A 72089-nucleotide genomic window follows, 5' to 3' on the forward strand; every position below is an offset into this window, starting at 1 on the left:
CCAGATAAGAAGAAATTGTTCTTGCAAAGGATGACGTGAAGGTGGCCGACAGTTCTTTGGCATAACGAGCTTGAAATTTCCGCAACAAAATAATACATTATCATGTCCAAAGCACTTCAACCTAATTGCATGGGCGGAGTAACACATGCAAGAAGGTTTGTTCATCTGAAACCTGCAGAGCAGCTTGTTATGCCTTTCATGAGAAATCGCCACGTAGAACAATCGTTTCAAAAAACGAATAAAGAAGCGGTGACAAGGTGCGGTTTGACCTTCAATAATGCCGATCATGTACAACAACAAACTAAAAATATGTCACATTTGTTCATATGAAAAACTCTAAAAAGTGCTATGCTACTGCTTGCAGTGTCATGAAGCAGCTTGCTCTGAGCACAGTGTCACCCTGGTGACTTGATTCAAATGTGGAAGAAATGTTCAGTACATTAGCCCATTGATGTCTTCATGATCTCTGGCTGATTTTTAAACTTAAATAAATCAGCACAACATGGTAGATTTAGCTACTGTAGTTTTATCATTTTGTACGTATTGTGATATCAGAAAAAATTGAGAATTTTATGGATGCCAGACTTGTATAGTTGTTCACTCACATGATTCACAGTCTCTTCCAGTATAACGGTCCTGACAAGCACATTTGTAGTTGACGATACAGTTCTTGAACCCGGTACAAATTCCATTATTTTGACAAGGATTATGTGTACACTCTTGTTCCACGCCTGCAATAAGAGCGATTTATATAAATTTGTAATTTTAAAAGGTTGATTTATTTGCTTGTTACAAAAACTGATTAAAACTTAAAACTGTATTGAAACAACTTGTGATTTTTCAATTTTAAAAATATTTGTTTTGTGTTTGAGTTTTACTACTAAACCCGTTTTATAACATGCAGTACAACGTTTGTGACTGTAGATTATGGTGGTGGAATTAGTGCGATTATGTCTAAGTTGGTGTAATTGCATCAACATTACTAGTACGTAACTTTAAAAAGCTGGTTTAGCTGTAATGATGACGAAAAATCACGTTTTAGTTAGTACAACGTTTCTTTGTGTTTTATAAAAATGTTGGTGTAGGCTTGCTAAATAATTCTGAGTAGCCTAGTATTCGATGTCCATGTTTTTTTATTGATTGGTGACACAATGAGAAATTAAACATGTAACATATCAATGCATCCATGCTTCTGTTCTGCAAGATAAAAGTAAAATTGCAGCCTGTTTCTTCTGATGATCCCACTTACTGGAGATCATCAGAAGGTCATTGATTAAATGGAATCTAAATTTATTTAAATAGAATAAAACTGGAGTTAAGTAGATGAGAAGATAAGAAAGTTAATCATCGTCTCAACCTTCAGATATGTCATTATCACAAACAACATGAAAGGATTATTTAATGGTGTCTAATAGGGAGGGCCGTCGGAAACAGATCGCTTAGCAACTCGAGTTTCTTAGGAGGTTTGTCGAGTAAATGGCGAAATCGAAAACCATTTTTTAATTGAACGCCAGGAAGACAGTGCACAACACGGACCTAATCGGTAAATCACCCCATTCCAGGGATATTGCCAGGGTTGCCATACCGTCCTTATTTCTAATATTTGTCCGTATTTTGAAGAACTCTATCTTAAAAAATATTACTGTCCTTATTGCTAGGAAATGTCCTTCTTTTTGATTTGAGTCCTTATTTTGTCTTATTTTCAACAATTAGTGAATAAACTTAGTGGAATTACGGCCAAATCCCTACTACAGTAAAAGTAAACCTAGACCTGAGTTGTCTTGAGATGCACAAAGTATTTTTTTACGAACAATGAGTTGCTGGAACACATTGTTTCTGGCAAACAATATGGCATGTGATATGTAATGGCTCGTATAAATGCTGAGATTTGTACAAAAACGTTTGTTTTATTTTGTATGAAAATTTAATTTTTCTATTGTCCTTATTTTGAGGTCCATGTCGATGGCAACCCTGGATATTGTAGTGGCGTATATTCAGTGTGTGCGCCGCACACCCATCAAACATGGTTGATTCATCAATCATCATACAGTTAAACATGCAAGTAGGCTACTTGGTAGCCTATATAAAAAAGGTAGAGGCATGGTATGCAAGTAAGTAAGCTACTTGGTAGCCTATATAAAAGGTGAAGGCATGATATGCAAGTAAGTAGGCTTCTTGGTAGCCTATATACAGTTGGTCACAGCGGTAAACCATAATCTCTTCGTGGGAAAATTGTAACGTAAGATTCCCAAATCCGTTCGTCTGCATGCAATGACCCAAAAATAAACACACTTTCGAAACGTCTATTCAAACAGTGTATTCCAGTAAAATTAGCCCGAGGCTATCGAAAATAGGTGTAACGCCTACACCTCTAAAAAAACTGTCACTACAATACAGATTAATTGGATAAAAGACGGAACCTTTGTCCAGCTAGCAAGCACTAAGCCAACAGTTAAATGTGCGGCCAACTTTCAAACAATCATTTTACGAATGAATCAGAAAAGATATCAATATCTCAAATTCACGTAGAAAGTAACTGTGACGCAATAGTGAAATCAATTGTCACGCAATTCAAAACAGGTGTCCAAAGCTAGTGAACCAATGCATTCATGTTTAAACAGGCCCAAACAAGTCCTAACAAGTTTGACACAAGTCTATGAACGATGGTGCAATTTTGGCACATTTTCTAGCAACTTCCATGACGTAATATTCAGTAGACTTGAACGGTTTTATATGACGTTTGATTTGTACAGAGATTGGCCGTAACAACAGTAAAAGGTGAAGGCATGGTATGCAAGTAAGTAGGCTTGTTGGTAGCCTATATAAAATGTGAAGGCATGGTATGTAAGTAAGTAGGCCACTTGGTAGCCTATATAAATGGTAAGGGCATGATATGCAAGTAGGCTACTTAGTAGCCTATTTAAAAGGTGAAGGCATGGTATGTAAATAAGTAGGCCACTTGGTGGCCTATATAAATGGTGAAGGCAGGGTATGCAAGTTGCCTAAGTACTTGGTAGCGTATATAAAAGGTGATGACAGGGTAGCCTATGCAAGTAAGTAGGCTACTTGGTAGCCTATATAAAAGGTGAAGACATGATATGCAAGTAAGTAGGCTACCTTTTAGCCTATATAAAGGTGAAGGCACGGTATGAAAGTAAGTAGGCTACTTAGTAGCCTATAGGGCCTATAAAAAGTGAAGTCAGGGTATATGGACGACACAGGATCAAATAAGTATCAGTGCTCATAAAGTGAAGGCAGAACAGGTAGGGTGTTACCCTACTGACTGAAGCAAGTACCATAATGGGGTTCTGTTTCAGTGAAAGATATATTCATAATAGTGATGTGAAGGGATACTTAAAACACAATTTGCGATTTATTACAGGTATATATTCAGGACAGTAATTCGTAATAGTGCCAGTGGTAGCCTACCAGTCGTATTTTACGTTGATTGATTGAATGCAAATAATGACAACATACTAGTTGCTCAGGTGGAGTCAGCAGAAACTCACTGAGCCATCAATTCTACGCGATTTCAGCATCCAACAGCTCACAGAGCTTTTCGTCGAGACCGATGTTCCTACATCGATTGACAGTTTTCCATGCTGCACACAAGCAGTTGAGCGCGCAGTCAAACTCGCCACCGAAGTGAGCCATGATTAAATCATCGGCCATGATAGTAAACATGAACTTATTCTGACGCGAACTGCTGCTCGTTCACAGCGTCCACGTTTTGAGTCAAAGAAAGATTACGTTCTGTGACTGTTTTTGACTGTTTACGTCGTTTTGTGTATTTTTAATTGTTTAATTACTTATTTTTTGGAAAAACATTTTTTTATATTTTATTTGGGTGATGTTGATTTTTTTGTGCGGCGTCTTCCGCGGCCCGATCTAAAAAAGGTTTTCAGATTATTTGTTTGTGACCTAAGCCTCCTATCTGAGCCGAGTTGCTAAGTGATTTGACAAAAAAAGTGCATTGACGGCCCTCCCTAGTGTCTAATGGTCATTCAGTATTTTGGAATAAAAAAAATATTTTTGGGGATTAGTTAGTTTCATCAAATTTTACCAAAATTAAAATTTAAAATTTATCTGCACATACTTTGCAAATACTCCTTTGAATACTAACACATTACGAACTATAGACACATCAGAATTTACATGTTTTATTTAATAATTTTACCTGTGCAGTTTTTGCAATAACCCCATTGACCTGGGACATGTGCCTCATGATAAGAGCACCACGGTCTATTGGGACTATATTCAGTAGTGCACTGGTTGTGAGTTTCTTCACCGTAAGTGAATGGAAAGTGGCAAGGAGAGGAAGTAGTGCCTTCTCTTTCTCCACAATAGCAATCATCTGTGTAACCACCCAACATCGAAACAAGTTTTGCTTATTTTATTTAGATTAGGTTTTTAGTAAAGCTTATTCTAAAGTTGATAAAAAATAAGATTTAAAAAAAAAAGATTTATGTCTATACAGTATATTGTGAAATTTACAATAACTTTGTCGGACAAACACTTTTGCATGTTTGTCGTAGCCAAAACTGTTTGTGTTTGACAAAACATTTAAATGAAGTAGGCCTATATTAAGGCTACACATTAGACAAACTTTGCATGAGGTGGTTCAATGTTCTTTTAGAAGATGCGAATGACTGTGATAAAACACATAAACAATCATAACCACCACGACATCATAAATATAAGTTTTGACAAAATCGGAATGAATCCACATTGCGCTTCACTCTAAATAGCGGACAGAGTGATACTGTCTTGGCTTAGAAACATATGCTTTGTAATGCAATCTACAATTACGCAACTATGTCGAGTAGAGTAATAAGGTCAAAAATTGAAGTCACGGCGTAGCAGTTTGAGCAGCCAATCAGATACAGTAGTTTATGTTCAGCAAAATCAAGATTGTAAAGAAAATGAAATAGATACTGCTCTAATACAAGTGGAACAAGAAACTTTGACAACAGTCAGCTACGAACATACGAGTCTATGTCTACACATTGGAATTACATTTTACCATGAATGCAATTCAACAATGTATCAAAGAGCTTATTGAAACAAAATTGCAATACTTACCACTACTTTCACTGAATTCATGAAAACACACAAACAATACCAGCAGCATGAAAGACAGACAATTCGGCATTTTCTTACAGATATCTTTTTCAATAAGTTTCAATTGATCACAAGAGTTTAAAAAAACACAGAGGCACTGCAACTGCAATTGAAATTAATGAAAAAAATAATATTTGAATTCAGCCAGACAAGTGAGTTAGTAAAAATTTGAAATTAAGTGCTAGCCAAAGATGCAAATCTGAAAGTTTTTTTTTTTTTTTTTTTTTTTATCACGAGTTTTCGTGTCTGCACATCTATATTTCAATTTATTCACGTGAACTGGATTTGAATACAGGCACAAAGTTTTGCCTTCTTTTTTAAATGATCTAATGACAGTTTCAAGACTATCGCACAGCTATATCGTTTTTGATATTTGAAACTGCAGTAAAAAGATTTTTGGTGATTGCTTTTTAGGGGGGGGGGGGGGAGGGGGGGCGTCGGAAACAGATCGCATAGCAACTCGAGTTTCTTAGGAGGTTCGTCGAGTAAATGACGAAATCGAAAACCATTTTTTAGTTGAACGCAAGGAAGAAGGTGCACTGCACAACCAGGAGCGAGTTTAACTGATGGAGGCCTGGGGCACTCTTAGGTCGGGGAACCCGTAAAAAAATGTTTTTTGTGCCGAGGGCGCGTAAAACTTCACAAGGAAACTTGAAAGTCACCCACACCCTTGCAAATGCCTTTACGCCGAGCTCAGTTGCCACCTTGTGACCAAAAATTAACTTTGAAAAAAAAGGAGACATCTTGCAGAGATTTCAAAGGCTGAGAGAAAATAATTATAATAACACAAAATAACATATTTTCCCGTCGGAGTGCCCTTCAAAAAGGGGTCCGGGTAACTGCACCCTCTTCCCCCCATAAATCCGGACCTGTGCACAACACGGTCCAACTAATCAGTAAATCACCCCATTTCTGGGATATAACCCCCACCAGTGGTGACGTTCTCCGAAGTTACGCCCCAGTGAAAGAAGTTAGGAGTGATCAAGAAGATTCTGAAGGAATGGGCCATGGTTAAGATGAAGAATAAAATCTTCACAGCGAGAAAGACGGCCGAATGGAAAACTTCATTGAAGGCCAGTCTTTGCCTCCACACTCTTTTCGACGTCGTCGACGACAAATTGCTGCATTCACGCGAGGTTGATTTCGTTAAGGACCAATGCGGAACACGCATTGGTTTCATTGGATTGGGAGACGGTGAAATCTGAGAAGAAGAGGAACGAGCGGAAGGAGTAAGCTGCTTTCAAGAGAGTGAAGCGAGAAAACGAGCGGAAGAACGCGAAAATTGTACTCACAACTCGGATGACGACAATACAGAAGAAACTCCCAGAAGGCGTTTCTTTTCAGAGTGCTCGATCGGCAGAGAAGAATTCGAAGAAGAGCAAGAGCGATGTACTTTCGATCTGCATAAAGTTGCGGGTGAGGCGGAAAGGTATGGAATTCCGAGTCTGGCAGCAGCTGCCCTTGCAACCGCAACATTACTGTACACAAAAGATGATTTCAATCCGACGATGGTAGTCTTCAAAAAGAAGATTGTTCGTGCACGAAAATGGTTCCGTTTAGAGACGAGTCACTTCGCGTCCAGTTCGCAGTTCGCTCGGCACAATAGCTGAAGGCCTTTACTTTGACGACAGAAAGGATAAAACCCTTACATTGAATTGCATAACTGGCTATCGTCAAAAATCAATCGAAGCCCACTACGTGATGCTTAAATACCCATGATCTGAATATATCTACCACGTTTCCATTCAAGGGCGTTCAACTGGGAACAAGATTGCCAAAACGATGTTGGCTGCTCTTGAAGTCAAGGGAACTGACGTGAAAGGCATTCGGGTCGTTGGCTGCGACGGAATTGCTGTCAATACAGGTAAGCACACAGGGCCATTACTACCATTTAGAAACGTATCGGGAGTACGGTGCAATAATTGATTTGCCAGTTTCACCTCAACGAACCCCTGACGGGAAATTATCAGCACCGCAAACCTTCAAAGGATTTATCAGCTTTGTCGTCGCTAATGATATGTGCAAAATGGGAGAATTTGCAGTCGTCGAGTTCGAGAAGACAAAATCCAATCTGACGGAAGTCGATGAGGTGATGGAAATTAGCGGCGATCAAAAGTAGGCCTATCTGCTCGATATCGTGTTGGTCATCGAAGGAAGTCTGCCTCCATATAGCATTCGATTCCGTAATCTAGGAAAAAAAGGTCATGCACGATGGCTTAGCCTACTCTCGTTTCAAGGATATGCCGACTTTATATCTCGGAGCCAGAACCAACAGAGGCGCTGATAGAAATGACGACGTAGCCTACATCGTTAAAGTTTACGCTCCGATATGGTTTACTACCAAGCGAAACAAAAAGATTCACTTTGCTGCTCGGTCCTTCCTTAGGTTGGTTAAGCTGACTTGCTATCTGTCAGGCCAATCAAAAAAAGTCGTCGACAGTTGCCTACAAGCAAAGACCTTCGCTGCTCATCCGGAGAATGTAGCCTAGTGTTGGCCCTTCTGCATGACGAGGCTAAGCCAATACGTAAGCTCGCAATTCATTGGATCCAGAAAGCAAGGGACGAGCACAGTGGTAGGATACGTTGTTTCGAAATTCCTAAACTAAACTTTGGGTACACAGATTTGACAACAAACTTGTTGCTTCGGTGAAGCGAGCGGAAACTCACTGAGCCGCCAATCCTTCGCGATTTCAGCATCCAACAGCTCACAGAGCTTTTCGTCGAGACCGATGTTCCTATGTCGATTGACAGTTTTCCATGCTGCACACAAGCAGTTGAGCGCGCAATCAAACTCGTCACCGAAGTAAGCGATGAAGTCATCGGCCATGACAGCATCCTTGAGCTTATTCTGACGCGAACTGCTGCTCGCTCACAGCGTTCACGGTTTGAGTCAAAGAAAGATTACGTTCTGTGATTGTTTTTGACTGTTTTCGTCGTTTTGTGTATTTTCTATTTTTTTAATTTAACAATTTTTTTTTTAAGGAAAAAAGATTTTTATTTTATTTAGGTAATATTGACTTTTTTGTGCAGCGTTTTCCCGCGGCCCGATCTAAAAAAAAATTCAGATTATTCGTTTGTGACCTAAGCCTCCTATCTGAACCGAGTTGCTAAGTGATTTGACAAAAAAGGTGCATTGACGGCCTTCCCTATTGCTTATAATGTTAAATTGGCTAAGAAAAAGTCGATTACACTTACTAATCTACAATACACAGTTGAACTATTTTTTGTAGTATTTTTGATTTTGTTCTCATGATTGATTTAATATTTGGATTGGAATGCAATGCTGTTGTAGCAACAGGCGGAAGCGTGCCAAAATATCTCTCTGTTGCTATTGAGGAAGGATGAGCTTTTTAATTACTACTTCAACACATGCAACAAACGTTTTCCTTCCTTATATTTCTATGTATCTTATATCTTAACTTATGTCAACAAGAGGAAAGTTTCTAGAGTAAATCAGAAAACTAGTCCATACAATTATACATTTTATAGTAATTAAATATTTACTTTAAAGAGAAAACGTTTATTATGTAGCAGGGTTTATTTAGAAATCAAAATAACTTTTTAAACTATTTAAAAAAATTAGGTTAAACCAACATCTTCATAATTTTATGGTAGGAAACAAATAGGAAAAAAAACGAGACCCAAACTATTATGAAAACTTGTTATAGGCTATCTAAAGAAGTGACTAAAATCAGTTTGGTAGAAATTTACTAAAGCGATGGCTACTGTAATGCTGTCCTTTAATATCTTCCCATTCTCAGCTCCAAATTTTATCATCCGAATGACATTCAAAATGTTATTTGCTGAGATGTCTAGCAAAATACAGTACTAGATATTTTGAAACGTCTTTTAACATGACTTAAATTTTACTTTAAATTCTTTATATATAACACAACATTTATAAATATGAAATAGCTATTTTAACAAACCAGTTAAAACTTTACTCACTGATCAACAACGTATTTGCTTCCGAAACAAATGAGGCCAAAGTTGGTTAAATTAAATTATTTAAAATTGCAACTTTAAGATTAGTAGATTAGTGGGGAATCGTCGAACAAAATCATACCTTGCACTGTTTACTTCTGATAAATCACTTCCTGTAACTGATATTGAGTTGCACGACCATCTTTATGACTTAGGAGATCACAAATTTAAGTCACAACTTTTGGACTTTGGATTTTAACAATCGAATCGCTCCAAAGAAAATGCGATAATATCCAAACATTGTGACCGCCAACTAAATTTTAACTTATTCTACTTTGTAAAAATTTGTAATTTAGCTTGAAGCAGAATGAACGAAATAGTAGTAATGTTCAACTTAGTTGTTATCCATATAAATAAAAATTCGTTCTTGATTCTTCTGAGATAATACTTTGCATAATTTGTACTGAGACAAGGATTCTAAGGTAGCCTACACCCATGGCCACCTGGAGATGCGGCCTGATTTGTCACATTTTGCAGATTTTGGTTACAGCTACTGCTAGTGCTTGATTGGCATTTTTTGAGATGTTTTTACTTTTTGCGGTTTCCTAATGACATAAAACTATTTTGTTGCCTTGGGGAAGCAGTAGCAAATGAGAAAAAGTAAGTTGAAAAACGCAAAATCAGACAGTTATTGAAAATTAACAGTCTGACTAAAATCTTCGAAATCAAATTTTCTTTGTTTTTCAACATCTGAGGATGCTAAAACCTATTGTGTCATCTGAGGAAAAGAATAAAGAAAGCGTAAAAATATAATTTTTAGAAAATTTTATTTAAACGTTTGCCCAAAGTTAGAAAAACCTGGAAATTTCTGCAACATGTGACAAATCAGGCCGTATCTTTAGGTGGCCATGGTTCACCCAAGCAACTTCTGTGCCTAAAAAACGAAACTTCCCTATTTTTAAAAAAAAAGCCGAAGGACTGAAATCGCAAAATTTCAAAATTAATGTAGCTGCAGCTATGAACTCATTGCTGTTATAAAAGTTTTTTTTAGTTTTCTGTAAAAAAATTTTCAACTCTTGAACCAATTTGTTGCTTGGCTTGTAGCTTTCAAACTTTAACGTGGATTCACTTTTTCCAACTCACACTTTAGCAAACTTCAAAAGTTTTTTTGTACTTGCTTTACGAATAGCATCTGATCAGGCAGATTTGTTCAGACACTAGGATTTATGATTCAACCAACAAAACACATGAACAGAAACAGTTACAGCTTCCTCATCGGCATCTCAACGTACGTCATTTTTTGCTACTCGAGCAAAATTAACAAAGACATTTGATGAACTTTGGCTACCTTCCGCGTTTCATGTCACTTATAATAAGAACACAATCAAATTTACTTTGCATATTCAACATTGTGTCAATGTAAATTCACACAACATGATATGATAGATATGCTGTTGGATGTTCATAGAGACATTCTCATTAAACCCAGATCACATGCCGCCTTTTCCTTTGCTAACGTACCTTGCTGGCTAATATTGTTCGTATTTGGCTGATATTTCTGCTAACAAAGCTTAATATTCCACTATACAATTTTATTTATCATTGACCACAGGCAATGTGAATGTTTGAACAATATTCATATTTCGGATTTGTTTTTTAATTTGATATATTGTCAAAACAATTTATTTGCATAGAAACTCCTTACTGTCAAATATCACTTACATTGATATATGTTTGCTCAAATCAAATCATTGGGGACATTTAGCGGCCGAATAACACTGATCATCAGTGCCGAGAACAAGTGGTTTAGCCTTAGTCTACGCCCCTGCTGAATACTGTGCTGCTACTTGGTGCAGAAGCGCCTATACTGACCTTGTCGATGTGCCAATCAACAACTGCCTGCAAACTGTCACAGGTTGCCTCCGTCCAACACCAACTGACTGCTTGCCTGTCCTCGCAAACATTGAGCCAGCTGCACTACGGTGCCAACGTGCAGTTCTTTCCTTGAGCCGTAAAGCCCTAAACCCCGGCCACCTGCTACACGCAACCACGCTAAGATATCCACCAAAGCAGGGGTTAAAATCAAGAAAGACATTTGTACGCGCTGCACAAGACCTTCTGGCAGCCTCTGGTGGAAGCCTTAGCAAACAGTGGTGCCACGCGGCATGGTGTAAAGTAAACAATGGTCAAGCAGCACATCCCCACTTCGCCAAGTATTTAGATCCCCGCCCGAGAAACAGCTGGGCCATGGCCTTTCTAGACTTGCCTCATCAAGGCGTAACCGTTTGCTCACTGGTGTTGGACGCTATGGCGCAGACATGTTGCGCTGGGGCTTGGCAGAGAGTGCTGCTTGTGAGTGTGCTGACATGCAGACGGCAGCCCACATTATCAAGGATTGCCGGCTATTTAGACCACCTCATGGTGTGGAAGGCCTAGTTTCCATTGATGACGACACCAGGCAGTGGCTAACCAACGGATGCCCTGACATAATAATAGCGACAACACGAGAGAAGAAGAACACTGATCAATATTCTTTTTTTCATTTTTACTGCATGAGATGTCTTATCTGGAGCTTCACGTTTTTGAAATGTCAAAATTTCTTTGGCTTTATGTTTAATTGTTTGAAAGATTGATGAAATTCAACGTGTAAAGCAACAGTTTGTACAACTCTAGGTCAATATTTCAAATAATGATGTTTTACTTTTTTTTTCTTGTCTTTAATTGAACTGCAGTCCACAACTTCGTAAATTTTATATTGTATGTTAGGCTATTCGCTCTGAGGATGCGCATCGACATGGTGCGCGAAACGTCAGTGAAGCAACGAAACAACTTCTACGTTTCTGCTTTTAATTTTGCGTCGATCAGGTGAACGCATCAGATGAACTTCACAACTCCTGCTAGAAACAATAATATTGCAGAATAACACCCAAACTTTTCAGTATTCAAACAATTTCTCTAAGCATGCTGTAGTTTTTATGCAGTCAAAAATTTACATGTTTTGTTTCAAATAAATTTGCGTTTACAGCAATGATAAAACCTTGAGGTCAAAGCGATGGTGTCTCTGTCTGCAGTTATGAAATTATGAATAGTATTTTGCACATCAGACCATCATCTTTTTTGTTAGAAATCTTACATACTCTGTTTCAAGCATAAGGTGGGAAGGTAGGCTCACAGCCTTTGTTAGAACCAGGGCTTTGGAGCAGGAGCCGTGCATTTTCAACGGAGCTGAAGCTCTTCGCGAATTTCAAGTGGAGCTGGAGCCAGTTGTTTGAAAAAAGCCTTGGTTAGAACCAATGCATTCATTCTCTTAATGTTAAAGGGATACTAAAGGAAAAACCTGACTTGGCGACTTTCCATGTTCTTTGTGTTTAACATGCTACCATAAAACGATTTTCAATAAAATTTTGCCCCATTGCGGTCTGACCCCCATTGCTCGCGTGGTTTTGTCTGAGCTGTCAAAACGGGAATTTGCTTGAGCAGCGAAGCGTGCGACTGTACAGCCTACGTCATAAAAGCTGATCGAGCAATATTTTTTACTGCGGGCCATTTAACTGTATGTATTCTCTCATTAACCAGAGTATCTATGATTACAAGCGGTAGTTTTTATACTTGGAGAATTAAATAATGTTTTGTCTAGTTCAAATACTGCATTCAAAGAAATGGCATACACATGATTTTACACAATCAACCAACTCTACATAGGCTACTGTGTAAATTCACGCTCGTCTGATCACATAGGCTACATTTCTTGGACCAACAAAATGAGCGATTTTATGTAGATTTAACAGGACGGTGAATTGCTTTTCATAGTTTAGTGCATTTTTCACTCGGTGCAGACTTACATATTACTAAGGCCATTTTAATTTAACTTAAAAAAATTCTTTTTTACTTTATTTTTACTGAACGGAATTGATAACTTGGAAACAAATAAGGCGATAGCAAGTCAAGTCAATTTATTTTGTTTCAACAGCGCCATATATTAACAAACAAGCAGAGTTAATGTAATCATGCATGTCCAATTGTCCATCTAGCATGTCTTTCATCCGTGCTGTATCTATCTCACAGTATTACAAAGCTTGATGTTGCTCAACCATTGCCACACAGTGACAACATGAACACCTGTTGATATAAAATTGGTAATAATTAGGGTGATTACTTTTTTACTTGTCAAAAAAGGTCAAAAATTTATCAAAATTGTAGCGTTAGATCAAAAATTGTTCACAAAGTTAAAATTGTTTACAAACTGCATTGTTGTGGTGTCGTAGAGGTTGCACTGTCAGTGAATTTTTTTCATTTTACACCTTGTAGCCTACTTTGGCGCAGAGAGATGGTGTAACGGATAAGAATTGGACTCACCGAATTGTAGCAGACCCTCTACAATCTACATGTATGCGAAACTACCAGGAATAACCTATCAAGGCTTTGTTAGTCCGAGGATAAAGATTCAAAACCAACCAAACCTGGTTCGACTCCCAGCTTCAGCTGGTTGTGGAGAACATCGCTCACCTCTAGCTAGGGTGTAATAAATTGGGTGGGCATAATTGCTGCAGGAAAGGCGGCTGAGAGAAAGGAACTGGCCACCCTACTTTCTTAGTGCCAAAGGCTTAGTACAATGAGTACCTATCTGCTCATACCCAACACTTGAAGTTGAATCAAGTATGGGATTACATTTGCCTTTTTAGCTTACTTTATACTGGTGTAAATGGCCCATTGTCTACTTATTGTGAATCATAAGCCATTAGGTGAAATAATTATGTTAATAAGGTGTGGTGCTCAACATACCTCAAAATGTGTAAAATTTTTGATAGGTCGTTTTGCGGAAGCTGTGTTGTACAGCATTTTGTACAATGATGCGTAATTTAACTACTTGAGTTCTTCATACCTGAAAATTTGTCAAAACAAATTTTAATGTCAATAGTTTCAATTTTTAGGCCAAAAAATAATTGCCCTAGTAATAGTTCATTGCATAGGCTACCGGGACGGGGAAATTCAACTTTGCAATAAAACTAATGTTAGGCAAGGTAAACTTAAGAGCGTTAAGATTTCATTTTCTTATAATTTCAGTTGCATTTGTAAAGTTGTTTTCAACGTGTTGTAGGTTCAAGGCCTTACAAACCCATAGGGAAATACAATGCAAAGCTGAGCAGTGAGCACTTATCCCGCTACGGTCGGTGATTTAATTATTTTATGTTAAGTAAAGCTAAACAAATGCAGTATATGTTGTCAAATATCTAAATTTGCTTACCAATCAGTGTTCCCCACTCGATCCTCCTGCTGAGAAACGTCAGTCACATCAGCAAGGTAAAGCTGATTGATCTCTGCCTCTGTGTACTCAGGCTCAAAACGATAGGGTTCAGGTTATAGCATACTTTCTTCTTCATCATCACTTTCACTTCAACCACCGTACTATCTTCCTCTTCGTATTGGAAACCAAGAGGCAAAAATTCTCCAATACGACACAAAAAATTTATAGTAACCTAAAGCACCTAAAAATTGACAACTATATAAACCATGCATACAATAATGATGTTATAATTAAAGTAACTTGCGTTCTTCTGGTGACTAGGGGCTACCATACTAGGTTGCGTTCTTCTGGTGACTAGACTAGGGGCTACCATACTAGGTTGCGTTCTTCTGGTAACCTAGTAGCCTAGAAGAACGCAAGTTACTTTAATTATCAAATGCCTGGTGAACCATTTCACTCTGTTTTTAACGATGTTATAGGCCTAAAGTGAATTCAATTTTATTTTTTGCTGCTGGCGCAAACAAGTACAGAATGACAAAGTAAACATACGAGTTTGACACCAAGCAATTTAAGCAATTTTGTGAAGTTAATTTTTATCGCCAAAAAGTGCTTCAAACTGTGGTTTAGATTTTTGATTAAAAAATGTTTTTAATTCATCACGAAGATCAAAAACACGTTTCCAAACTTTGCCTCTGGACAACCATCTCACACTAGTGTGAAATAAATTTTTGAAGTCTGCTTCCTGAAAATGCAGACTACAAATTCTGTGGTGTGGTTTTGGTCCACTCCAATGACAAGTTGTGGTGTTGAAAAATTTATTCCATTTCCTTTTTTTGTGTAGGCTACTGTCTTTGGGAAACCCAAACATACTAACTTTATGCAATGCTGTCGTGTCACAGCCAAGCACAACACAAAAGTCAGGCATAGTATTTGCGATGATGCAATATTGTTTCTACAATAGTCAAACAATGATGCAATATTGATTTTATGGACATTTAATTTTTAGCAATGCTACTAGAATTATACTACCGTACCTCACCTTTCTCGTAACAATGCTACTATTACTCAACGAAATATCCTAGAAACTTAAAAAACGTGTAAAACTATCCTGCAAAACTCCTTTGAACGCAACACGTCCGAACTTTGCAACCCAGCGCGCGAAAAGACTTTTGATGTTGCTGGAGCTCTTGGCATTTATGACGTATACTCTAGCAGTGTTTCCACTTTTTGGTCATTTTGAAAAAAATAAAAAATAAATGAAACATTGGACTTTGGGCCTTGCCAGCGCCCTTGAAAACAAATTTTTTTCGGTAATTTTTTTAAAAATGTATTCTTGAGTGTTCAGTTTACGCATTTTAATGCTTAATTCCAGTTTGAAAATTTCATTGAATATGCCTTTAAGCACACAGCAGGAAAATCAAGAACGTACCGAAAAACGCAATTAACTCATCTTAGTTTCCTGAGTAAGACGTATTATGCAACAGTGTTGCCAGATTTTGTACATTTTGAACCATAGGCATACGAAGCCGAGCAACATTATCAAGTTTAACATATTAAAGATTATTTTATATTTACAAAAAACACAAAACTACGCAACAATTAAATATCGAACGTTTTCGACATCACACGATGTCCTTTTCAGGAATAACATATATACAATTTTTACTGCATCTGAATAAAATACAATGGTTATTATAACTATAAACAGGAAAAAACAAAAACTGCACAGCTGACTAGCTCAAACTCAACGATATAGGCTCTGCGAAAATCAAAGGTAACTGGATCAAAAGGTGTTGAACTATAAACTACGAGGAAGGCAAGCAAACTATGAACTACGAACGTTTTCGGCCAAACTCAAGTTAGCCTTTCTCAAGTAACGAAAATAAGTGATTTTATTTTCGTTAATTGAGAAGGGCTAACTTGAGTATGGCTGAAAACGTTCTTAGTTTATAGTTTTATGTTCACTCTAATTGTATGATGTTAAATGCCGTGTAGTTGCTTGGTTTTATCTGTCAATGGCTAAAGAAAGTTAACTCTTTACCAAAATTGTTTCATGAATATAGCCTATACGGGAAATATTATTTTATGACATCGTGTTTGCTCAATAAGATGATGATGCACACTGCTTTTCTGTGGTAAGGATTGCAAACAAGCTACCATAATGAGATAAATATTTGAGTAGGTTTTTCAAGTTCATTGGAAAGGAGTTGAAAGTTTCTACTAGCTTTATTAAAGTGAATGTGATTGTCAGTTGTCAATAAATCTGCATCACAAACCACAGGTTTCAGTCAATGTAGCGTTAGGAATTTCAACTTTTAATGTTAAAGCTAGTGCGTTAACCCTTTCAAGGTTGGGGGAGTGTCAATTCAACTTTTTTGTATCAACAGTTGTACCTCTAAAACCACGGAGGCTGCGACTACGAGATTTTTCCTAACTTTTATTCACCTCTATTGAGCTGAAATTTTGAGCAAATAAAGGTTATAAATTGAGGGATATAAGGCATTTCTCAGCACATCCTCTGAAATATTTCATATTCTATTGTTCAAAATGTTCCCACCAGCTGGATGAAAGTAATTAGGCTAATTTGGCCCATGTCTCGTTAATCCTAACTGTTTCACAACGTGAGGGAATTGGCTGTATATAAAATTATGTAAAAAAAATAATCACAACATTACAATGCATGTTCTTTATTACTCTACCAAAAAATAATGTGTAAACTCACGCTACAATTGCTTTAATCGCTAAGTCATAAGTCACGTCAACATTTCAACGAATATGAGCAGTTCTAAAATTCACATGGTTTTAATTTTCAGATAAGCTCAGCGTGAATAATTTTCCAAAGTGAAAGTTTTGAAACCGTGCTTTAAAAATAACAGAAATATCACTCCTACAACCATAAAAAGAATTTACAGCCTCCCCCCAAACTGAGCAAGACTCCAGGAGCCCAATCTTCTAAGGGATAAGCGAGATGATTATAAAATACAGTTTAGATCTAACTTGAAGCATATTCTGTACATCTGCATAGTTTGCTGTATAGCCAAGTGGTGAGAGCCTTGGTACAGCACTCGAAAGGGCGCTGGTTCGACAACGCTCAAGAACGCGCGGCTGTGTCTTTGGTAAGACAATAAAAGGTATGCCTGAAATTGGACATGAAGATTGTCTTTCTAGTCTTCGCTTCCACCACTTAGTTTAAATATTTCATCACTGACATGCTTAATCATGTCTAGGACAAAAAACATATCTTAAAGATCGGAATAAAATTTATGAAAGCGTACATTACAAAACTACACTTAAACTCAATAAAACTATTTGATCCAAACAAATTTGTTTAATATAAATTTAGTGAGTTATTTTTTATAAAGCTTTTTCAACAAAACAAAGCGCTTCTTACAGTTTAGTTCCTCGATGATCTAATTAAATGTGTACCACGAATATTTTTATTTGCGCAAGAATATAGACAATTTTATTTTAATGTCGTATGTGATTTGTTCAATATTTGTCGTGGTTTCCTGGTAATAAGAATAACAATAGACACATGAAATCAGTTGATGCAAATTTAACACCTGTCAGAAGATATTTCATTTTCTTGAAATCAGTAGAATAGTATTTTATATTGTGTCTTTATGATCAGATGAGAGAAGTTAACTATTAAGGCGAGTTTAAAAATAAAAAAGCCTAAATTAGAAGAAAACTTTTGTGACAAAAATCCCAAAATATGCAAATCAGTCAAAAATAATTTATCACGTATATGTTTCACAATTTTTGCCGCTGTAACCATTTGTGCAATCACATGTGTAGTCGTCGACACAATCTTTATCCGCTATACAGTTTCCTTCATTTTGGCATGGATTGGATGAACACGGTTGTGCAACACCTGGAATGTATATATGTTTATGAGCTTTTAAATCTAACTTTTAATAGTAATAAAAGGTTTCTGCAGACTCTTAACCCCAGTTCTGGCTTCTCGGTGTTATGGGAATTGCTAATCATAAATAATTGCAGGATCCATGTGAGAGGATTCAACCAAACGTATAATAATCAATAAAAATTCGACCAGGTTTGGTAACTACAAAAATTTATTGGTAGAGCTTTTGCCGCCGTAAAGGCGGCTTCATCAGTACTCTTATTCAAATAAAATCAATTTGAATAAGAGTACTGATAATTCTAGTAAGCAATTAATTTAAGTAAATAATTTTAGTAAGTAATTCAATTTCTATTTGAATAAGAGTACTGATGAAGCCGCCTTTACGGCGGCGAAAGCTCTACCAATAAATTGTTGTAGTTACCAAACCTGGTTGATTTTTTATTGACTAACTTTTAATGTTTGGTTTGTTGAAAATTTACTTTTCTGCAACAAAATAAACAACGCCCTCTCTTATAAAAAGCAATATGGTTGGAACGCATGGTAAATCTGATCCGAAAATAAAGAACTCAAAATGTAGACATTAAACTCATATTCACCAAACGTTTCGAAAACTATGTTGTCTTTGAGTTGAATTTATATCACTGATGATGAAAACAGTATAGTTTTCGAAAGGTTTGCTGAACATAACTTTAATAACAACATTTGTTTTTGTATTAAATTATCTCTTATACCTACTTTCAAAACTAAGAACATAAGCCTTGTGCTGTACACCATTTGCTAAAATAGTTTGTTTTAAATCTAAAAGGTAAAACAAAAGCATAAAAAAAAACAATCAGAAATCAAACAATGAGTAAAAATGGAAATATCTATATTTTTATGCGTAGCAGACTTGTGCAGTTGATCACTCACATGTTTCACAATCTCTCCCAGTATAGCGGTCCCGACAAGTGCACTTGTAGTTGACAATACAGTTTTTGAACCCAGTACAAATTCCATTGTTTTGACATGGATTGTATGAACATGCTTGTTCTACGCCTGAAATGAGAGCTATTAACACAAACATGGAAATAAAATAGCATAATTTACTTACAAGCGACTACAACAAATCATGTAAAACTTGCAGTGATCTATTTTGTGATTCTTTAAATTTTTTTCTTTTTGTTGTTGTACGGTCGATGAAGGTATTTACTCTGCATATTGAATTAAACACATAATGCTAATCCTATCATTAAAATGCAGCAGGCGGTAGCTGTGTCAGGTGATTACGTTGGTGCAAGAAAAGCCGAATCGTTGCATTAAGTTAATCACTCCAAAATGGCTAGCATGAAACTTTAAAAAGGTCATTAGAATGTAAAGTTTACTGGTGAAACCAAAAACATGGAAAATCAAGCATGTCAATTAATTGGAAATAATATGGTAAGCATTCAACTGAATTTTTTTTAAGTTTTGTAATGTAAGGAGATTTTTTTGTATTATGTAATGGATTAAAAATTTTGCCAAGTAAAATCAAAAAGTAAAAATCGAAAGTTTACCGGCACACTTTTCACAATCATCCCATTGTCTTGACATGTATTCAGCATCAAAGGAACACCACCACCTTTCGTGATCTTCGTCTGTGCACTGGTTAAAGGTCTTTTTTTTGTAACTGAATGGAAAATGGCAAGGGTTCCCATCTCTTACTCCACAATAGCAATCATCTAATCACCCAAAACAAATTCTTGTTTATATTTGTAAATAAGATTTCCGTGACCATAATTTTGCAAAATTTAAGATAAATTTAATAAATAAAATTAATTTTACGAGTAGTTATAAACATAAAACTAAACTTATTAAAAGCATTGTGATTCGGATCCATACAGTGATATGTAAAAGTATAAAGCATTTTGATCGAACGCTTTTCTACTTTACATGCATTGTCGTAATCTTGACTGTTTGTGTTTGGCAAAATTCACCATTCAAATCAATTTTGAATGAAAGTTAGGAGCAGCAGCTCTGCTGTGATTTTGGTAAACCTAATATCCGCTATTTTTCCCAAAATGAGTTTTTGCATTTTTCTACGTTTAAAGACTTCATGCATCTCCTGACAAAAATGTGTGGCCCCATGTAGTATGGTTTTCGAGATAATTGGTGTGTAAACCCTAACATATTCTAATCTGTGCAAGAATAATTTTCTGAAACCTAACATCTCGTCTACTCCAATCACGCAACAGGATATCGTCATGTCAATGTCACGTCACGTCAATGATATCGCCAATGAAAACTCAACAAAACTGTCCGAAATGCAACGCCCCAAATCCGTCCACAGCCCATCGTATATCGGAATACCCATTACTCAGTAACCAAGCTTCAAGGAAGATACCACACAGCCCACCAATCCAACAACGTTCTCATGGATTGGCTTAAAGAAAATTGCTTGGACTTATAACAAAATAGCGTTATACGAAACATTGCAAGGTCGTGATGGGAAGGAAGTTCTAGGTGCAATTTTATTCATATATGCTCTATCGTTTACATCAAAACCTTTAAAAACAATTAAGTTCTTCTATTTAAATTGGAAAGTAGTAGAAGTACGATTGAAGCAACTGTAGCGCCTCTCTGTTACATTGAAGAAAAACTAGCGTCGTTATTGAAGCTGCTACTCTAACAAAATGTATCGCCTTTGATGCTATCGCTACCTTAAATTAGCGCGCTAATAGCGACGCAACAAAAGTAGCACGCTACCTTTCACCTCTGTCAATAAGTATGCAAAGCTCTTTACAAAATTAAGCATCTTTAAAAATGTGACTCAGTATCAATTAACGTACTATGGTATTCGATTTAATAGTAGCACAAACCAAACAAAAGTCATTAGCAATGACATTAAACTCGTTAAAATTTTATGATCTTTATTTTTTTTATTATCACGATGTTCATCATTTGTGTTTATATTAGGGTGATGGGAGGTTAATTGGCTTTTTTTTTCAAATCCAACTAGCCCTGGTTTTACTGTAGAATACAACAGTACATGGTAAGACCTCTGAAAAAAATTGAAATTTTGTTCAGGCTGACAACTGCTACTCAAGATGCTTCTCATTTGTCTTTCGGTAGTCTAGTGTAGCAAGAATTGACAGCGATAGAAACATATTTCGCCCATGAGGCTGGGCTGAGCCCGGCCGAATACTGTTGTATCCAAAAATCAGGCTAAAGTTGAAATTAAAATTAACTCCTTCCAATTTATATTGGATATGCAGGTATGAAGTTTCGAAAATTACACTTGGTGTTGAAAGTACGTTTATCAAAAAATTGGTTTCTGATTGATACTGAAATTAAATTATATTTTCAGTATTTCAACAAAGTGTGCGGATTAACACAAATCAAAAATTCAAGCTTTAAATTATATATGCTATATGAAATGTGATACAAATAGATGTTTTAAATAAATGCGCCTGCTGCAGGTGGAAGATGTTGCTGTCAATCAGACAAAGATTAATTATCATTCAGCCCAATGCTGCTTAACTTATCACTTACATGTTTCACAATCTTTGCCACTGTAACCATCTTGACAATTACATGTGTAGTTATCAATACAACCTATCAACGAAATACAAGTTCCTTCGTTTTGACATGGATTGTTTGAACATGGAAGAGCAAAACCTATCAAATAATAATAAAAATGTTTATTTTTACATAATGATAAAGTTTATTTGGCATAAAATAAAACTTAATTTAAAATTTTAAACACTTCATAAAAGTTATGGAAAGAAAACGTTTACCGAAGTGATCACCACTCGGCCAAGCTGGTGTTGCACCTGTATGGTGAACATACTTTGGTTCTTCGTATTATTCGTTTAGCTTCACAATAAAAGAATTAAATAAAACTTAACTTATAAAAGTTACAGTACTGAACAAAATATGTATATATTTTTTTTAGCCTTGAAGTAAAATAATTCAAAAGACAATTACTTCGATAATAACATAATTTAAAAATCTTTAAGTGTGGATACTATTGCCATATAAGATTTTAACCCTTTGAGGACCATAAACTTTTGAGACATGTTTTATTGAAATATTGATGATTTTTATTACAAGTTTATCACTTTAAAGAGGTATTTGAAAAAAAATTAAGTTTTTTTTTATTTCAAATAGAAGTTACGCTGTGGTACATATGTGTACCATTGGTCCTTAAGGGTAATGAGTTTAGTATCATTGCTGGTATGGTTTTACACAGTGGCGGCTGGTGCTGTTTGTGAGCAGTGGGGCTGCAATGAATAGTTGGGGGGGGGGCGAAGCCTGCCCCCTGAGATTGCCGAAGGCGAACGACTTCGCAGGGGGTCTTCTCCCAAAAAAATTTGAAAAATCACATTAAATTTGATGCGTTCTGAGCATGTTTTTACTGCAAATTTTGAAAAAATGCATTCAAACTTTGTTGAAAAGTTGATATTCCTAAGCTGTATTTTAAAAAACCTAATAGTGTTGCTTTGGAGACAAACTTTACTAGTATTGAGCTTAGTCTTGACCAGCCTAGCCGTTGCATGCAAGGTTCAAGTGATTTTGAGATGCCCTAGGCTGGACTAGCACTTCCTATAACCTGTTGCATACCCTACCTCTACAGCTAACACTTCTACATTCATGGCTCATCGCTACTCTGCGAAATAAAAACTATCTTCAAAAAGTCTGTAAAGTTATTCGGTTAGGTGGGACTGTTTTCAGAGGCTAACACGGTGACGACGACGCAAATCATAATTGCTTGTACAGTAGGCCTATTGACATAATTTGCGCCAAATTATACAAATTTTTCAACCGGAAGTAATGCTATCAGTTAAATTTACCTTTGCATGTAAATCTAAAATACATTCCTAAAATATTACCTGTCATTTATATTAAAATTTCACAACAACAGTCTTAATTTTTAAGTTTTTCCCACATCACTATATCCCTCCATTAGACTAATAGAGTTTACCCTTCAGGACCTTTGGTACATATGTGTACCACAAAATTTTAGCATTGTCTAGCAACATGTTTTTATTTTTTTTATGGTGTTACTGATGGGATAAGTCAGATTAATCACTAAACATTGATGTAGAATAAAAATTATATTTTTTTTTTATTTTTTACTTGTCTTGTTGATCTTTCAAAGTTTTCCGCTTCAAACCCTGACCAATTCACCAAACAAAACCAGTTAAAGCAAAGCTAAAACAAAATACAATTTCCAAATTTTATTTATTTATAAATAGATTATCTATTTAAGAAACGTTTAGAGACAAATACTTTTTGATAACTACAAGAAAATGATTAGAAACTGTGGAAAAAGTTCATGGTACACATATGTACCAACGGTCCTCAAAGGGTTAATTGCTTTTTTATAAATTTCAAAAAGATTCTGTAAAAGATTCATGTAATATTTAGTCTTTTTTTCCAGATGGTTTGCTTTAAAAATATTATCAACGTTTGAGAATTAATATCTGTTTTGAGATGACACACGCGACGAGTTGCGATGGGGTGGCGCAGTGGATAAGGTATTGATTTTTCAATAATGCGATTCAGGTTCGACAACCGGCTTAAGCTGGTTGTTGATGAACATCACTCACCTCTACCCAGAATGTAATAAATTGGTTGAGCTTAGCTAGCATCAAAGGCCAATTTTGATGAAAACCTTATCTTCTCATTCTCCAATTGTTCAATAACTAAACTCTATAACATGTGCAGACGTTGAATCAACGTAAAAAGAACTGGTTTGCTGACTGGGTTAGTTTGTAGTTTTTACTTCATTTTGATGTTTAGATTATTCAGGATAAGTCAATATTGAACTATTGTTTTCTAACATAATCGCATTACTACTGCATTACTTACCTGTCAGACTGCAACTATTATTAGAAACATTGTTCCTCGGTTCTTTTACACGGTGTAATAGCGCCGTCCATACAAACGCGATGAGCACAAAACGAAATCAAATCTGCTATGAAAGCCTACGGTACCGAAATAGACTATTGTCGTGTTGCGCACAGTGAAAGCGAGTGGTTCGAACGGCAATTGTGGTGATGCGCACTTAACAAGTTATCTTACGGTACTTTATTCAACATTTTGGGCTCTTTATTTTTTTATGAGATTAACCAAGAGTTGCAACCATTTTTCTCGTAACTTACGATTACTTTATCACTAACGTACAGGTTTCACAATCTTTGCCACTGTAACCATTAGGACAAGCACAAGTGTAGTTGTCGGTACATTCTTCGAATTCTATGCATTTTCCACCATTTTGACATGGATTGGAAGAACACGGTTGGGCAACACCTGAAATATATCATGATTTTATGTGTTTTTACCTTACAGTATTATCAATTTCCTACAGTACATACTGACTTATAGATATGATCGCATAAATTATGATTTAATTTAAATGTTTGAAATAAGTTTTTTCAATCCCAAATTTTGCATTGTTAAAGTTTTGTAGGAATATAAAATTGAAAAATTTCTCTTGTCTTGCCTTGTGTTCTGTATTGTTGCATTGTGTAAATTCGAGGGCGCTAATTTCAAATATGGGCTTAGTTTTTACAATCCTATCAGAATTTTTTAAAAACGTTTTAAATTTTTCCAATATGATGCATGAAAATCCGACAAAATGAACATTACACGTATGGCAACAAGATTCAAAGCCAAACTAATCAAATCGTTTGGTTATCTTTTAAAACTGGCATGTGTTGCTAAAAACTGCGGATGTGATACATGTAAAAGTGTCCTGGTACGCAGTAGCCGATCCAGGGGAAAAGGAAGGCATTTGGTCACGTGCTTCCCCAAATATAGCAGAAAAAAACAGGTATTTTTTCTTCTCTTTCTTATGTTATCTCGATCGCTTTGCTCAGTCAATTACACATTTCATCAATCTAATCAATAGAATAAGAATTGCGTGTTTTCCTCAGTAGTTACTGTATAAAGGATGTGTATTTCGCAGAGCTGGTAGTCGAAGGGATTTCAAAAATTTTGAATTGGCGTGTTTGGAATAGTTAAAAAAAGGCCGACTCCGACTTTATACTAAACGATAAATAATAACATTTTTATTTGCAAGCTTTTAAAAATATTGTTTCTTGTTCTCCTTATTGTGTTTCAAAACTTTACAAGAATTTCAATTTAGATTACAACACTTTCAGTGCCAATTATAGAGCACTATTCGGGGGATTACTTGTGCACACAGTTTGCCTGAACATTCAAATTTTGATCAGTTATCTTGTTTTCGCCTGACTTGTAACCAAACTTGTTGTTGTTTGGAACAATTGAGAACATTTTTGGACTCACTTCAAAAAAACAAAAAGACCTTCTGACGTTTTTTCACCTCAACCACTTTATTTTAATAAATTTTTTAGGTAAAAATTTAATTTCTATACACACCATACACATAGCTATGATCTTGTAAAATATTTTGGCTCTGTGATTTTTATAGTTCCGTTATTAGCGATTAATTAGCACGGCGCTAAGATAGCCCATAACGTATTTCCGCGTACGAAAACAGCTCGTACTAAGATAGAGTTAAAAAAGTGCCTGTTGCTTCGTTGAAGTCTTCTAGTGTCACATCAGGTTTGATGCAATTTTGCATGCGTTGAGAATACGCCACTGCAAGAATGCCATATTCGAATAGAAGAATGTAGTGAAATGTGCTTTGTGTACCTAAGTTGTGGCATGGCCACCTAAAGATACGGCCTGATTTGTCACCTTTTGCACAAATTTCCAGGTTTTTCTAACTTTGGGCGAACGTTTAGATAAATTTTTCTAAAAATTAGATTTTTACGCTTTCTTTATTCTATTCCCAGATGACACAATAGGTTTTAACATTCTCACATGTTGAAAAACAAAGAAAATTTGATTTCGAAGAGTTTAGTCAGACTGTTAATTTTCAATAACAGTCTGATTTTGCGCTTTTCAACTTACTTTTTCTCATTTTCTACTGCTTCCCCAAGGCAACAAAAACGTTTTATGTCATTAGGAAACCGCAAAAAGTAAAAACATCTCAAAAAATGTCAGTCAAGCACTAGCAGTAGCTGTAATCAAAATGTGCAAAATGTGACAAATCAGACCAGATCTCCAGGTGGCCATGGTTGTGGTAAGGTGGGGCGACCGTGTATGGCAGGAATTTCTAGAAGCAAACTGGCTTTGGGAAGTCCAACCACCTGCCCAGAGGAGTGTGTGTTAAATTTTAGCGTTGCCCGATGTTGTTCACATTTTCAGGTGAAGTGTTATTTTACAGTTGTGGAAGCTCAAGTCTTTCCCATGGGAAACTATTTCAAAAGTAATTTAAAGATTTTTTAATTATTTCAATAAAAGTCATGAAAACATAATATTGTTTACATATTCAATTTATATAGAGAACTTATAACCAGAATGAAATTACAAGATTTATCATTTGACACATAATACTCTATATTCGTAGGCCTAAGATGGAATTTTTATCGTTTTATTCAAACGCTTATTCAAATATTGCAGATTAATTAATTTTACAAATATCACTGCAAGATGAATTTATTCTTCGCAGTTAACATAACCTAGGTAGAAATTCCGTTCCTCTGCATCACTTGTAGTTGGACTTTCAAAACTTTTCTGAAAGACGATAAGGTGATACCATAGCCTACAAGACATGGCAAAACTTCGTGAAAATATAAGTTATTGAATTCTTTCTGTGGCTATGACTTAAAATATCGGAAAGGTAACTTCAATTTTACACCAAATTTTGGGACTCTAACTTTTACATAAACCTACATTTTAGTTGAATGAGTTTAGTTAAATAAGTTACAAAGTGTAACTTTTGCGTGAAAAGAATACTGGAGCATAGTATAGGCTAGCGGCTAGCCTATACGCAAAAAGCGTCGAAAAGATTAAAAACAATTGATTTTTTCTGGTGTGAAAACCCCAGACCTCTTGACAAGTATTTTATTAATCGCAGCATTTACATTGTTAAATTCGCTTGACATTTTTCTGTCGTTGAAATTCTGCTGCTACCACAATTTTTGTATATTTGCTACTGCAGTGCTACGGGTTGCAAACGCACAAATAACCTGAAGTAAATATAGATTATAAAAATAATGTACCACTACTAGCCTACTAGGGGCAAGCATGATTGACAAAACTGTTTTATGCATAGTAACTTGCGCTTCCAATGTTAGAAAGCACTACCTGTGATAAGGCAAATACACACATTTTTGCAAAATTTAATATCAAATTTACAAAAAAATAAAGGGTCATGTTCGTGCTCAAGTTACATTCAGAAACATTCCGGTTACATTCAGATTTTGATTTTTTTTATCTGAAAAAGCATCATCTCTAATTACACTGGCTGACACAATTTTTGGTGCCGGCAGTTTTTGAACTGATTTAGATTAACTTTGGGGCAATAATTCCGAAAATGCAATCCGTTTTGCTCCATCAGGTCAACTTTTTAAAATACAGTGATTTTGACTGTTTTACAATTGCCCTACAAAGTAGCACAAATTCAATAGTTTTAATGCTGTCATTATGGGATTACTACCATTACTATTACTCTTGCATTACATTGTAAAACAAATAATGAAAGCAGACCATGCCAAGACAATTGTTTTCTGAGTTGAATGCTAGTAGGTGCAAATCATGACAACATAATGGTGCTTTTTTTGGAGGGGGGAATCTAGCGCGCTTATGGCTACAACATCTGGAAGACGTTGTCTTAATAACAGAAATATTTTCGGCTACATCTATAGTGATTACTCACTAGAGCCTAACAGAAAACCAATCGATGATTTTGTAAAGCGTGCTTATCTTGCTCACTTTAAAGTGAAGTTGGAGGATCAAGATAGATCTTGGGCTCCCCACATTGTTCGCAAAACTTGCAAAATACATTTACATCAATGAATGAAAAAAAGAAGAAAAGGATTAAGGTTTGCTATTCCAATGGTGTGGCGTGAACCAAAAGATCATAATAGCGACTGCTTTTTTGTGCCGTAAACAAAAAAAAGGTATATATAAATAGGAAAAATAGGACTTCCTTGCAATATCCAAACCTAGCTTTAGCAATCAGGCCAGTGCTACACAGTGAAGAACTTCCTGTTCCTGTTTTTGAAGGGTTGCCACAATAGGATTTACTTCCTCACAGCGAATACGAGCAAGCTTCCACTGAAAGCGATTCCACTCTTGCTGAAAGCAAATTTCCTCCTGCTATTTAACCTCGTCAAATTTTTTCTCAGGGAAAACTCAATGACTTGGCGAGGGATTTAAATTTATCAACGAATCTTCTGAGTTACTGGCTTCAAGACTCAAAGAAAAAAATATGTTGTAACCAGGTACTGTAATCACTTTTTATCGGAAACGCCATGTCGAATTTTTGCCCTATTTTTCTCAGGAAAATGATATTGTGTGCTGTACCGATGTGGAAGGTGTTCCTAAAAAGCTTGGTGTAGCAGAATACAATCCTCAAGATTGGCTACGTTTTATTGACAGCTGTAAATGAAGTATAAAATGTGTTTTACTGCATAATGGAAATTTTTATGGATCTGTACCACTTGGACATTCAACAACTCTCAAAGAAAAGTATAACGAAGTCAAATTTGTTTTGGAAAAAAGTTCATACTATGAACACAACTGGATCATTTGCGTTGTTTTGAAAATGATTGGATTTCTGCTTGGAATGCAAGGTGGATACACAAAGTTTCCTTGTTTTTTATGTTTGTGAGACAGCAGGGCAAGAGATCAGCATTGGAAAATGAAACATTGGCCTATGAGAAGTGAAAAGATGCCTAGCGAGAAAAATATTCAAGCTCATTCTCTGATGGAACGATCTAAAATTGCGTTACCTCCTCTTCATATTAAGTTGGGTATCAAGCAATTTGTAAAAGCACTCGATAAAGATGGAAATTGTTTCAGATGTATTTGCACAAAGTTTCCAGCATTAACAATTGAAAAGTTAAAAGCCGGCATATTTGATGAGCCTCAAATCAGAAAATTAATCATTATAATCAATGATCCAAACTTCCCATCTTCCATGAATGAAAAAGAACTGATCGTGCCTGTGATGCTTTTGTGAAAGCTGTTAAGATTTTTTTAGGAAATAAAAAGACATCCAATTACAAAGAGCTCGTGTCTAACTTACTCAGAAGACTCCAGGATATTGGTATTAACATGAGCATCAAACTTCATTTTCTGCACAGTCATCTAGACTAATTTCCTGAAAATCTTGGCAATTTGAGTGACGAGCAAGGGGAACGATTTCATCAAGACATTAGTGCAAGGGAGATGGGATGCTACCATGCTAGGTGACTATTGCTGGTCTATTAAGCGCGATGATGCTTTTGCAGTTCACTCTCGTAGATCTCTTAAGCGCAAATTCATGGCAGACACTTTTAAGCAAGGTGACGAATAAGGAGGAGCTACTATACCTATTATTCCTATGTTTGTGTGTACGTTTTTATTTGCTTTGTTGGCTTGCTGAAATTGATTTATGTCTTTTGACAATATATTTGACTCGTAAATAGATTTCACATGAGCAATTATGCATATGTGCACTCATGCAGTGGAATCACCATAACTAAAAAACTAGACCTGATAGACAAAAACTGACCGCATTTTCGAAATAAGCGTTAAAAACAATTTTTAAATTAAAATAAATTAGTTAAAAACAGTTAAAATATCTTCGGCACCAATTTTTTTCGTTGGCTAGTGTAATCATTCAAAAACCCGGTAGGCTACATTCAAAAACACATTTTTGCTCATTTGAATTTTTTTGGTTGTATACAGGTTTATTCATTGAAAGTTTTGGTATATCTACTATATGACATCGATAGCATTGTGTAAAATTTCAATATTTCACATCGTTATATTTTTGATCACTCACAAAACTGTAACAATAACATTGAAAAAGCACAAGCTACTCATTAAATAAAAATGCCCCACAAAAATTTTACTAATGGCGTTGAGATTTTGTTCATTATCGAAAGCTTTCTTAACTGTCGATTTGAGTTCAGATTCAGTTTCTTTGTGTAACAGTCAACATTGTAAAAGTGCGAAGGATATTTTAGCCCACACTGAATAAGTTGCTGACGAATTTTCCTGTAGTAGATATCAATTACATAATTTTAATATAAATAGAGATTTGCGGTTTTGACTAATTATATTTTTTCGAAGCATTAAATCCATTTGTTTTGAAAGAGAATATTTTTATCAATTACCAAATCTAAATTAAATATTCTCTGTGAAACATTTTAGTTACAATTTAAGTTAATCTTGTGAGACAAGCAGCATCAAAGGCAACTACTTGAAAAACACACCTGAAACGTAAAAAATAAAAATACTTTCATGCAGATTAATTATATATATTTTAAAGCTTATCACTTACATGTTTCACAATTTTTTCCAATAGCATTAGCCTGACAATCACAAGTATAGTTGTCAACACAATTGTCGAACGCCGTACAAGTTCCAGCATTTTTGCATGGATTAGCTGAACATGGCTGTGTAACACCTGTAATAGAATGGCTGCACAAACATTATAGCAAAACCAATTTTATTAGCACTTTCATGAATGACATACAGTTGAAACCGCTGTCCTCCTTCCACTCCAACCTGTACTGGAATAGTCAGGAACCGGAACCAATGTTGCAACCGTGATTAATCTGTACAAACTACTTTACACTAAATTTTAATACCCTCATGTTTTTGGCACCATGCATATACAGTACGCAGTGATAATTTTGCGACAGGGGTGATTCAATGGTGATCAACGATTAAAGAAACTTGCTATACAGTACTATATATATATTGTGTAGACATTTGATGGGAAAGAACGAGCCAAACAACTAGGTGTCAAGTTTCAAAAAGCCAAAGATATAGTTACTGACAGCATTTTTACTATCTGATATTATGTACATAATCGATAGTATTGTATTTTTCAGATTAATGAATTCATAAAATTAATGTCAAATAGTAATATTTAAACAAAAGTTACAGATAGATGAAAAATATAAAAACTTTTTTTATTCATGCAAGTGTAGTGTGATTTGAACTGTATGCTTACATGTTTCACAATCTCTCCCAGTATAACGATTCGGACAAGTACATTTGTAGTTGATGATACAGTTTTTGAATCCCACACAAGTTCCATTGTTTTGACATGGGTTATGTGAACATGTTTGTTCTACGCCTAAAATAAAAGCGATTCACGATAACTATTGAAGATAACAAGGTTGATTTCCATGCTACTGAAACTAAATGAAATGTTACATATTATGTGACATCCATTTCAAAAATTTTTGAATTGCATTTTATTGCGCAATGGTCGTGAATGGTTATTTGTTGTATTTTTAAATTATAAAACTAAACTAAACACTATCACTAACACACAGCATCTGTGTTTGTTTAAGGCTCAATAGAATTAAAGGCCATTAAAGGCTCATTAGAATGTATATAATGTTTAACTAAGAAAAATCAAAACGAAACGAAAGAAAAGAAATCAGGCTTTGCATCAACTTTCAAGCACGTTGATGTCATGAAACCGACATGGTAGATATCAAATTAAAATCTTTCAAAATTTTGCAACGTCCTGTGGGTACAGTAGCCTATGTAGGCTACAGTACAAAAAAATAATTTAAATTGAAAATTTACCTGCACACCTTTCACAATCATCCCATTCCCTTGACACATATTCGGCTTGAAAGGAACACCACCGCTTTCTGTGATCCACATCTATACAGCTGTTGAAGGTTTTTTTTTTTGTAACTGAATGGAAAATGGCAAGGAGTTCCATCTGTTTCTCCACAATAACAATCATCTGAATAATCACGCAACATCATAATAAATTATTGTAATTTATTTCAATAAAAGTTTAGCAAAAATCAAAAACATTCAACCAGATACCCTTTTATGAGAAGTCATCAAAAGATCATAGAATCTTAAAAGCATCATTGTTCAGACCCATATTATCATATAAAATGCATAATTGAGCGTTTTAATTGTACCTCAGAAAAACACAGACAGCATACTGTAAAGTTTTCAGAGGTTAGAAGGTTAAATATTTTAACAGCAATATTTTGTCTAGAAGGGGATTTTTGAAAACAACATATTTATACCTATAGAACGTTTAAAATGTTGATCTCAAACAGAAAAACAAATTATGCCGATTCAAGTTGCTTGGGTTATTACTGACATGTTTTGCAATCTTTAACACTGTAACCATCCACACAATCACATGTGTAATCATCTATACAACCTTCAAATGCAACACAAGTTCCACCATTTTGACATGGATGGTTTGAACACGGAGGTGCAAAACCTGAAACGATATTTTGTACAGACATATAATTGCATCCAATAGTACTGTACTGAGAACTGAATACACTCCAGTTCAGCCTAAATTTACTTCTTTCATTTGTCTAAACTTTTTGTCTTTTTTCTGCAAGTATACTTGATCTATTGCTTGGCACACACTTGACCAAACTTACTGTAGGTACCTAGACTTCAAATCTACATAAAGTTTAAACTACAGTAATAAGCAAAAAAATTCCTAAGACTTTGGTTTTGTAGTGAAAAACTTCCAAAAAGCAATAAACTGGAGGATAGTATAATAACTTTAGAACTATTATTCCAGTCATTTTGCTGATAAGATATTTGGTGTTTGAGATATTTTATGCAAATAACCATTACTTAGAGTAATATTCCGTATAATCTCCACGTTTGGCAAGAACTACCAACTACCACGGTCTATTAAAATGATTGCGCCACATAAAAAAACTTCTATCAAAATTACAAGTGTGCCTAAAACTATTATTTAGATTAGTTGGTCAAAAATTAGAAAATAATGGTGAAAATTAAGAATTAATGCTTAAATTTTGTTGCAAATATTGTAACATCAGTTCAAAGCAAATAAAAAAAGAGCCTTTCCACTGGACATGTGTTGAAATTCAGTACCATACTTCATTTTCAATCGTTAAATCGTAAAGTAGTACTTTTCATATTATAGCATGGGTCTTGAAAAAGATAGCAGCAACAAAACGTAAACGTTAAAAATTTTAATCCTTACATGAAAACTTTTTTACAAACGCTGATTACGGCTTGAAACATAAGAGTTTTTCCTGCAAGGTCAAGGGACAATGATACACATATTTGGCACATGTCCCGTACACATACTGTGTGCTGTACAATTGCAGCACTGCTTTCGATTTTTATACAAAGTCTGCTTGTAATTATTTTTCTCTCATGCAATGCAGCGCTAACAGTTACAGCCTGTGGTGTGAATTGTAGACGTTAAGATGTAGGGGCTTGTAGTTCTGTGGTGCAGAACAAATTTCTAATATTGCAAGAAAACGTTACGTTTGGTGCCAGGTGACATATTGATATCTGCTGCTTTCGTAAAAGAATTCAAAGAAACTATATCCAATAAATTGAAACGTGCTGTTACGGCTTACGTTTGGATGACTAAACGGGTTATTTAGTGTGTTGCTACACTCAAAGTAACTTTTCACGCTATCCTTATTTACCAGTCAATCGACAGATGTGGTTATTCTAGATAAGCATTGACGAATTTCCAGTTGTTCATAGATTGAGAATCTGGAAGTGTGGACACTGCTACAGAACAGTCGAAAACTTTCACATTGAGTTCTTAAACGGTTTTTTTGATAAATGAATAAAAAAAATAACAGTAACTTCTCAAGTATATGTAGCTACACATAAATGAAATTTGCATGACTTTTGACTCTTTTTTATTTCTTTAAAAATAATGTCTAAAATGACAACACATTATTGTTTAAAAAGAATGTCTAAAAAGACATTATTAAAAGTAAATTACTTTTAATGTCTTAGACATTCGTTTGACCGTAAGCAATTGTTGGAAATGAAATCAGCAGTTTTACAGAAGTGCCATCTTGGCAATATCAGGATAAGACTGCGCCATTTCAAATCAAAAGTCTGCAACACACTCACACTGCAACACACTCACAGAAAATACGTTTTGCCCCCCTATCATAAACTGTTCTTGAATAAAGTGGCCTCCAGAAAGCAGATTGCTAACATTAGTTTCAAACAAGTTGTTGATGAAACAACAGTACCGTATTTTTGAAAATCCTGTAGGCCCGGAAAAAAACGGTAAATTCAATCTCAGAGAATGAAAACGTGGCATGGCGTGTCTTGAAAACGTGCTTTCATGTTCTTCATTCCAGCCTGTTATATACCCACAGTAGGCCTATGTCATAAAAGCAAAAAGAGCAGTCCAGTGTCCACCGCTCAATCTGCTAATGAAGATAACAAAAAAGGCAACTCTTTGGCGCAAGGATAGAATTTTTCTATCTTAGATATAGCAAATTATCTCAATAGTTTGTTGAAGTAAAACTCACAGGGTTTTTTGAAAGTATTTTGCTGTCCTAGAATATAGCTTCTCGGACACCACTTTGAGAACCACTGGTCTAGCTAGCCTATTGCTTGTTTTAAAAAGGTATTCAAACGGATTAATGTTTCTTGAATCATTAAGCCCCAATCGAACAAGAATGGAAGACGACATCTTGAGTTTCACCCTTGTTTGAGATCATCAGTGGTACGTACAGTATCTATGTGTCTGGAGCGGGAACCGGACTTCCAGCCTGATGGGAATTGTGGATGTCTTGGACGTAAATCGGAATCGAACCTGTGTCGAAATTGTACTACGGTGTTCAGAATGTCATTCTTAACCTCCCGTTCAGACTTAATGACATTTCGAGTCACCACATATTTTGATTCTGAATTCGCCTGCAAGGAATACTAGTAAGCGCGATGCTTATGATTTGCAAAGCAAAATCCTGGTAGTGAGGTTTCTCGAGTGGTGGTTATTAGCATTGTGGATTTAAACATTTCTGTGTACTTGAAAAAGTCATGCACCCTCTCTTGCATTGAACGGAATAACACTACAATTAACAATAGCTTCATTGTGTTGAGACGTCGCCGAGTGGTTAACAATATTTATTGATTCCATTCTTCTCTTCTAGCTTGCCAATTAGGAATAAAAAATGGGGATAATTTGAAGATTAAATGAAACACTTAGACTGCTAAAATTAAACCTTGATCTACAACATCTAGCAAATCTTATCAAAAGCTCATGGATTGCGCCAACTATATCGACAAGGTTTGTCGCACAGAAAAATCGGTCCGTTTTAAACGACTCATGCACTTGACAATTTTCTTCGGAAAACCTATTGCACTTAAAAGAAAAAAAAAAATAGCAAGGTCAGACTCCAGGCAAGTTTAGCCCATATGACCTAGTGATAACTCTAATCTGGAATTACAGTTATGGACATCCCCAAACTCGTTTCCAGATGGACGTGTACTGGTGAAGTTATTTTGTTCGCAGTATCTCTATTTGCTTATCGAAACTCGTCGGCTGCTTAGATCGATTCCGAGTGATCCAGAGAAGCGTTGCCAGTCCTGAAAACCTTATGTGAATCTTTACAGTTTTTAGACGAGGCAAAACCCGATAGACTACGGACTAATCAATACCTATAAACGCCAATGAACTGAAGAAGCCGCTTGAATTCTATATCTTTATAACATTTAAAGCAAACAAGGTAATCAAAAAAGTGTTTGCAGGAATGGTTCAAAGTGTTAAAGGCATACTAAATAAAAATTTTAAACGGAAATTAAGCATTAAAATGAGTAAACTAGACATTCAAGAATATATTTCAAAAGACATTACCGCCAAAAATTTGTTTTCAATGGCACTGGCAAGTCCATAAGTCCAATGTTTCATTTATTTTCAAGTTTTTCAAAATGACCAACAAATGGAAACACTGCTCGAGAATACGTCACTATCGACAACAATAACAAAAGCCACGTTACAACATCTGATGTTTTAACATCAGATCTGATGTTTTGAGCAAACTGTCTGATGTTTTGATGTTGAAATCTGATGTTTGGATGTAGGCTACATACATCCTACATAGCTTACAGTTAAATCGCACGAACATGGATACAAGTGACACATGAATACATTTCAGTTCCTGTGATTTATTTTTCCAGTAAATAATGCTTTTTGCAAGCTTTTTGTATCTTTTTATAGCTTATTTTGTAAAGTAGTGCTACGTTGTTAATGTTGTTTTTATAATTGTTTTAAGTTGGGTTTGTTGCTTGGAGCTGTATTAAAGATTTGTTTTAGATAAAGAATATTGCAGATGTCAAATAAAGTCAATATACATTACATAAAAAATATAATATGAAAAACTGAATCACTGAAGCAGAGTTTCAATCTTATTCTCAAAATTAAATGCGAAAAGTTAAAGCAATGGTAGTCTACAATATTTCTTAATTTTAACTGGAGTAAAGCAAAAAATTTTGATCAAAACAAAAAATTTACGAAAAATATGCCAGTCAGTTACGATTGCCAGTCTATCACGTACATCTTTCACAATCTTTTCCTGTGTAACCAGTTGGACAAGCGCATGTGTAGTTGTCGACACAGGATTGGTCCGCTGTACAATTTCCACGATTTTGACATGGATTAGATGAACACGGTTGCGCAACACCTGAAATGTATCTTTTCATCGAAATTTAAATTTCATAGAAAGATCAAATTATTATGTTATCATTAAATTTTAGAGTACGTACATGTCAATGAATGAACAAGTTCCTATGAATTGAAGTCAACATTTTTATTTTCATGAACTATTTTCACATCATAAAACCTTGCATATATTGAATTCTTTATAATCTAATTGCAGTTTTTTTTTGTTTTTTTTGATCGATTAACATCAAGAACTGCAATCAAACAGCCCACCAGGGTAGCTCATAACGTTTGGCATAAGCTCTCCAATGAAAATGCCACCAACGTCTGGGCTTGGTAAAGGTTTTCTAAATGAAAACGTATTTTTCGAATTCCCTGCGTTTTTCCACAAAGTAGAAATAGCACACATAAATTATACATCAAGTAAATAATTTTTGTGTATCTGGTATGTTAGCCAAATTTTACTTATGTAGTTACTGCAATGTAAGATTGGTGATTATGTTTAGCTTTTTGGAAAATAATTATTTCGAAAAGAAATAACTTTTTGTCATAATGCTTTCTTAATGATCATAATGAGATTTTTTAACAATGTTTTCAAATGATTTTTGAATGAATTAATAATTTCTGTTTTTTTATTGATTTTTTTTTGTGTTCTCACACAAAATAAAATTGTGATTGGACATAAATTTATATATTTATTCTAGTTTGTATTCTACGTTTAGAGACTAGTCATTTGATATATGATACTGTATACCGAATTTGTTGTTTTGCATGATTATTCGTTGTCGTAAGAGTCTCTGGGGCCTAGGGTATATTTTTTACCACTCCAGATTCACGATGTTCTCGGACTAAACTGGAAGGCTACTAGAGAGCAGCCAGTCTTTGGTTTCATCATCCATCACGCGCAGACCTTCCACTCCATTAGGTGGCTTGAAGTTGTTGCAGTCATTGATGATGTGTTCTGCGGTCTGTTCCTCGGCACCACATTCACAGGATCAGGAAGAGGCCGTTTCCCATTGTTGCATGGTTGAGATGAAAAGTCCGACGCCCGTACGGAGAGGGTTGAGACGCACCCATGTCTGTGTTTTTGGTATCAGGCGAATGGGGCGTGCGTCGGCGTTGGAGATGAACGAATGACGTCTGGTGGTACTTGACTTCCATTCAGAGTTTCATTTATGGTTTGCCCAAGTAGCCGCAGAGATGTCTTGTTCATCAGCTTTGTTGATCATCAGAAGTTGAGCGAATGGCACGAATGAGAGTCTTCATTTCAATCAACGGGGTGCTCGTTTGGGAGAGCAGAGATCTAGTGGTGGAAAAGATGGTTAGGCTCCAATGCCCGTCGACCGAGGGACAGAGTGGCTTCTTCGCGACGAAGCTCAGCAGGTTGGATGCCAGCGAGAATGGGGAGATTGTCTAATGGTGGGAGACGCAGGCATCCGGTCACTGTGCGCAGGGCGCTGTTTATGGCAGTGTCGATGTTATGGCAGTGAGCACTGCAGCACCAGACAAGTGCACAATACTCTGCGGAAGAGTAGACAAGGGGTAAGGCTGCTATACGCAAACTGTCAGCCTTCGCTCCCCAGCTGGAGCCTGCCAGGTGCTTAAATAGCGCAGCGCAGGTTGTCAGTTTCTTGGGCAGTGACACCAAATGGTGGCGGTATGTGAGCAATCTGGCTAGTGTCACCTCAAAATACTTTGGTTCGGGGCAGAAGGCCAGAGGTTCCATTGTTCTGAACATGTAGCTCACGATCAGCTTCTTGATTGTGTAGGTGGAAAGCTGCTGTCACAGTTTTGGTTTTGCTGAGTTTCAGTCGCCCAGTTTTTGAGATAAGCTGAAAAGGTTTTCATGTCCTTCATGTCTTCTAGGTTTTCCCAGGACTTTGTAGAGTGGAGAATTGCCAGGTCGTCCGCACAAGCGCATTTTGCGGAGTCCGTGGTTGGCAGGTCGTGGGTGTAGATGTTGAAAAGAAGTAGAGCCCGGACCGATCCCTGTGGAACGCCGTTTGTCAGACGTCTCTGTCTGCTTCGCCGTGAGTCGCCGGTGGTGAGGGTGAAGCTTCGATTTCTGAAAAGTTCCATAATCATACGGACCATATGTCGGTCAGGAAGCAGGCGAAGGAGCTTGCAAGTAATGCCGCGATGCCATACAGTGTCACATAGAGTGATAGCATGATTGGTGTTATACAGAGACCTGAACGACATTATTTATTGCACACCTATGATAGCAAAATGCATATAGGCTATAAGGTTTCGATTATTTCATCACAAAAGTGAGGAATAATGTTTATACAATTTTTTATTTATTTGAAAAGCAAAATGAACATTATTTTATAAATTAAAAAAAAAACTGAGTGAAAAGAAAAGTTAAACGTTGTTACATTTCTATGGTAAAAAAAAATCAAAATGCAATTATTCTGATGATAACATAATTTGAGAATGCACTTGTAGATGATGTTGACAATGCTTCAAATCATAGGAAGACATTTGGAGTGATGTCATATTGATGCTTGGAAAGGTTTATTTATTTTTAAGCTTTTTTTTGTTTAAGTGAAGGTTTAATGCAAAAACATCATCAATGTCTAAAACTTCCTAAAAAATGTTTTCCCCAAGAATGGTATTAATTGAATCTATTTTGGGTCGTCAAAGAGAGGAGAATTGCTGTATATACTGTATACATGCGATGCAGTTGATTATTGCTTCCAATATACGTTTTGTTTGTTTTTACGATATAAAGTGATGGTCAAGCTTTGTTTCTTCCACTAACCACAAGCAATATTTGTAAGAATGCATTCCAATCATCGTGTTTTTGCCACTGAACAATGCTTTTTAAAATGAAAGAAGTAGGCTGCAGTAGTAAAAAATGATACAAGCACTGAGTTGTGTTTAGTTTACTTTATTGTCTCGTGTTGTATTGAATTTTACTTGATATGTAAAGCGAATGTGAAAATGAATTGAAATGCATGGGGGATAATACAGAAACAAAGATGTCAACAAAGCAGTGTTTTTTCAGACTTTAATAATCTGATGTTACAATTTAAGAACAAAAGCTTACCAATTTTTTATGAAGGCAAAAATTTTGATGGCAAAGAAACAAACAAAACAAGCAAGCCAGTGTTGTTTAATTTATCACTTACATGTTTGACAATTTTTACCACTATAACCATTTGGACAAGCACATGTGTAGTCATCGACACAATCTTCAAACGGCGTACAAGTTCCACCATGTTGACATAGATCGTGTGAGCAAGGCTGTGCAACACCTACAATACAGATTTGTGTAAAGTTTTAAATTTCAAGCAGTATGCCAAAGTTTCTACAAACTAAATTTGTGATTAAAATTGCATCAACTTGATATTAAGTTCCCACTAAATAAACTTTTGGAAACTTGTATTGATGCATGTGTGTTTTTTGAAAATGAAAGTCCTTCCTTGAAATAATTTGAATGTTTCTTTTTTTGAATAGCATGAATACATTTGTCCGACCGTATTTGTGAGGTATCATATGTCAAAGCAACTGGTCACAGGCGTATATTAGATTACCTTAACTGATCAGCAATTTAAATTTAGTGACAGACTTACTACATTTTCCATTTTCATATTAGCTTTGAATGGTTGATGATGTTTTCAACAAATTTATTGATGCTTGACTATGATCACACTGTGTAATGTGTATGTACTTGAAAGTACATGGACGCTTCTTTGAAAACTCATTTTCAATTGGTTCAATGCCGTGAAATTTTGTATATACTTAAAAACTAGCATATTTATAACACAGGTAATTTTGATATGAATATATCGTATTTATTTTTCTAAAGACTTGGATTGTATTATTTTGTTTCTTTTACGATAAATTTATCATGTATTTTGTTAGCATCCTCATGTATGGTATAATAATAATTGATCTGAGATATGCAACGTTATTCAATAAAATTGTTCATTGTATAAAACAAGATACAGTAGATGTGGCATGACGTCATAATATCATCATCATCATCAAATACGTGACTTAATTGTGACTCTCAATATAATTTTGTTAGCTGTACCCACTAATTGCGTTACAAAAACACTGCCTCTGAGTTACGGTACAACTCTACATCTGCAGCTTAATAGGTTTTTCTTAAATTCGTGAATGGTTTGCAATGAAATGAGTTTATTTTTGTTAGGTAAGGGATAGCAATCAATGCTGTGATTTCACTGATCATCTTATTAAGCATCCAAGAGCACAAAAGTTTCAAACTCAAATTGCTCTGAGAGACAAATGAATACTTGTGAATTAACGCGAGGGCCGCAATACATTTTTGCATTGCGAAAAGTTAGGCTTGTCTTCCTGGCCCGTTCCGCAATTCTAAATTTTTACGGATGGGTCCTACAGTCCACGAATTTTTGATCCAAACTCTCCTTCCACAAGCACCTCTACTCCACAGCCTGGCCCCCGCGAACTAACCTGGAGAACCTTCCCACGGGTGCATCGCCACCCCTATATGTCTGTAGTTACAAAAGCTACAAAACCCAAAAAAAGAAAAAGCAAAAATAAAACAAAAACAAGCACACATGTAGTAACAAATGACAGCAAAATTAAAAGTGTGATGAAGTAATGAAAAAATAAAAATCACCAAACTTGGTGGTTTTAAACTGAAACTGACTATAACTGGAACCTCGAATGAAACAAATGTGTAACCTATGTCGATAACAGAGCACTCATTAACAAGATCATGGAGCATGGCAATAAATTTCAATAAACTTTCTGCATTTAGAGTTCATATCACATGGTAAAAATTGCAGTGACCTGACAAAAAAATGCTTTTAAAACATCAAGTGGTTCTAGTGGAATCTGAAATTTTATGAAGACAAAAGTGGGGCTTGATTTGAAACAGTTGAAAACTACTGTGCTAAATGATTGTTACTAAAATGAAAGTAACACTTTAGGTATCGTATTTCAGCAAAGTATTTATATATGTATTATGTGGCCTAATGATACCAAGTGAGAAATAGGTTATCTTTTTCAATCTGTTATTCTGCGGGATGTAAAACAGGATACTATTTTGAAATCAATACACACACAAAAAACAATTAAACCTTGATATTAAAGATAAAAATGTTTTCATGCAGATCAATGCGGTTTAGTTCATCACTTGTCGGCTGTGTGGGCGAGTGGTGAGAACGTCTGTGCGACGTTCGAAAGGACGTGGGTTCGACACCGCTCCAGAACAGGCGTCCGTATCTCGACAAAGACGCTTATTGGCATGCAAAAATAAAGGGGACAGCTGACTCAAAGACTAATATGTCACTTCCCTGCTTTCTGTTATCTGTTGTATCGCATCTGTGATCGCAGTGTACTTTATGATGTTGCAATGGGCGCAAAAAACATAATTGTTATTACTTACATCTGTGGTGGGATTCAATCTTGTTAGCAATCGATTCGCCAATACTATATACCAGGGCTACTCAACTGGCAGACTGCGGTCCGAATCCGTACCTTCTGGGTGTTAAAGGTGGACCTCGGGCTTCTGGAAGAATAACCTCATTGCCACATTTAGGGTCTCTTTAAACAGATTACCATTAGGGAAAAGCAATTGTTTGTGATTACCCAAGGAGCTGAGGGCTTCGCCTCCAGACCCCCTAACGCTTTGCCGTCTTCTCTGATGTGCGATCCACACAGCTACACTACAAAAAAAACACAATACATTTTTTCCTTTTTTATTTCTTTGTTTGTGTCAGACAAAAATCCAAGTCGCGTTACATCAGTTACTACCTGAAAAGTGTTTCGGTGCTCGAAGACTACTGATTGTTTAATTTTCGTGGTTGCTTATGAAATATTCACCGGACCGCAAAAATATTCAACTTGTCAAAATGGAACTTTGCTAACATTAGTTGAGTAGCCCTGCTATATACCCTTTGTAAAGTATTTTTGTAAAATACTATATACCCTATTTACTGTAATATATTTTTAACCTCGTTGGAGGCAGAAAAGCCTCTTTCGCTAAAATTGGCGACATCTGGCAAGCCTGCTTACGATGATTACGTTAGGCCCACTATAGAATGTAGGCAAGGAACCGATTCGGCAAACTTCATTATTTTTTTGAAATGGTTCGTGCGAACCGGTGGAATCCCACCACTAACTTACATGAATCACAGTCTTTTCCACTGTAACCATCCAGACAATCACATGTGTAGTTGTTGACACAATCTTCAAGCGCTGTACAAGTTCCACCGTTTTGACATGGGTTAGGTGAACACGGTTGTGCAACACCTGAAAATGACAATGTGCAAAGGCTTGTGAATTTGAAAGTGTAATTGAATTCTTTTTGCCTTAACTAAAACGAATGTTAGCTTGACATTAACGAGACAATTGTTTTTTTAATATTGTTTTTTACTGTTCACTTTTTGTTTTACAGTAGGCTATTTATCAGACCTAACTTCAAAAAACTTTTGCTTCCTTGTTCTTACAAAAGGTGACTTTTCTTGTGCAAAAAGAGACTAATTTATCATACAATTCATTGGCGGATCGTGATCTTGGTAGGTTAAAAATAATGGACAGGCTGTAGTCTTGATTCAATCTATTTGTTGACCGATAATGATCTTATTAGTGTTTTGAAGATATGCAAGAAATGTAGGTGAATTGCTATGTAGCTTATACTTTAGTTAAAAACCTCTCATTAGCGTAAGTTTTTTTTTCAATGATGCAGTCATGTGTAAACTGGCAAGTCATTCATAATATAACCTTTAAAATAATTATATTTAGGCTTCAGGCTAATTATTTTTCATTACTGTGCTATTTAATTAACTCAGTCTCTCAGTAACTTCTCTATTGCTAAATCATAAACAATACAATTGTCTTTCTCATTACGATTTACAAGTGGGGCTGTTGGACTTGCAGCCCACCAACTATAAAACTTCAATCTATTGCATAAGTTTAACTTTATTAAAGTCGTCGTCGTCTGAGCTTCTGGGGCCGAGGGTCTATCCTTTTACCACCCCAGATTCACGATGTTCCCGGACTACACTGGAAGGCTGCAAGAGAGCAGCCAGTCTTTAGTTTCATCATCCATGACGCGCAGACCTTCCACTCCGTTAGGTGGTTTGAAGATGGTACAGTCATTGATGATGTGGTCTGCGGTCTGTTCCTCGGCACCACATTCACAGGAGGAGGAAGAAGCCATTTCCCATTGGTACATGGTTGAGCGGAAAAGCACGACGCCCGTACGGAGACGCTTGAGGCGCACCCATGCCTGTCTCTGTAGTGTCAGGCCGATGGGGCGTGTGTCGGCGTCGGGGATGAATGAATGGAGTCTGGTGGTGCTTGACTTCCATTCAGAATTCCATTTATGGTCCGCCCAAGTAGCCGCAGAGATGTCTTCTTGTTCATCAGCTTCGTTGATCAGAAGTCGAGCGGCTGGCACGAATGAGTGTCTTGATTTCAGTCGGCGGGGGTGCTCGTTTGGGAAGGCAGAGATCTTGTGGTGGAGAAGATGGTTAGGCTCCAATGCCCGTCGACCGAGGGACAGAGTGGCTTCTTCGCGACGAAGCTCAGCAGGTTGGATGCCAGCGAGAATGGGGAGATTGTCCAATGGAGTGGGACGCAGGCATCCGGTCACTGTGCGCAGGACGCTGTTTATGGCAGTGTCGATGTTGTGGCAGTGAGCACTGCGGCACCAAACAGGTGCACAGTACTCTGCTGAAGAGTAGACAAGGGCTAAGGCTGCTATTCGCAAAGTGTCAACCCTCTCCCCCCAGCTAGAGCCTGCCAGGCGCTTCAGTAATGCAGCGCGGGATGTCAGTTTCTTGCGCAGTGACACCAAATGGTGGCGGTATGTGAGCGATCTGTCTAGTGTCACCCCAAGATACCTTGGCTCGGGGCAGAAGGACAGAGGTTTTCCGTTGTTGTGGACATGTAGCTCACGATCAGCTTCCCGATTGTGTAGGTGGAAAGCTGCCGCCACAGTTTTGGTTTCGCTGAGTTTCAGTCGCCAGTTCTGGAGATAAGCTGAGATGGTTTGCATGTCCTGGCTCAAGGTGTCTTCTAGATTTTCCCACGACTTTGTGGAGTGGAGAATTGCCAGATCGTCCGCATAAGCGTATTTTGCGGAGACCGTGGTTGGCAGGTCGTGGGTGTAGATGTTAAAAAGAAGGGGAGCCAGGACCGATCCCTGTGGGACGCCGTTTTTCAGGCGTCTCAGTCTGCTTTGCCGTGGGTTTCCGGTGGTGAGGGTGAAGCTTCGATTCCTGACAAGTTCCATAATCATATGGACCATATGTCGGTCAGGAAGCAGGCGAAGCAGCTTGTAAGTAAGGCCGCGATGCCATACAGTATCATAGGCAGCTGTGAGATCTAGAAAGACAGCGCCGGCCTTCTTTTTTGCCTCAAAGCAGTCCTCGATGTCTTGGGTCAACAGTGTGACCTGATCTACAGTGGATTTTCCGCGCCGAAACCCAGCTTGCTCTTTTGGAAGGAGCGGGTCGATGATTGGGTTGACGCGGGCATAGATCAGTCTTTCGAGGATCTTGAAAGGAACACAGAGGAGGGATATCGGACGATAACTCCTTGGGTCCTCTGGTGGCTTGTGAGGCTTAGGGATCGCAACTACTAAAGCTCTTCTCCAGATTTTTGGGATTGTGTGGTGGTGCTGGCAGGAAGAGAGGAATCTACGTAACCAAGACTTTAGGGCATGGCCAGCATGGAGCACAAGCTCAGGGCAGATCTTATCGGGCCCTGGAGACTTGTGTAGTTTCACTAGGCGGAGGGCGGTGGAGAATTCCTCTGGAGTGAAGTCTCCAGAGATTGTTTCTTCTGGTGGTGTTTCCACTAGCCATAGGGCAGATACTTCCTTGGCAACAAGGCGGGATGCCTTGCGGTCCTTTGTCTTGTACACCCCGTTCTGCACTAGCTGGGAAGCGATGGCATTAGCAGAAACGGGCACTGACGAGGGGAGTTTGCTGATCGCCCAGTGAGGTTGTTGATGATGCTCCATGCTTTGCTACTTGAGTGTGAGAAGTCGATGGTTTGGACAGCTTCGTTCCACCGCTCAAGCTTCTCTGTGTCCAGCCGCTCAAGTAGTCTGGTGGCGGCGGTGTTAGAAGCAGCACCACTTGTGGCGGCTAGGTATGAGCGGTAGAGAGATTCACACTCAGAGTCCCAGCATGGTTTATAGCTGGTTCGATGGCCACGTGGTGTTGTGGCCTTTGCCGCAGTTATTATGGCATTGCAGAAGTCCTGGTATGCCTCGTCTGCGTTGCATGTTTCAGTCGGTGGTAACTTTGCAGCAGACTCATTGGTCAGGAGGCTGTATCGATTCCAATCGGCTTTTTTGAAGTTCCATCGCTTCACCGGTGAACTCGGGACAGGAGCCACAAGTTTTTGGGCGATGATGAGGGACGGCCGGTGTTGGGACCGCGGGAACTTCTCAAGCACACGTCTGTCTGGAAGAGAGCTGTCGACACTCGCGAAGGCCAAGTTTAATTAAAGTTATGTCAGATTACACAAACCTCATTCAGAAGGCTGTGATGCAATGCAGTCCACGTTTTCATGAAAACAACGCATTTGCAAAGAGTAAAAGAAGGAAAACGTAGTTATAGCAAGACAATTAATCAATTTTGGCCGAATAATACTTTAAACTCTTTCTTTTACAAAAACAATTGGGGAGAAGGGGGCTGCATCCTCTGCGGTCTGCAGTCAGATCAGAAGGCTTTTAGAAATCAACAAATTCAAATGACGTTGAAATCAATGATGTCAAACACTCATCTAAACAGAAGTAAAACATTGATGAAAAATTAAACAATAGTTTCATGTATGCCAGTCGTTTACAATTAATCTCACATGTTTCACAATGTGTCCCAGTATAACGATGCGGACAAGTGCACGTGGAGTTTTTTACGATACAGTTTTTGAACTCCGTACAAGTTCCTTGGTTTAGACATGGATTGTCTGAACACGGTTGTCTTACGCCTGCAATAAAAGTGATTTACATAAAGTTTGGAATTTTAAAAGTATGTTTTATTGTTTTGGCACAAAAAACTGATTAAAATCTTTAATTCGTGTCAATAACTCAAAATCAAACTCACTTTCCTCAGATCGCTTTATATCAGACCTGATGTCATCTGATTGTCTTTGTCACTCTGAATACTTTCAATTGTTCCAACGTTCATTGTATGTCAATTTGTAACAGTCGATATTTAGTGAGCTCTTAAACTGACGACATCCAAGTGACTTTCTGTGACCTTTGTGCATTTGCAGCTTGTGTATTATTTCGTTATTTTGTTTTGTATATGGACAGCTTTGTCTGACGCAAATAAATAATAAAAATAAACTCGTGTTTTTTTTAATTCTTTCGTTTTATTGTTTAATAGTCAAGAATATTTCTTGTGTGGTTGATTTATAACACTAAACACTGTCAACAACATATGCAGGCTGTAATTACAGATCACTTTCTTTGAAGTAAAATGTTTGCGTTTCGTCAACTTTATAGTTCATTATCTTCCATTTTCATGCATGATGATGGAAGATTCGATCTAGTGTATGGGAAGGTAAGGAAATAATTCATTGCGTCTACCTTAAAATAACGCGGTAAACATCTATTCGAAGTCTCTCCAAGATATTCCATTGTACGACGCATGATACTATTTTTGTATTGTATAATAAATTTACCTGGGCAGGTTATGCAAAACCCCCATTGACCTCCCACATATTCCGCACTATGCAAACACCACGCAATGCGGGCATTATTCTGAGTTGTGCATTGGTTGTAAGTCTCATGTTTGTAAATGAATGGAAAGTTGCAAGGAGTGGTAAGAATGCCAACTCTTTCTCCACAATAGCAATCATCTGAACAGTCACCCATCAAAACAAGTTATGTTTAGTATATTCAAATTACTATTTTGTTAAAATTAATTCTTGCAAAACTAAACAAAATTTAAATAGCCAAAATAATGTATTTGCTATCAATTGTAATCTAAATATGAAAGATGTTCTCAATCGAATTATAGTTCCGGTTATATGTTGGAAAAATACAACATTGAAGATGCATATAGTCTAAAGACGAATTAAAGAAAGGATGACACTGCTTAAAATCATCTTCTTAATCATCAAAGAAAGAAAAACATGACTATGATCATAATATCGTTTATTGTAAATTCACACCCAACGTTTTGGGAAGAGTAATGACAAGATCAAAGGATCAAAGCCAAAGCTTGAGAGTCTGGGCAGCTTATAAGACAGATAGTGATGTGAAGGAATTTCATAAATGTAAGGAAAAACAAAAATCGCCACTGAGATCAGTACACCAATTTGCTAAACACATCATTTCGAGTCTGCGTCCACAAATTAAAGTAAAATTTTACAATGCTTGCAACCAAAGAGACTATCAGAGAGCTTATTGACACAATTTACAACAGATTACTTACCAGTACTTTTAACAAATTCATGACAACACGCAAAGAATACCAGCAGCAAAAAAGCCAAACGGTTTGGCATGTTTCTTACAGGTTTCTTGATTTCTTGTATGAGTAACTCTGAACTCACATTAATTCCTAAACCTTTCACAAAACACAACCACAGTTGCAACCATGCATAAGAAGATAGTAAGATATACAAGAAGGCTTCAATTAAGTGCTGATAAAAGCTCAACAAGACAAGTTAGTTTGCTTGTACTTGTACTGACACTTGTAAGTGATCACACGAAAACGAAAAATGAATGTTTGGTATCTATTGTTTTTGATTTTGTTCTCAAGGCTGATTTAAAATTTGCAATGGTTTCCTGATTTGGGTAAGTTTGTAGTGTCCCATTGATGTTGCCGCCTTGTATAATTGCGAACAATTACGAAGCTGTCTCTCTCTGCTTCCATAAATAGTGACAAGTTGCTGCCACTGTTTCACAACCAACGTGTGCAAACGTGTACGACTGTACGTTCGCTTTGATGCAGATGCGGATGTTCGCTCTTCGTGTTTAAAAATTGCAACGAATCTGAATAAGTGACGTAAAACATGAATTGCGATGGAATTCGCATAAAGCACATGGCTTTAATTTAACTCTCTCGCTTCATGCTTCTAAAGTAAATGGGAGTAGGCTACGTGGTCAGACAGAGGATTAACCTTTTACATTTCAAAGGTTGGTTGGTTTGGTTATGAATCTTTATCCTCGGTCTGACAAAGCCTTGATAGGTTATTCCTGGTAGTTTCGCATACTTGTAGAGGCTCTTGACGCAGGCCAGTTACCGAGATTGGCAGAATGAAGTTTCCGATTGATGAAATGTTGTTGCCTGGGGATTATTCCATCCACTGGGTGCAGCTGAATGAACAGCAGTTCTGAAATGCGTTGCTCAAACGCACACCCCGAGATCCGAACCAGTGCCGCGTGATTTGGAGCCAGGCCCGTAAAAGGTTTAGATATGACTCTTTTTTAATAAAATCGAATACGAAATAAATAATCTATGACATTCTGTTTGATTAAAATGTTCCCATTCACGTTTTGGCAAAACTTGCAAATCGGGAATTGGCTACTTTTACGATTGCTTTTGGGAGAAGTTTTAGAAAAAACAACAGTGTTGTACTGTGTTATTAAATTAGTAATTATTCTATCCATTAGGTGCAGCTGAATGAAGAGCAGTCGTTAACGTGCGTTGTTCAAGCGCACACCCCGAAAGTCAAATCAGCGCCGCTTGATCTTGAAGCTTCTTCGTTCGCGAAGTCACGCGCTAACCAACTGAGCTATCTGGTCCGGGCGGACATTGTGAACTGAGAAAGTAGCTGAAATTGGTAAATGATGAAATTGAGAAAGCCGAAACTTGACCTGTCACAAGTCCGCAAATTCAGTTTAACAACCGAAGACCAAGCAAGTCCAACGTGAATACGTAAATCTCGTTTGCAGACTTTGAAGTAGCTGAAATGTAATCGCTGAGTAGAAGCACTTGCTGAGTTGTTGCATGTCGAGTGGTTTGACGATCAAAGAAACATTCTAAAAATAAATTACTGTAGAACTTCCATGTTCAAAGTATAGGCTAGGATGGCAGAATTGAACAAGCAGATCCAGTGAACTTCAATAAATTGGAAGCTGCACTTGCAGATGATAACTTTGAATTGTAGTGGACAAGTGAGGCAACAGATCATCTAAATGCCTTGAAAGTGAAAACTATAAAATAATTTTCAGATATGAATAAAAATGTAGACCTCCAACATTTGGAAGCACAAAAATTTTGTTTGATAATATTTTACCATATTGGTATAAACCATAAAATAAGCCATTCCATAGCTGCAAAAACATAATTTCTATTGTATTTATTCACTTTCTTCGCACATTTATTCGTTTCAGTATTTTTTTTTTATTTGCAATTGGTCAATGATAAAAAAAATGTACAAACAGATTTTTCTGAAAATAGAAATGTGTTTTTCACATTTCTGCCTTGAAACAACCTATCTCTTCTAAAGCGCAGAGTAGTCGTCTGTACAGTAATTGTAGCTTACGTGACAGGGGCGGATCCAGGTATTCACGTTAGGGGGGGCGATGTCATTGACATTCAGACAAGTGATCAGCCAGGCACAAACAACGACGGGGGTCTCCCCTAGAAAATTTAGATCGAATGTGATGCGTTGAAAGCATTTCGAACACAAAGTATGAGAAATTGAAATTCTATCACTTAAAAAATCTTCAACAATGTTGTTGTTTAACAAAGGGAGGGATGAAGAGCTGATATGCCTTTGCCATGTCAAGTTGAAGCCTGAGCAACCTAGCCGCATTTATAGTTGAGACTGAAGGTTGCACTCTTGATCAGTAGCGTAGCCAGGAATTTTGAAAGGGGGGAGGGTTTGACGACCTAGCGGCTGGGGGTCCTCCCCCAGAAAATTTTGAAAAATTACATTGAATTTGGTGCATTCTGAGAGCACTTTCAACAAAAATGTGGGTATGAATATTCCTGTAAAATGGTGTTGTCCGGTGGCATAGCGAAAGGATAAGATCATATTTTCTTCGGCATTTTTCAGAAATAAAGCTATAAGTCTCTATGTTTTCTTGTTGCTAATTCCTGGCTGAGATGTTTGAATGTTTGGTGTTGGAAAAACTCGCTCTTTTAATGCAGTTTGTATAAAATTAGGCAATTTTTTTTAGACTGAAAGCATCATTCTCATTATCGTGACGTCACACGCGTGCCAAAGGGGGGTTGTAACCCCCAACCCCCCCCTCCTTGGCACGCCACTGCTCTTGATTGTTTTACGGCAATTTAAAAATTGACCTCGGAAAGATAATAACAGGTAATTCTGTTTTCCCAATATTGATACAAACATTGAAGTTATTATTTTGAGGTTTTATTCCTCTGACAAGTTTTGAATTGTTATAAAGAGCAATGAGGAAAGGTTATGCATACACTCAACATAATGAGTAACAAAAGTGGGGGCCAGGTCAAAACACTGGGTCATGCTCCACCCCGTAGAATCGCCACTATAGGCTAGGTATCGATTGTAAATTTTTATTTTGGACCAGCAAAACACTACAATTTGTACAATAGAATGGCAGTTAAACATAATTAAATGACGACCAAAAGATATAGTCCTCCTTAAAATGTGTCATGCACGGTCGCTGCACCAGACAAAAAAAAAACTAACAATAACAGAAACAACTATTTCTGTGGACTTCACAAATAAAACGAAAATAAAAAGCTACTTTGCCGGTACGGGTAATACTAACAGGTGTCGTACCTTTGACTACAACACTAAGTCAAGTCTACGGTTTCTACAGTGGCTAATCGACTTATCACGGAGTCTGTGTCAATTAAAATGTCCCGATGCTGGTATAGTAAGGCCAATCCATTCAGTCTTTCCTCGCCGATGTTCCTCAGCCAGGTTTTCAACGACCGAAGAGATGAAAAGCTTCTTTCGGCTGATGCTACGCTGACTGGCAAGGTTAATAGTATTTTTAGAAGAGAGTCTACGATTGTGTACACATTTTCATCACACAATTGTAAAGCTTCTTCCGCAGTCATCGGTAAGACTGCAGCAGTCGCCGGAACAGTTTTGTTTTCCCACTTCTCCTTCCATAGTTGGATCTCTAAACCTAGAGCAGATTCCACACTATATATATGAGGTAACAAGCCGTTGTAGGCATTGCAAATGACTTTTGTCAATGCTATCGGGTCGGTACTTAAGCAATTTCGTGGTAGCAATGATGTTAGGTGTCAAGATGCTGAAGTCTCATTGAAAAAAATTGAGCTTTGCTGTTTCTAGATGCAATTTCAAGGTAGAATTTCAATGGTTTTAGTTCCACGTCTGACCGTCAAAGTTGCCAATAACTTGCTCTGTCAACCAACTTATCTAGGCTAAGGGATTTATCGCTATGCTCTACAGTGCCGGCAAAAAGTTTAGAAACTTTTTAAATTTTAGTAATTTCGTTCGGTAATTAGACTCTGCGACGAAATAATAGCCTTACACTATGTTATTATTGTAGCCTACCCTAGCCTAACCTAATCTTTGAACTTGGTGAAAGACTTATTCAGCATTGCTTTCGATATGTTGTTTTCCAAATCGTATACATATAAATGAAGAATAAAGCTACTTTCTTGGGTTTTAGGGGGGGCGATCGCCCCAATCGCCCCCCTCTGGATCCGCCCCTGTTACGTGACAATATTCGTTCCAAGGCTGTGATAACAATAAATAAAAACCGAAAACAACCAAAAAGCGCACAATGATGCATTTGTAAGTCACAAGCTTAAAATTCCAACAAGTTTGTGAAGTAAAGAATACCTTTTCAAACTGTTTACAATGTTTACAATCATGTGCAAACCTTTTATTTGATAAAAGTAAAAAAAGGCATCTGCTTAAGACTTTTAGCATAAATCTTGACACACCAGTAAAAATACTACTACGACAGCCTCATACACAGTTACAACGGATAATTAGTAGGGCAAAATAAAGATATTTTTTATGCCAAGCGTCTCAAACTCCAATTGCGCTGGGGGCCAATTGAACACTTGTAAATTAACCCGAGGGCCACAATACAAAATAATAAGCCAGTAAATAAAGCAACAGAGTTAAAATGCAACAAAAAAAGTAGTATGAACACAACAAAACGTTAGACGGCAAGAAAATAGCAGTAAGAAAAAAGAGATGGAAAAACACTGAACCAACAAAACAAAAATGAAAAACAAAACAGAACGCAAACGAAACGACAGACCAGGAGAGAAAAATCTTGCAATCAAACTTCAAAAAGGGAAGAAAAAACTAAACCCTTGAAAAATTAACTTGTAAAGACCAAGGTTACTCTTGCGATAATAAAACAAGTAAATGGGCAATGTGATCTTGATGTAACAATACAAGTTTCTCGCCTGCAATAAAATGGTACCAGAGTAGTGCTAAAGTTTGATGGATATATTCAGATATTTTGAGCAATTTAAGATTGCATTTATCTTTCTAGAGCTATAGAAAAAATATAGCTGTAATTGTTAATCATTCAAAGTTTTCAAAAGGTATTAAGCACAGCACTAAAAGTCTTCGAAAGCAGCATGCGCCTGCGGGTCCTGTGTTTGAGACACTTGGTTTAGGCTAAGTCGTACACAGCATGTGTTCACACTAAAATGAGCTGTTGAAAAGAACTTTTGAAACCATTTAAAAAAAAGTTATGTTAGATCTGTATAGAGTGGTTTATTTGTTTGGCTAATTATGATTGTTTCTATTTAATTGTGATATAATCCTTTGGCATACTACCTTGTAAATGAGTTCTGGAAAAGATGGTTGTCAACAACAGGTAAATATGATTTTCATTTTTATTCAAAGCTTGTCTCATTTGCCAGCTGTGCATTGTGCAGCTTATATAAAATTTCATAGACCATGAAGTATGATGTCTATATTTTACTGTAGTTGTTTAATTATACGTTTTCGTATTCTTAAAGTCATAGTTATTTTCCGCAAAGAAACATCGCGAGATGACGAAGACAATACTGAGTGCTTCCACTACACAATCACGCGTTTTTCCAACATGGAACAACTTATTCAGCTTGTTGGTGGTATGCGAGCAGACAATTCAAGTGGAATTATCTCGATGTGGATCGAGTGTTCAACATCTTGCAACTCGCACCGTTATACGATCTTACTGCTACTTTGTCTTCACATTTCCATTCTCTGAGCAATCTCTTTATAGAGTTAGCAACCAGATTACCTGCTACAAAGACTGGTAGTCGAATGATGCAGAACCACAGTGTTGCGATCGCCACCACAAACAGAGAAACGCTTCAACGTGTTTGCTGTGGCAATAAAAATAAAGGTGGTTTTGTTGTCATGTGAGATGAATTCACAGTGAGCTATGAAATTCATAGTGAGCTATGAGATTCATAGTGAGCTATGAGATTCATAGCGAACTTCATAGTACAGTAAGCTATGAAATTCATAGTGAGCTATGAGATTTATATTGAGCTATAAGATTCATGGTGTGCTGAGGTTTATGTTGAGCTATGAGATTCATAGTGAGCTACGAGATTCATAGTAAGCTATGAGATTCATAGTGAGCTATGAGATTTATATTGAGCTATAAGATTCATAGTGAGATATGAGATTCATAGTGAGCTATGAGACGTATAGTGAGCAATGAGATTCATACAAAGGTATGAAGATGGTTTTGTCATTTTTCAAAAGTCGCTTCTAATGTTGTCTTAAAAGTCACCCTACAGCATTTTCCTCTTTGCTTTCTTGTCCACTATTATCCTCTAATGTGTTTATAACTACAAATGTATCTTCTGTTTCTTTGTCCACATCGCGTATTTTTTTCCTATCACGCCTTTCTGTTCAATCTGTGAAGCCAGTTGATCTGTTATGATGTATTGTGCAATTCCGTTATTATTCATACTTCTTTAAAACACCAAACGATTTTCAATAGCTTATTTATTTGTTTTTCATTTTGTAATCCTTTCCATTGTTGTATTGAGCTTCCCTGAGCCAAAATCGCATTGTAAGATCCGTCCCGTCCGCCCGGTTGGCTCAGTGGTTGCTCGCCCAGCTCAGATTACGCTGCGCTGGTTCGACTCTCGGGGTGTGCGCTTGAGCAACGCATTTTAGGACTGCTCTCCATTCAGCGGCACCTACTGAATGGAATAATTTCCAGGCAACAACACTTCAACGATCGGAAAACTTCACTCTTCCAATCTCGGCAACCGGCCTTGCGTCAAGAGCCTCTACAAGTACGGTAAACTACCAGGAATAACTTATCAAGGCTTTGTCAGTTCGATGATAAAGATTCAAAAACCAACCAAACCAAACCAAGATTGAGTATTTCAGTCTCATATTCGTTCTGATTTTCCATGTAGGCCTATTGTCCTATGAAAAAATTGTTGCATTTTAAGTAAAGCCCGAGCAGCTGAACTGACACCTTAGTTAGCATAATGACTAAATCATAGTCTAACAAATGACATTTTTTTCGGAAAATTGGGTACATGTAATTCCATGATCTTTCATGGGGTAAAATCCGTTTAAGGTATGTAAATTGCAATATTACACCAATCGCATCAGATTTGTAAGAAAAGCATCAAATTGATGAAGAACATGTTTTACTGCTTTCTAACGGCATTATTACAATAAGCAAATGCCAGAAACAAAACCAACTCTCAAACCATAAGAGGAATCTATGCCAAATTTTGTTCGAATTGATTGAGTGTTTGTCAAGAAAACTCAAATTATGTTTTCGCCACTACAAGCAGTAAAGAGCTAGAATGAGTGGGCTACTAATATGCCCACATTTCTAAACCTAAAATCATATCATTGCAAACATTTTTAAAATTGTTTAGAGAAACCTGGGACATTTTTTGAGTGTTTATTTATTTGTCTAAGATTAACACAACGTCCTCTAGTGGCAAACAAGTTGATTTTTTTTTTACAAAATGGGTTACAAAAACTGCCCAGCTTGGTGAGACAAACGTTGATGAAATCTTTTCAAACTTTTGATTCATGATCAACATTCATTAACAAAAAAACAATAAGTCAAGCCGTATTTCAGAATGTTAGAGCGCACGCAACGCCCTATTGATCATCCAACAGGCTCTAGCTTAAAATGGCTTTTAAGTTTATCTTACTTTGTTTAAAACTCTGTCTCGAAACGATTTTCGTCAGAGATTTGTCATTTGTCTAGCACTCGATAAAAGCACTTTAAACTCTTTATCAAATCTCAGCATTGGCTGATACAGTAGCTTATAAGCTAAAACATTAACTTAACTTTTGCTATATGCATATTAACAAATCTTCAAACGCACACTTTTGTTTGCTGCAGTGATTGCATTTAATTAGGTTGAAATTATTTTCAAACCGAAATACTGATGATTGGCGATTCCAACTGAAAGTATGAACAGAAATGTACTCATTGCATTGCATTGCAAACAAGTAATATAAATAAGGAAATCGAATAAAATTTTGATAACTTCCTTTTTTCGTATCATTTGCGTTGGGAACAAAAATAACATTTACTTTACATATATTTAACGTTAGTTGTCTTCTACCCATTGTGCGTTCACAATGCTGATGAGACCATGACGTGGAAACGGTGACGAATCTGCGGGCAGTTTGGAAATCATGATTTTATGTATAAAATAGAAATCAGACAATCATATCCTGTTGTTGAAAAATCTATAAACTGTATTTCAAGCGTAGAATGTAATGGCAGGCCCAAGCCTTAAATGCTAGCGCTACAGTTTTTGTTACATTCAATGTAACTAATTTTCTTTGTCTCCAGCACTAGTTGCAACGTTCATCTGATGAAAAGTGAAAGTAAAAGCCAAGATAAACAAGTTGATTTATTGCTTCACCAAAGTTTCACCCACCATTACAATGCGCTTCTTCAGAGCGAATAGCATCCTAAATAAATTTTCCAAGGTACCTATATTGTATATTGCAAGTGCGGAATAAGGTCTCATTAGATTAGATTAACAACTTCTTCACAAATGCAAAAGTACTGTAAACCTGATTTATTTTGTATGCTGGTGATCAGAGTTGGATAAATTACATGTAATTTCAGTTTAGTTACACCAGCAAAACTTTTCAGTACATTACAATTACATTGATCATTCTTTATTACAAAATACATGGAAAATCAGCAGAGCCCTATTGGCATATGCATTTCGCTCTAACTATAGAGCATCTTTAGTGCCTAAAAAGCAAACATAAGAAAGCAAAACCTAAAAACTGTCACTAAATAAATGAATCTGCAGTAGCCTAAGATCCTGACCAAGACTAACTGCCAAAACTAACTGGTAGAATACTGCGTAAATATTAACTGGCTGCGTAAAATATTTATAGGCAAATTTAAACTATATTTAAACTAAACTACACGAACCTAACTACTATGACAAAATAATGATGACAATGCGCAAAAACAAACCAAGGTTGATGAGAGTCGAATGGCTAAAGCAATACGTACAAAATGAAACTGTGTGAAGATAGCATGTCAAAATAAAACTAAGTGACAGAACATAGCAAAATCAATGGGTCCATGACCTAAGTGTTAAGTGCAAATCAATAAGATAGCGCAGCGATAAATTCACAATAAAATGAAGCTGGAAAAGCAGGACCAGCGATCAGAAACCTCTACTTAACAAGAGGCAAAATCATTCTCTTAATGTTAATCGAAGATTTGATTAGTGATGCCCATTTATCTTCGCACATGTCCAAATCTGCAACGGGTGGCTTTTCAACAAATGTTACTGTGAAACAGTCTGCAATAGATGGTTTTGTGTTTATGTACAAAGAGTGGCAGGAGGCGTAATGTTTGAGTAATGCCGCCTTATCACCCCCCGGACTGGTGTCAAAAGTGTTCCATGCAGACCTATGGCCGGACCACCTGGTAGAAAAGCGATTGGAGGTTTGGCCAACATATTGTTCCGAGCAAAGTTTGCAGGAGGCAACATATATCCCGTAGTCGCTACAATTAAGGTCTTGCCAAAGTTTGATTACACTATCCCTAGATTGTATTACCCAGGTCCAAGGAACCATATTTTTATTGTGGTTCCGGAAATTGCCGCACAAAGCACAATGTCCACATGGTTTGGAACAGCCGAGTGTCTTTTCAAGATTGTCCGAAAGTGCAATGGAACGGTAGTTGGTCAGGGTGTTGCCAAGAGTGAGAGGTCTTTTATAAACAATGCATGCTGTCGGTTGTAGGGCTTTTTCTTTGGCAGTAAGTTTCATGGTAGTGGAAAATGAAGAAGCCCAAATTGTGCGTTTATTGGTAGTTTTGTGATTCTTGGGGCCAAACCGTTCCTTCCAATTTTTTGCTAATGTAGTGATGCGTTCTACCATGTCCTGTTTAAAACCAGAAAATTTACATTTATTCTGTAGTCTTCGTAAAGAGCTGAAAAAATCTTCATCCAGCTCGTTGAGACGTCTTAAACGTACACATTCACTAAAAACAATAGACTGGAAAATATGTGGGGGGTGAAAAGAAGAGCCGTGGAGGAATTACAATTACATTGTGTTGAAATTTTCAAATTACTATAATTAATTACATGAATTATAACAATTAAATGTCGCAATATTTATTTTCATCAGTGTTTTTTTTGCAGTTTGATTTTATCAGACAATTGAATTGCATTTGATAAAGAAACAATAGTACAAGAAATTACGTTTACATTACATCATAGTACACTTTCAGGCACAAGTTTACGCAGACACATCTTTTCTGTTTCGTATATCATGCGATGCACAATAGATGTGCCTTCATAACATGTAACTTGCCAAATGTATTTGTAGGCCTACTGTAATTTGGATCAAGAAACTTAAAGTTACATTACACAACAATAAAACTCTCAAGTACAATTACATAAAAATGTGTAGTTCATTACGTTTATTTGAAATTGATCCAACCTTGTTTGTGGTGTGTAAACGGTAACATGTAAACATACTTTCTTACCAAAAACAAACTAAAACAGCATTTTGTGAAACTTGTCTATTAAACGTATTTAGGCACTTAGGCAGTCTTCTTTGTGGTCAAAACATTATCCAAAGGATGTGTGCTATAACTGCAAACAATGTTCAGAAAATAAACGATGACGTGGTGTTAACCCCCAGACAACACGGTTTACTACTGCTATTGCCTGAGACATATCAAAGGTCTTGCTTTGATTATTTCTGTAGTTTTCTTCTGCGACATTTTGTTTGCTTTTCACATAGCTTTTAGGGAATAATTACATTTTGTTACATCTTTATTCCAAACGTTTGATGAACATCATTCTGTAAATTTAGTTTCTATTTGTAATAAAAAACAAAAAATATTTTTGGACTCCTTTTTGAACTCCAACAAGAACATCACATGACGTGTGACGTCACCTTTTAGAAAATCTAGGTTTTGTTAAACTTCGATTTACAAAAACTTAGTCCTCTCAAAAACTACAAACATGGTCAGAATCGGATAAAAGTGAAAACAAAGTAATAAGTGCCACTGGCAGCAGAAATACAACGCTATTGGTTTACGACACCGATTAAACACTATGCGCAGATAACTTGATGCTGCATTACGCATAATTTGCCGTTGGCATTAGCACTTTGGCAAGGTTGTCAAAAGTATCTATTTTTAGCGTTTACTCATTACTAAATCGCTTAACAAAAAACAAAATAAATATTTTACGTTTTCTTACAACTTGAAGGCTGTACTGTGAGCGTATTTGTAATCTGTAAGTCGCTGCAGCAGATGGAGTGTTTTGACCGGTAGACATTTTAGACAAGGAACAATTTTCCTGTGAACCAGCTGACTGAAAAATTGTGATTCTTCTGGCACTCAGCCAGAGGGTTTAATTTTAGTTTAAAGTTTTGTTTAGTAATTAAGATAGAAAAAAGAATAATTCCAAGGGTAAGGATCGGACCCACGTCGAAATTTTTACCTCTAAAACTCTAACGATCAAAGCGCTTTAAGTAAAATTGATCTCTTCGGTATTTACTATAATGTTTTGTTTTTACTTGTATGGTTGATTGTAATATGGTCCATTCTGAGACTGAGGCAAAATATAAAAAATAAAATAACTGACTAAAATTGTAAAATCATTTTGTAAGCTATTGTTGAAAAAAATTTTTTTTTTTAATTGGTCATCTATATTGCTCCGTTCGGCGAATCAAATATAAATGTGATCCATGACCGTTGTCCGTCGTATCATCTGCAGTTCTAGAACCACTTTCAATCAAGCAACAAGTTCAAACAAAACAAAATACATAACGTCAAAGTTAGCAAATTCTCTAGATTGTTTACAAAACGTTGGTTCCATCCGATCACCTGATTGCGTTTTTTTAAGTGAAACATCATGCACATAAAGAAGTTGATAGCGTAGCATGGATATTTAAAACTGTAATACAGAAAAAAACAAAAACAGACAGATTGTAAAGTAATACTCTTCTACGACATTCAAGGATTATGAGCCTATCTGCATCAACATATAATTACAAAAAATAAAATCAATAAAGTTTTGTCAACAAGTGATATTGACACATAAGAATAATGTTGTTCGGCAAGTCTTTTTACTAGGCTACTGTTTACAGTTAGACTAAACTCTGGCCGTCAAAGAATGACAATTCTGTCTTCATCCGATAGCAAATCCCACAGCACCAATAGTCACGTCTTCATATAGATTTACTTCCTTCATAACGTTTTCATATACTGGTTGATGGTTCTGCGGAAGAGATGAAATTGTATCATTTTCATTAGGCACATAATAATTTTTTCTCGCAGTGTACAATTTTTTTTCAAAATAAACCGTGCTTTTCAACTCCCTATTTTTTACATATTGAAACCTAAATTGAGATTTTATTTTTTAAATTTAATGACGATAGCTTTATCTGATTTATATTTGTAAATATATCAAAACTAGTAAAAATCCATGTAGTTATTACGTGACATACAAACATTAACAAAAAAGTCGAGTGACTCGATCCAAAAACCAAAACCTATACTTCGGACCACATAGCTTTGGTACGCGTTTCGCGGGCTGCATGTCGCACACCACTGATCTAAAGGATATCCTTCATTTTATATCCAAACTGGTGGTGATTGAGGCCAGAAATCAATTGATGACGTAAAACTTTGAAAAATTGAACCTTTATTGCTGACACCAAATTCACTTTTTTTTTCTGCATTATTTTCCAGATTCCCGCTTGTTTTCAATGGAATACTGGGAATTTTTACCATTTTTGGCAATTCTTTGCATTCACTCTGAAGCAGTACCAACTATGATTAAACAATGTTAGCTAAATGGGAACATCACATCTGATACAACCAAAAAAGTTCACGAAACTTCGCGCCAGAAACCGAAACTTTAACTACTGTACAATAACATAGCTACTGTAATTATAAACTTTTAAATTCCTTAAGCTAAAGGTTCTCTCTGTAATATTTCCTAAAGCACAGAACCAGGCCCAACCTTACAAATAGAAAAGCTTTCTCTAGTTCTTTCGGTATTTTTTACTTCATCTGTACGTAATTTCGTAAATTTAAAATCTTGAATATATGAACGACTTTGTTGATTTTCCTTGTTGTATAAAAATGTGCAGATTTTCTGACAACTGAAACGATTCAACCTGGCAAACTACCAATACAAAACCTCAGCCATTTTCAGAAATTCTCGGTAATTATAACGCAGTTGCTCATTACAATGACTTTTGTTTGTTTATTGAACCATATCAACAAAAATATTAAAACCACTTAGCCTAGAGGATCAAAATGAAAAAAAAATAGCTAAATTTTCATAAATACTTAAAACTTTAGAACAAGAAATTGTGTATCTATTATATTAATATTTTTCTTTGAACAAATAATTGCTTTATGATTATGATTTTTGAAGCTCAACTCTGATTTTATAATTTTCTGCGATATTTCTCAACAATAGAAATTTTTTCAAGTAAGTTTTGTTTTGAATAATATTTTAATCTAATTTTCTAATTCTAATCACCTCAATCACATCAACAAAAGATTCCAACTCTCTTCGTAACTCTGTGAAGGTTGGACGTTGAGATGGACTGATATGCCAACAGCGTTGCATTATTTCGTACCTGGAAAAATAGGAATTAACTTTTTAGTTTTTATGTAACGTGTCAGAACTCGACCTTTGGATGCCAAATCGACCCAGGAAGCTCGATTTTTGTTTATATTTGTTATTATTGTTTATATTTGTGTAGAGAATGAATTTATCGGCTCTGAATTTTCTGACAGCTTTGACAAAGCTGTTTTAGAATGTTCATCATAGTTTTTCTTTGATAATGTTGTGCTGCGTCTGAAAGAAACTACGTTTACGTATCACAACATGGATAATACATTTCAAATGGTGAAATAATTGCTTTGAGCGCTTCAAAAAATAGCTTTGCCTTCGATGTGATTATTTTTCTACGATCTTTTGCCTTCTTAGACGATAATAGTTCTTGGTGAGGCAACTACTGGGTTATTTGATTGCTTCAACACCGTAATACAGCCTTTTTACGCAAGATATCAAAAGGTGAGGAGATGGATAGAAGTGCATTATTAATTCTATACTACAATAGGCCTATAGAAGATAAAGTAGACCATGTCTTTTGGCAAAATTTTGCTGGTTAGAAAAAGGTTGGGCAAATAGGTATAGGATAAAATAATCACAACTAAAAACTCTGTGTTAGACACGAAGTTAAATTAGCCTATTAAAGTAGCCTAGTGAAGTATAAAAAGTGCACAACCTTTTCCAGTAGAGTACTGCAAATTTCCTGAACGGGAAGAACTAGAATATTTTATTGCATGTGTGAAGTATAATTGGCTGATCAAATACTTGTTATACACCCCGACCCCGACCCCGACCCGGACCTCGACCATCTACTCCATACAACATTCAAGCGACCACCACCTATAAAGCAGCGGCTGAAATCAAGACGCCCCTTTGTGCCTGCCGCACAACAACTACTTAAGAACGCAGAAGAACTTGGTTTAAGTGCGGCATACTGGACGAACCACATTTGGAACACGGAGTGGCAAAATCACACCTCCACGCTCCGTGACTTCATACCCGACGCCGATCCCCGTCCACCAGGGATGTCTGTCGCAAGGCTTGCGTGGGTCAGGCTTAACCGCCTGCGAACTGGCGTCGGCCGCTTTCGTTCGGGCATGCACAAGTGGGGCCTGGCACCTTCATCAGAATGCGAGTGTGGTGCCACGGAACAGACCGCAGACCATGTCATCCACCACTGCCTAACCCACCGGCCTCCACACGGTGCGCATGGTCTGAGGGTCCTGGACGACGAGACTGCTGAGTGGCTGATGATTTCCTGTCCTCCAATCTAGCCTGGAAAGATCGCTCATACGCCATCATCATCACTGACTATAGAAAATACCAAAATTTGCTTTGTTCAGATAGCTTGTAGGTTTATGCTTATTGCAAAAATGTTGCAAAATGGATGAATGTGTCAAAGGTGCAGTGGTCTCATTAGAATAGTGCGTAGCTACAGCTTGTGCAAGTTGGAAGGTGTTTTAGTAACCGATAACAATATGCACTGGGAAGCACATGCAAAACATTGAAAAGCTTAAGCAGTTTGCTCTGAGCATAGTCTCACACTGGTGACTTGTTTCAAATATGGATAAAATATGCAATACATCAACCCATTAATTTCTTCGAAATATCTTGTATTTTAAACTTAAATAAACCAACCCAACACGTCAAACCCAGTTTTATCATTTTGTATTTCGATATTAGAAAAGTTGACGAATACAGAAGTCAAATCTCAATAAAAATGCAATATAGTCAATTTGATCCTGGTCGTGAAAAGTATGAATGCGAAACGGTTGTGCATCTTAAGATTAAAAAACGGATGTCTTGCTAAAATTTGATTCCTCATAGCAATACCATTGTGAAAGTTACAGTTGAACGCATTGGCTACTCAAGGAAATCAGAGTTTCAAACTACAAAAGAAACTTACAACTGAGGTGGACAATGATAAGGTTGAGGCAATCTGTACTTTTCTTTTACAACTTTGTTTTGTAATTCCCTTCCATTCAACTTCTTGTACGGAGTGTAACCAAATGCCACTATTTCCCACATGACCACTCCAAACGACCAGACATCACTTGCAGTGGTGTATGTTTGATCGAAGTACGTCTCAGGTGACATCCAACGGCTAGGAAGTTTAGCGTTCTAAGAAGGTATTACAAAAATTCAGTGATGCTTTTCATCACATGAATTTGAGTAGGGGAAGGCGGGGCAAGTTGAGCATTTTTTTTTTTAAATCTAATTTTTTTATTTCACCAACTTTTTCGAAGAATCAAGTATTAGTTAGGGCAATATATGACAAAATATGACCTTACCCCAAAAAAATTGCAACAAAAGGTTTTTCAACTGATTTGATTAGTATTAGGTGTCAGTATTGACATATTCAAAATCTTAAGCGATCCAACTTCCGGAAAGTGGTTATTTTCAAGATGGCCGCCAAACCGTTCAAATAACAATAAATTGACCAAAACTCGGTCATCATATGACCAAAACATGTAGTTTTGGTGTCTATATCTAGGTTTTCATACCCTGTGAAGTCAATGAGACCATTCTCAGAATTGTTGAATTATCTGAGAGCCTATAAATTCAATATGGCAATCCAAGATGGCCGCCAAACCAATAAAATAACAGTAAATTGACCATAACTCGGTCATCATATGACCAAAACATGGAGTTTTGGTGTCTATATCTAGGTTTCTATACCCTGTGAAGTCAATGAGACCATTCTCAGAATTGTTGAATAACTGATAGCATATAAATTCAATATGGCAATCCAAGATGGCCGCCAAACCAATAAAATAACAGTAAATTGACCATAACTCGGTCATCATATGACCAAAACATGTAGTTTTGGTGTCTATATCTAGGTTTTTATACCCTGTGAAGTCAATGAGACAATTCTCAGAATTGTTGAATTATCTGATAGCCTGTAAATTCAATATGGCAATCCAAGATGGCTGCCGAACCAATAAAATAACAGTAAATTGACCATAACTCGGTCATCATATGACCAAAACATGTAGTTTTGGTGTCTATATCTAGGTTTTTATACCCTGTGAAGTCAATGAGACCATTTTCAGAATTTTTGAATCATCTGATAGCCTATAAATTCAATATGGCAATCCAAGATGGCCGCTGAACCAATAAAATAACAGTAAATTGACCATAACTCGGTCATCATATGACCAAAACATGTAGTTTTGGTGTCTATATCTGGGTTGTTGTACCCCGCGAAGTCAATGAGACCATTCTCAAAATTGTTAAATTATCTGATAGCCTGTAAATTCAATATGGCAATCCAAGATGGCTGCCAAAACAATTAATAATGAACAATAACAATGTATTGGTAATGGTTATTAAAAAACCAGGTGAATTTCTATTTGAGTAAACTAAGCAAGCATAAAGAGTTCATACGATGTGGTTATGTACAGTAGACTCTTGACATAATCAGCGTAAAGAAAGCATATGGATCAAGAATTACTAAAGCTCATCGCTGTCACTCTTGATGTTATCGTCTGTAATTATGTGATTGCTGTATGGGTTGACACATGAACCAGTTTGGCATGGTCCACATCCAGCATGGCATGGTAGCCCATATCTCCGGCAACTACAGTGAAGTGGACACGATACCAAACATCCTTGACGTTGAATCACAACCGGTGAATGCATGAATGAAGGGGAGCTGTGAGCAATGAGCATAGGCTATATCTGGCCCGGTGATTGCCTTCAGTTTGTTGATGTCGTGTATCTTGGTTGAGTAAGCTTTGTCAGAGCGGAAGTAAAGGTCTTTAATGTGTGGGTCAGTGTTAGCATAGTATAGTAACAATATTAAAAGAGCCGTGTCTTCACCAATTAAAGTCGTACCATGTCGATGAGGGCTGTCCATCTGCCGTCTTGACGATGTCAACATCTGCATCACCTGGTGCGTTGATCACATTGCAGCTTTTATTCCTCAGTTGAGCAGAAATTAGAGAAATTAATCCTTCCTTGTTGAAAGCTCGAGACAAAAACTGCTCCTTCTTTCCAATGAACTTGGTGTCTGCAGTAAAGTGAACAACCCGGTGGACGTTCATGCCGCGTCTTTGATAGACGGACCACCATATCCATCAAAGACCACCGTTGCTAAGCGATAATGACGAATGGTATAATCTGCATACGACTGTACAATAGACCCACAACTGTCTCCAGCTTTCCATAGCACTCGATGCAACAAGAACCCCCCATCAAGAACGTAGTGATCGGTTTTCGGGGCAGATTTTTTCACTACTTCATAATCGCCTGACGTCACACTGTTGGCATGTTCTGTGATGGCGGGAGCTATTTGAGACTTATCGGCTTCTCGGAAAAAATGTCTAGCTTCAAACAAGGCGGGTTGGCATGTACTGAGCTCGTGCTTCATCACTTCCTGCATAGAGAGATCACCTGTTTGATTAAGGATCTTGGAAACAAAGCTATGACCGTTATGTTTGGCAACGATGGCAGTAGTAACCTGGAAACACAGCGCTGCAATACATTGGTCAAGAAAATTACAACATCCAAGTCCTTTGTTCACCCTGAACATTTGCCACCTACACCATCCTCTACCAAATTCCACTGCCTCAGAGTTTACTACCAGATTATGGTCTGAATGGGTAGGCTACTGACGATGGTGTGGATGCTCTTAGACTGGGGATGGAAAGTAGACAATAATCAGATGGTTCCAATCATGACGGACATTAAAGCTGCCCCGGACAACGTACTGAAAATGATACACTGCAATTGGGAATCGTGTCCACCTCACTGCAGTTGCCGTAGGTATGGGCTACCATGTCATGCTGAATGTGGACCATGCCAAACTGGTTCAGGTGTCAACCCATACAGCAATCACATAATTACAGACGATGACATCAAGAGTGACAGCGATGAGATTTAGTAATACTTGATCCATGTGCTTTCTTTACGCTGATTATGTCAAGAGTCTACTGATGTACATGACCACATCGTATGAACTCTTTATGCCTGCTTAGTTTACCCAAATATGTATAGAAATTCACCTGGTTTTTAATAACCAATACATTGTTATTGTTCATTTTTAATTGTTTTGCAAGCCATCTTGGATTGCCATATTGAATTTATAGGCTATCAGATAATTCAAAAATTCTGAGAATGGTCTCATTGACTTCACAGGGTATAAAAACCTAGATATAGACACCAAAACTACATGTTTTGGTCATATCATGACCGAGTTATGGTCAATTTACTGTTATTTTATTGGTTTGGCAGCCATCTTGGATTGCTATATATTGAATTTATAGGCTCTCAGATAATTCAACAATTCTGAGAATGGTCTCATTGACTTCACAGGGTATAAAAACCTAGATATAGACACCAAAACTACATGTTTTGGTCATATGATGACCGAGTTATGGTCAATTTACTGTTATTTTATTGGTTTGGCGGCCATATTGGATTGCCATATTGAATTTAAAGGCTCTCAGATAATTCAACAATTCTGAGAATGGTCTCATTGACTTCACAGGGTACAAAAACCTAGATATAGACACCAAAACTACATGTTTTGGTCATATTATGACCGAGTTATGGTCAATTTACTGTTATTTTGTTGATTTGGCGGCCATCTTGGATTGCCATATTGAATTTATAGGCTATCAGATAATTTAACAACTCTGAAAATGGTCTCATTGACTTCACAGGGTATAAAAACCTAGATATAGACACCAAAACTCCATGTTTTGGTCATATGATGACCGAGTTTTGGTCAATTTACTGTTATTTTAATGGTTTGGCGGCCATCTTGAAAATAACCACTTTCCGGAAGTTGGATCGCTTAAGATTTTGAATATGTCAATACTGACACCCAAAACTAATCAAATCAGTTGAAAAACCTTTTGTTGCAATTTTTTTGGGGTCAAACCATATATTGCCCTAACTATATTGCAATTCAAAAACATGTAGTTGTACATAAGCCAAGTTTTAAGACAAAAACTGGTTGGTTTTATTCATTATTTTGAACTGTATTCAAGTATTAGTAACGATTGCACAACTTGCCCCGGATTTTTTTCCAGGGCAAGTTGTGCAGCACCATAGGCCAAGCTGTGTAGCACCAAGGGGTAAGTTGAGCAACACTAGGGGCAAGTTGAGCAACATATTACGGCCAGCAAATGTACAGACAATTTAACAAATCAGCTATTTTTACATTCATTCACTATCTCCAGACTTTGAAACTATGTAAAAATGGCTAATAGGCTAGAACATTTGTAAATTAACAAAGGTGGTTTACAGGAACAGTTGCACAATTTCCCCCGTCATCAATTGCACAACTTGCCCCATTCATACTCTTTTTAATAAACAAATAATTTCAAGAAAACAATCAAATGTACGAAAAAAATTTACCTGCGAAAATACAACTAGGCTACATCATAATTATGTCTACTGACCCCTACTGCTAAAGTTTGACTAGTTCTACTGTGCATCCAAAAAATCAAAATTTCGTTTGCATCCGAATTTAGATCCTAAGACCTAAACACCTTATATCGTTGATCAAGCCTAACCTGCCCAAAAAACTGATAACTGCGATTCATGTGCTTCAAAGGCAACATAGGTAAAATATAATAATGACGTTAAAGATTCATTACGCTCTTTATTTCCTTTCAAACGGGGATTTGCACAACTTTCCCCGTTGCACAACTTGCCCCGACTTCCCCTAAAACATTATTAAAACAATAAATTTAGATTTTTACTTTGCGCTTAAACTCCATGTAGAATTTGATATCGAATGTACTGTATTTCTGCAATACTGAGGCCAAGATGTTAACAAAAGACAAAAAATATTTTTTTCAAAATGCAATAAACTTTTGAAGAAAAGAAATGTTTTCTTGATTAATCTAAACTAAGTGAAAGAAATGTATACTTTTTCTGTTTGCCGCAAATGCACTGAAGACAATAAAACAGAAAAAAAAATCTCAAAAATGACAACAGGAATACAGTTATACAGCGAAGAGGAGATGGAAATTTTTATGAATTCAAAACTTGCTTAAAAACTTTTTATTTCACTGGACATTATGACTGAAAGTACCTTATTATTTATCACCATTGTCATGTACAGCAACCAAGAGCAAAGTTTGCACTGTGGATTTGGCGCTATATAGCCTAAATGTTGTTATTGTTATCATTTAATTTCACGTAAGCTATAAAGTGTGTTTTTATGATCATTTCAATAATACATCAAAGATTTGAAACTTGAAAAGATACGTTGTTTCGAACCATTTGCCAAGCGTGTTCATACACAGACTGCAAATTTACTACATCTATAGATTATGGTGTTTATTTTTTTTATCTACAACTACTGTACAGTTGTCGCTTTTCGTACTTCAAACTTATCTTGGAAAACTAAACTTAACCTTAACAATAATTGAAATTCCATAATTAGCTACTTTGAAGTTAAGTTTGACGTAAACTCCTTCGGTCTCAGTGACTTGACGAGAAAGTCCAAACTCAGATATTTTGCAGCGAAGTTCCTCTGTCAGCAATACGTTCCTACAAGCAAGATCACGGTGGACCAAATTCATGCTGGATATAAATTCCATTCCCTGAAAAGCATTGCAGCATAATAGAGTAGGCCTAAATTTGCTTTTCAGAGGAAAAATCTGCTTACTCACAACAAGAATTCTTTTGCAACTTTTCCTAACTGATAGAGATGAATTTTGAAGCCTGGTTTCGGAAGTTAAGAGACAAATTTTCCCATGTTATGGCATAATGCATATCAACTATTCTATGCATTTTATCAGAGGATTAAAAAATGTCTTCGATGAAAAGTGTTTAACTGCACACAATTAAGTTAAATGTTACTTTGTCGTTTCAAAATTTATAAACAAATTGGTAGGCTACATAGTGGATATTGAAGTGTCAAAAGAGCTGCTCACAAAGTAGGAAGTTATATGGTTGAGACACGACACCAATTTTCTATTAAAAGTTCAAAAAATCATTAATATTACAATAGTTGGAATAAAATGGGATCCAACAAAATACTAACCGATGCAATGTCTCGTGAAAATTCTGTCATTGTTTTGGTTCCAAGCGGGTTCATTGGCTCATAATCTTTGGAAGGCACGGCGATTTTTCACTAAGAATTGACGTTAATCTCCGTTCATGACAAGCTCTGTAAGCGCTATCTTTCTATATGTTGAGCCAATGTATAAAAGGCCGACTATTCTGAAGATCCGCCATTTATAAACGATCCAATTATACCAAAAGTGGGATAAACTAATGGATCAAAGAATGAATAAACAATGCTGAGAAAACTAAATCTAAGTGACGAACAATACCGATGTCTTCATTTATCTTGGAAAAATGCTGCCTAAACTTATCAACAAAAAATACCGCAAATAACGGCAAGGATCCCGAAAGCAGAATTTACTCGACTTTGGCATGAATTTAGTCAGACATTTAGTCAGTCAGACAATAAATCCGCACATACAATAACAGCCAATCAACGGCTGTAAGATACATAATCAACCTGATTGTGGACGGTTTGTGTAACAGTTCAGGGGAAGACACTACTTGAAATGATGCACCACACAAAAGATTTTCAATGAAGACTGAGTCCAAAAACCGATGTGGATTGTGCTGCACAATGACTTCAAGTTTAGGACAGAAAAGGTACAAAAATATCACGATGAAAACAAAGACCTTGTGGGAAATTTGCGAGAATCATAACACGATGCAAATGCCATAAACGCGTAGTTTGCATGCTGTTCTAAGCTGGCCGGCAACCACAAAGGTAGACAACAAAGGCAGTTTATAACTCGAAAAAACAGCCCAATAAACATTATAAATACGTAACACGACAGTTTTCTTTTACAAACGTTTTACGTCTAACAGTAAATTCTATGCAACAATTTTTGTGAAGCGTTTACAAACCATGGTTAGGCTATCTGAAATTATTCATCATTATTATTTTTTACTTTTCGGATGTAAAACGTCATCAAAAAAATTCACAAAAAAAACATTTCATTACTTACACCCGTAAGCGAAATGACTTATGATGTAGCCTGCATGATATTTGTGATGCGACTTGACACAAATCTACAATTCCAAAAGCGCCTAATTTGAACTTAGAAATTTCAGATAATTTCAACAGCTTGTTCAATTGTATTCTCTCTACTAAAAATGTTCATACTACAAACTCAATTTTGTAGACCTAAAATACACCAACGAAGATGTAAACAGCTATTCAAGTAGGCTAATGCTGGCTATGAGTTTCGGAAAGCATTAGTTTAGGACAAAAATATAAAACAACAAACGCAGTCTTGTTTTTTTCAAATTCGTGTAACAATATTACTCTGATTGTAACTATTTTAGAATTAATGAGTAGCCTACAATAAGATTTGCTCGCAAGTCGTAAATCTTAATAAATGCTATGAGTATGCACAACGCACACACACTTTGTGCGGCTGACCAAGCTGTTTGTTCTACAGAACTTTGCATGAAATCGGATTAGCACGGTAATTAAACAGCGGCAAGATAAATCAAAATTGTCGTTTTTTGGGTATCTTTGTAAAAGTTGAAATATCAAGTTTAACATATAAAATTTTAGAATAATTACTTTTCAAACTTATAGACAAATAATTTTTTTTCACACCAGTGCAACTTCTGTTCAAATAGCACCAGCGGATGACACGTAACAGCTGATTGAATTCGATCCCAAAACGCCCCCCCCCCCCCTTGAGTAGTTAACTTCCAAAAAAACGTTGAAAAGTATAGAGTTAAGCTGGAACCTCAAATATGATTGCTTTTTGTTCAAGACAATTTTTAAAGCAGGTTCTATTGAAACATTTGTTAAAAAATTTACTTAATATTCGGCTAAAGCTTTTTCCACTCTTTAGCAAATCTGAGGTTTAGCTGGCTATCATTAACTAAGAAATAACTTTTACAACCTGCGTATTAATAAATCTCTTCCTGGTGCATATTGTATCACTTGCATCTGATTACGTTGAAACTTTCTTTACATAAGAACAGTTATGGTTGGCAAGCCGCACACACAGCTTATGTAGGATCAGCTCCAGTTTACACGCTGCATCTCAGCATACACGACTTTTTCTAAATGAGAAAAATGAACAAAGAATTCTGATAAAGGTTAATTTCCTTCCGCGTTTCATATTTTTTAAAGTAAGAACGCGATTCACTTTATACCTGCCATTTCTTCTTAACGAAACCTGTTGTTCAGCGTCAAGTAATTTGCAGTCTCTCCGATAGCTAAAAGTCCAGTCTGTCAGACTCGGCCTCAATCGTGGCATGTAAAGTCTACCACCGACAAGGCCTATGAGAGGAGAGTACGGAGGGTACGGCCTACCCTTGAGGGCCCAGGCCTGTGTTAGTTCCGGGCCCATAATTGTGAATTTATAGTTTACCCGCAAAAATGTTTGATTAAAACATCCCAAATGACTACTTTCAAGCATAAAAGTTATTATTCTTTAGTCCTGGGGGGGAGGGGGACGTAATCTAGCAGAAGGGCCCGGAATGGTAATCGAGTGCTTTGCGAGCAAATTAGGGGCC

General features: G+C 36.6%; 1 protein-coding gene and 1 long non-coding RNA gene across 2 annotated transcripts; both read right to left on the bottom strand.

The window, feature by feature from the left end:
• Positions 1-17550: 17550 nt before the first annotated feature.
• On the bottom strand, positions 17551-31911 carry LOC145770868 (uncharacterized). The gene is made up of 8 exons (XM_082582611.1): positions 31746-31911; positions 31159-31284; positions 30481-30606; positions 24300-24425; positions 21663-21788; positions 19688-19852; positions 19065-19190; positions 17551-18164 (listed from the first exon to the last, which is right to left on the bottom strand). Exons 1-8 carry the CDS (start codon positions 31909-31911, stop codon positions 18031-18033), a joined length of 1095 nt encoding a protein of 364 aa, XP_082438737.1. The 3' UTR covers positions 17551-18030.
• LOC145770526 (uncharacterized) lies at positions 31832-39813 on the bottom strand. Its single transcript, XR_014289156.1, has 4 exons — positions 39735-39813; positions 36497-36622; positions 32287-32412; positions 31832-31911 (listed from the first exon to the last, which is right to left on the bottom strand). It is a non-coding gene; the product is annotated as an uncharacterized LOC145770526 (long non-coding RNA).
• Between the last annotated feature and the right edge of the window lie 32276 nt (positions 39814-72089).

The sequence above is a fragment of the Aplidium turbinatum genome, chromosome 5 (assembly GCF_918807975.1).
Source record: "Aplidium turbinatum chromosome 5, kaAplTurb1.1, whole genome shotgun sequence".
Lineage (NCBI taxonomy): Eukaryota > Metazoa > Chordata > Ascidiacea > Aplousobranchia > Polyclinidae > Aplidium > Aplidium turbinatum.

What these genes read in the sequence shown, in the direction of transcription:
- LOC145770868 (XM_082582611.1), bottom strand. Translation starts at nt 31,911, where the DNA reads ATGATTGTTATTGTGGAGAAACAGATGGAACTCCTTGCCATTTTCCAT. An exon ending in TGGAAAAAATTGTGAAACAT is followed by an intron (nt 24,426 to 30,480) that starts GTAAGTGATAAG and finishes GATATATTTCAG; the next exon opens with GTGTTGCCCAACCGTGTTCT. An exon ending in TGATTGTGAAAAGTGTGCCG is followed by an intron (nt 19,191 to 19,687) that starts GTAAACTTTCGA and finishes CTCTCATTTCAG; the next exon opens with GCGTAGAACAAGCATGTTCA.